General features: G+C 44.9%; 2 protein-coding genes across 2 annotated transcripts; both read right to left on the minus strand.

The window, feature by feature from the left end:
* Positions 1–1,095: 1,095 nt before the first annotated feature.
* SMC3 (structural maintenance of chromosomes 3) lies at positions 1,096–26,281 on the minus strand. The gene is made up of 29 exons (XM_054276996.1): positions 26,144–26,281; positions 23,109–23,184; positions 21,552–21,590; positions 20,668–20,735; positions 20,240–20,311; positions 19,977–20,056; positions 19,335–19,413; positions 17,863–17,980; positions 17,141–17,316; positions 16,446–16,526; positions 16,018–16,182; positions 15,748–15,869; positions 15,184–15,397; positions 13,472–13,575; positions 13,156–13,255; positions 12,561–12,721; positions 11,159–11,300; positions 10,710–10,860; positions 9,526–9,678; positions 8,463–8,614; positions 8,089–8,247; positions 7,290–7,397; positions 6,779–6,887; positions 6,047–6,294; positions 5,716–5,928; positions 4,799–4,990; positions 4,459–4,636; positions 3,815–3,921; positions 1,096–3,501 (listed from the first exon to the last, which is right to left on the minus strand). The coding sequence occupies exons 1-29, from the start codon at positions 26,156–26,158 to the stop codon at positions 3,430–3,432; spliced, it is 3,654 nt and encodes a 1,217-aa protein (XP_054132971.1). The 5' UTR covers positions 26,159–26,281; the 3' UTR covers positions 1,096–3,429.
* A 12,326-nt stretch (positions 26,282–38,607) lies between these two features.
* Positions 38,608–48,517, minus strand: DUSP5 (dual specificity phosphatase 5). Its single transcript, XM_054276912.1, has 4 exons — positions 47,995–48,517; positions 43,736–43,878; positions 42,130–42,349; positions 38,608–40,228 (listed from the first exon to the last, which is right to left on the minus strand). Exons 1-4 carry the CDS (start codon positions 48,386–48,388, stop codon positions 39,828–39,830), a joined length of 1,158 nt encoding a protein of 385 aa, XP_054132887.1. The 5' UTR covers positions 48,389–48,517; the 3' UTR covers positions 38,608–39,827.
* Positions 48,518–71,553: the final 23,036 nt, after the last annotated feature.

Genomic DNA, 71,553 nt, shown 5'->3' on the forward strand with positions numbered 1-71,553 from the left:
CCACTTTAACAATAAAGCAAACTTCCATTTTGCATTTAGTCCAGTTTGGCTCCATCTCCTGCTCAAAGTTACAAACTACATATTGTAACATTTAGATAAGCTTAAAAATATGAACCTCAAAGGTGTTAATCTTACAAAGTACTTGAAGAATGTTTGCTAGAGATGAAAACTATCCTAAGATATTAGATGTGGTCAGTGACTCAGGTGTTAAGTTTCACATATTGATAATTAGGAAAAAGAACAACTGAACACCTATATTGGTGAAACCAGTGGCACTCTGGATAGCTACAATTCCTGAGATGTCCTACATTTAAAAGCTTGTAGCTTCACTCATTCTGCCATTAAAAATTCCAGGTGGAACAAACAGGACACTGAAGAAACTCAGGGATGCAGCAACTCTCAACAAAGCTTATTTTTAAGACTCTAGAAAATTTAAAGCACTGACAGACTGAAAAGGCAACTTGTAAATTCTGATATTGGATGGAGCAGATAAGAACCATGGCAAAGAAAACACCACCTTGGAAACATTACTCCAATCACTGCACTCCATAGCAATCTGAAGCAAACAGCAGAGAAAACTTCTCTGCTACTCCTGATTTTAACAACAGTCTGAGGAAAAAAGCCTCCTTTAGGTTTTGTTCTGTTTTTTTGGTTTTTTTTTTTTTTTTTCACAACAATACTTTCACCTTCATGTAAGAACTTTCCTTAAAAAAATTTAGTAACAAATGAGGTTCTACTTTTCCTCCTTTTACACAGTTCTTTCCCATGCAATTAACTCTTCAACACAGTGGGCTGACATGGATTTTGCTACATAATCTGCCTGACTTCATCCCTGTTAGAGGCTCTCTTTAATTCTAACTGTAGCTTCTAACTTAGCAAGCCAAGCTCAGTGCAGGGCAGTCACAGCACTTTAGAGGCTGTACTTGACATCTTGAGGAGGTGCTGCAATTTCAGCCTTTCCCATTCCAGTCCCCTGTGTACCAACATCACTGCAACACAGTACACCCGATGAAACAATTGGTGACATCATGTTTTTTCACACTGGCTACGCTACAGGGAAGCGGCACAGCACCAAGAAGGAGCCTGTGGGAAGGAGTATGCTCACAGGGCAACAAAGTGTCAACTTAGAAAGTTAGCCTCTCTAAAAATGCCTTTTCAAGAACAGAATGAAGTTTAGCAGCAATTAAATAAAAAGCCACCACCCCCTCCAAACTTACCTTGAAGAGGGATCCTGAAAATCTTGATAAATCTCCCAAATTTTGTGCAAGTAGTTCAAACCTTATTCTTTAGCAGATGAGAAACTGAATGATAGCTAAAGGCCTACTCTTCCTCTGCACTATTAACAACATTGTGTTCACTTGTTTCCACCAGACTGCTGCTTACCCATTTTCCCACCGTGCTTGTTAACCCAACTTAATGCCACACCCAACCCAAAGATCTCCTAACACAGCTGAAGTTGTTCAAGTTACTCAGCTGCACTTAGGCTTCTCTAGGCTGAGCATTGTAGAAAAAAAACCCAACATCCCCAAAACAAAAGTCCTTGCTCTAATCTACTTCCACTTTAATGAGATTATGTGATAAAATTCATGATCAGTCTTAGATGGATTTAGTATGATGCTTCTTAATAAACACAGTAATTAGCTTAATGGCATGTGAACTACTTCTCTCTTCCAAAAATTCAAACAACTGTTGTGCTGCTATCCTAGCACTAGCAAGCCTAATCAGCTGAGAGCAGAGCTTGCTACTACTACAGCAAGTTATGTATCTGGTGGTCATGGATTAGACACCTCAAGTGTGTCCTTGCAAACACTGGACCAAACAGCACCAAATCAGTAACCTGAGGTGTGAACCTGTGGCCACATTCTTTGGGTCCTTCTCTGAACTCTGAACTGGCTTCACCTGTGAGTAATTCAGGAACATTCTGGTCTGCAGCAGGCACCCTAACCTGCATATTGAGGGCTCTGTGTGAAGGACAAATTTCAGATTCTTCAGGGTTCTCAAATACAGTCTCTTTCCATGCTAGAAGTTTTGGGGGCATTTGGGACACTTTGTTTCACATTTTTTACTTCTCTTCACTTAGAGGAGTCTTCTCTGCAGCTACTGAGTCCCTGGAACTATAGAAAACTTTATGTCACAACATCCTCTTCCTCCAGGCTTAAGACTTAACTGCAGATAGTCATTTCCCACATGTCTATCACTACCTGGTTGCTCCATATCAGCTTCAGTACTCTTCTCTCACCCTACCTTGTGATGCAAGGATAAGCACTCCTGAGCCCAGCCATCAGTTCATGCTCTCCTTTCCTGCACTTCCTGAAGTTCTCAGTGGGGAGTAAGAGTGAGTGCAGATCAAAACCTATCAGAGAGCTTTATTCTTCAGCTTTGTTGAATGTGTCCTACACAGAATAAATGCAACATACAAATTCACTGTTTCTCACTGTACTACTGAAAGTTACATAAGCTATTCTTTAAGGTTATTATGTTCTTATAAATGTAGTATTTTAACATCAATGGATTCTCTTTTTACAACTGCTTTGCTACCTACAAAATTCATGGTTTGTGGTAAATCTTCAAGTGTTTCAGGAGAATGCATCAAGCTATTCAACATCCCTTTGCCAAAACTGTAGACAGCAGGAAAAGATTTCACTTTTTGACTGGGGACTGCCACTTGGCTCAAGTTATGCTGGTCTTGTAATGGGATGTAATGGAGGGGTTGTTACACAGGACAAGATGCAGGAAAAAGGGCTGTGATTTGTTTTGACACAGTTCTAGGGTCTTTTCAGGATTCTCTGATACTTACCTTTTTTCAGTTCAATAACCAGAACACAATGGATTTGGACAAGCATAGATTTGGGGCAGTTTTCTTCTGGCACTGGCAATGTGCAGAAGAGGGGGAAAGAGTGGCTTGGGAGAATTGCTTTGTCTCATATTCTGAAATATGCCACTTCAATATGACTGAAGTGTTTACTCCATCTTGGTGGATTCCTCTTCAGAAAGACAACATAACCCAAAAACTTAATATATACAAGTTACAGCCATAAAACCAACCATTTTAATTGAAGCCATTAAAAAAAAAGTGTGAGGCAATATAAATGATAAAACTATACTTAAGAAGAAATAACTAGCACTTTCTGAAAAGCTTTAAAACAGCAACAAACACTTTACAAAAGATTTGAAGGAAGAGAATAAAATTTCCAAACTACAGGTATTGTATAAAGGTAACATTAACAATTATCTTATAAAATACAGCAACAGAGACAAAATGGACACTCAAGCTCATTTGAAACTAGGCCTTCTGGGGTCTTGGTTAAAATGTGTGTTCAAAAACTATTTTAAACAAGGACTAAATACTTCATCTTTTAAATGTACAGGTCCCTGGCATAAACATAGCACTATACACATCTTCCAAATAAGCAGTAATTACAAGTTCCTTTATCCATGTGTGGTGTCATCTTCTACAAAGTCTTTGGCCATTTCTGCTGTGATCACATCAATATGACTGACCTGGTGGAACAAAGAATCACTCAGTTATTACAGTACTTCCTGCAGAATAGGACAGACATTTCTGAAGGCTCCAGGACTCAGCAATGGGTCTATGATTGATTTATAATCCCTTTAAAGAATGTGACACTGGACATTTGCAGGCATTTAAATTCTCTTTCAAGAATGAGAGAACTCTTTATAGAAGACTGTGTCATAAACAGAAATTTATCAGCTGAAGTGAGTCTGATTCACTCTGAATTCTTGCTAAGTCTCAAATGCACAACTTATTTTAATTATGGTGTTTACTGAGAAGCCTATCTATCATACTACTTACCTTATTTCTGAATTTTACACCATAGAACTTGTCAGCTGACTCAAGCAGCTCTGGCCTAAAAGTTGTTGTAATAAACTGAGCATGTTCAGCTAGTTCCATAATCATATCTAAAAAAGAACACAAAAATTCTTTATTAATGTAGCATTTTTAATAAAGTGAGACAGACAAAAATAGCAAACTCTTTGCCTTATTCAAAATGAGGTTTTGGTTAATGAAGCAAAAACCCCATAAATCAAGAAAGTATCCATACCAGTTTTATTTCCCAGATAATACATACAAGTATTATCATTAATTCCAGTATGAACTCTGAAAAGTCCAGCCACTCAGCAAACCTAGTATATTCAACTTCTATGATGAAAAACCACGAATGCACTTTTCTATTCCTTTTTAAAATCAAAACAGACTTCAAAGCAGGACTGTTTTTCAACACACTGAAGTGCAGTAAGGAGACCCTTTAGATACAGTAACAGAACAGAGCTTCAGCTTCTACATTAAACCAAAGTTCATGAGAACTTCTCCATACACACACTGGGCTTCTCAAAAATGTGTTTTTATGATCAAAAGCTTTATTCTTAAACATCAGGGATGAGAAAACAAACTACTACCTTCAACCACAATGAAGATTATAAAAGGCAGACAAGTACCTGACACAGCTTTTCTATGTTGGGCATCCAAGGCTTGGTCGATTTCATCAAACAAGTAGAACGGAGCTGGATCACATTTCTGGATGGCAAATATTAGGGCCAGGGCCACTAAAGATTTCTGTCCACCTGAAAGTTGCTGCATTTCTCTCATTTCACCCTGCTTTCCTGTGAATGATACCTAAGAAAACAATGCACCAGCAAGATGATTTCAAAACATTAAACCACAGCTTCACTTGCTATTAAACAAACATGATCAACTAAATGCTGCCTTTAAAAAATATAGTTAAAAGACAACCTAAGCAAACATTCAAGAGACTAAAAACCAAATATTTTTCCTTACCCTTATGCCAACTCCAGTGAACTGATCTACAGATGGAACACTGCTCTGAGATCCAGATCCCCTCTCGCTCTCAGTACTGCCTTCACCTTCATCCTGGGACTGACTGCCTTCCACATCTCCTTTCTTCATCACCAATGTGGCCTTGCCACCAGGTACTAACTTTTGGAATACTTCACTGAAATTTTTTGACACCTGAAAAAGAAATAGTCATTTTTACCTCCTCATTTTTACAAAGCGAAACCTACTCATCAAAACCTACTCATTTTTACAGAGTGAAATCAAATGCAGACAAGTGCTTTTGCATGAACACAAAAAAAAGGGAATCTGCTTCAAAGATGAGATTCATGCTCTTAAGCAGAAGTGAGAAATGTATGCTGTACAAAGCTTGGCTTAAAACAGGAGTCAAAACAACTGTTTTTGTAGTATGAGAATTTTCAAAAAATTTTTCAATAAAATGGTCCAATTAAAACATAGACCTGTGGCAAAAATAACATTTTCTTAGTAATCTTCAGTTAAGCAAAAAACCTTTAAAGAGAACAATTCACACATTTTGTAGTTAAGATTCTTTGCTAACATTAGAATTCCTTTCACTAAATCTGGAGAAGAGATTTGGTGCAGTTTTTTGCCACAGTTCCCAAAAAGGGCTGTATGTAAGTATATAGGAACTCACTTGAGAGGAAGTATTTAAGAAGTTTAAAGCAAAGCTAGAGTTGTATTGAAGATGGGCACTTACTGAAAATGGTAGCATTATTTACTTTTCAGTTTTTAAAAAACCCACAAGCCTCAAATTACACGACTCAGCCTTCTCTTAGTACAGATTTATTTATTGTCCTGTTCTTCTCATATTGCTGCTACACCATGGGACAACTTGATTGATTTCAGCACCAGTGTCTTTATAATTGTTCCCATTCTGTTACCTGTTTGAAAGTCAGCTGAATAGCCTCGTATTTCCTGAGCTCAAGGACATTCATCAGCTCCATGATGGATTTGTAGCCCCTGTCCAGTTCCTCTTGTCTTTTTATCAATTTTTCCTTCTGCTCTGAGAAATTCACAAACTGATCTAAAGCTTTTTTATTAACGTGACTGTATTTCTTCAGTTCAGTATTGCATTGCTCCAGCTTGCGGAATAACTGCAAACAGAAAACACGAACACAAAGTGACCTGCAATTCTAGTCACACTTGACACTCAAGATGCAGGTGACACCAATGTTTCAGGTCATAAAACATGAAACCAAGCACACTATTTACCTGCTTTAAACTTAAAGTCTGATACTTTTCAAAAGCCTCCTGTGGAAGTGAACCCAACTCTCGTATTTTCTTCATGCATTCCTCTTTCTTCTTGAGGAGCATGCCTTGCCTGTTTGTCATTTTTTCAAGTTCTTTTGTATCATGGTTAATAGCATCCATATGCTCCTTCTCCATGTTCTTCCAGCGTTCCATGCTCTTCTGAAGTTCTTTAATCCCTGCTTCTGTTTTGTCAATAGAGTTATCCAGATCTGCAATATTGAACAAGAGTACAAAACCCAAAGCTGTAAGTTTTACACGCCTCTATAAGATCAGTAATTATCCAATGAAGTATTTATGAAACAAAAAGATAAAGAAGATCTATTAAGAAACATGGTTAAAGTTCAGGCAGAAAGCTGAAAATCCCTCTTTTCTTCCCCATGAAGAAGCCATGAGTATATGGCTTAAAAAAAACCCAAACAAATGTACTACAGTCATATTGTTCAAGTCTAGAAAGGGAAGCAAAGGAAGTTTCAAACCAAACTCAAGCAGCTGAGTTTGAAATGGGTTAGACAAAATTCAGGAACAATTATACAAGATCTTGCTTGTAGGACAGTTGCCTTTTAACTACCACACCCTCAAGCTAGAAGCCCAACACAAGTTAATTACATTGGGATCTATTTCTGAATCAAATATGGCATGTGTGAACTTTCAAAAGCCTGGAGAGTTTTCTTTCCAAAACATGATGTTACCAACCATCTGACCGTGCCAGGGTATCCTTCACTCGTTTGTTGATGGCCTCAAGTTCTGATGTTGTGGCAGTAAGAACTGTGCCACCTTCTGTCTCTCGAAGCTCATTCAGTTCCTATGGGATAAATAAATGCCACCAGGCTTCAGCATGAATGGGAACATAAGCCAGACAAAAAAGATATTTTCTGCTACTCTATATATAACTATTACATACATATACTACTCAATATTTTCATGATGTTCTAAGGTCTAATAAGTTAGATTTTCAAACAAATCTGGCATCATAATAGTCCTATTAATACACAGACCACATATTCACAGTAGCTTTTGGCAAAAACTTGCTGAAATTCAAATCAATACTTAACTCAGTTTATACATAGGGAGCAAACCCCACCACAAATAATGCAGTGTAACAAAGAAGTATCTATGATTTACATGTGTTAGTATTTGTGATTTACATGTGATTAGAAAAAAACCAAACCCAGACTGCAAAAGCACATTTAAAGAAAACTCTTACTTGCTCCACTTGGTCCAAGCGTTTTCTCAGATTCTCATTGAGGTATGTTTCAACTCTTGTGATAATGCCTTCTAATTTAATCCTCTCATTCAAAAGCTGCCTGTTTTCCTGAAGAAAGTAGAGAAGTATATTAGCTGCCTTACCTGACTAGGACTATTTTTACCTTGTTATAAGAAAAAAATTAATACAGCAACAACAAAAAAACCCTCTTCACACAATTCTGTATATTAAAATCTCACAGATCTCTGGACTGTTCCTCTAATTTTAAGTAACAGAAAAAAAACAAATTAAAAAGTGTCTAGTGTAAAAGTCAACTGTACAGATCATTGAGTTTATTAATCATTATTTGTATCTGAATCCAATTCTTAAACCCAGAAGTGCTTTAGAGAGTATATTAAGAAGCAGTATTTTTCCAGCAACATATGTGTCAATCTAAAGCTTAGTTTTGTCTCACCTACCACTCACATATAGAAATTTTCCTTTCTCATACTGTGCATCGTGCCTTCACATGATATCTATTTGTATTTATTGTTGGGAAGTCAAGAGCAAGAAAATTGTGATGATTTCAACACAAATAGCCTTAATTCTCACACAATCAACTGGCAAATTTCACCTGGTGTTTGAGAAAAACTTGCAAATACCCTTTGCAAATGACAGAACTTTAAACACACCTACCTACTCCTGACTAAGCACTGATTTACTGACACTGTATTCACAAGTGACTTTTCATACAGAAGGACAAAAGTTTACTGCTAAGAAAGGTACCACATTTAATAGCAAGATATTTTCATTTCCTTACTTGCTGCAGCTGTCGAATTTCATCATTAAGAGCATCCACACGTTTCTGATCTTCAAGGCTGAGCTGAGACAACAAATCCGTGCCCAGTTCTGCTTTTAACGATTCTCTAGTTGACTCCATGGCATGCAAACTTGCCTCCAGGCTCTGCAGGCTGCGTTGCTGTGGGACAGACAGACAGAATCACTCCTCAAAGCAATCTCTAGATTTATATGAATTTCACCTCTTCATATCAACATATTTTTGTGACATATCTCTAGTTATCTCTTAATATTTCATATTATGATGGTAACCAGAAGGGAATGCATGTTTATCAGTAACATTAATGAAACAATTAAAATAAACCAAGTAACAGCTTTCAATATTCCCATACCAACCTTAGGCATAAATGTCTTTTCAGACTGCTGCCTTTTCTCCTTCAGCATTTTCATCTCTGACAAAATACTGTCTCGAGAGGCTTTGAATTTTCTCTGCTGTGTTTCAATTTGCTGCATTTGGTTCATTAGCTGGTCAATCTCATTATTAATCCATACTGTGGGCTAAGGAAAATTCTGTCCTTGTTTTAAAAATCATTTTTTTTCTACTAGTACCTTCAATTTTTTTCTATCTGACATGTTCATATTTCATCAAAATAGCAAACAAATCAAAACTCCACCAAACCATAATGATCACTTGTAGAGGAAAAATCAAGAATCATCAACAAAAACAACTTGAGCAGCTTATCAACTTATCAAGTAACTTATCAATACCAGGAACTAAGCTAAATGAAGATTTCCTTGCTTATTTTATTACACAACATTTGGAAGAACACAGGGATACATTTAAACATGCAGGGAAAGCTCAGACCTTATAAAATACAAAACAGATGTCTCTAATGCACTGATGCAAGTCAAAAAACAAAGGAGTTCAGTTTGAAGGACAGAATGACCTGAGTGATGGATAAGAAAAATGTATAAACCTCCCTTACCCCTGAAATGTAGGTATTGGATCTCAAAAGGACACAGTGCAAAGAGACTGAAAAGACCAAACTGTCAGGCAACTCAGAGCTTATTACAGCACAATGCTCTCCCACCTCCCCTCCACAGCAGAAGTGGACTGTGCAACACATCAATTCAGGACACAAGTGCTAAAAATATAGCCTGAGTCAGAAGAAGCAGTGAAGATTAACACAGATAACAAGAATATCTGGTTATGGCAGTTACTACAACAGGCTCTAAAAGGAACAGAAAGCCTCATAATCTAGGGTTTAACCTCACCTCTAAGCTTTAAAGATCAATATCAAATACAGTAACACAGAGAACCAGGCTGCACACAAAACAGTCAAAACAAATGCCACAGATAATATGTAACAAGTCAGTCTCCAGTTTTCCATCTATTACTGTAACCACAAAAGAAAAGCTTTGTGTCACACAACCTTCCCCATTAACAACAAAAGGATATTTTCAATGTTTCTACGTAAGTTTTCATTGAGCTTTGCTTCGAGTTCCCCAAGTTCCTCTTCTGCTTTTCTAACATCTTTTTGCAATTCAAGTCGAGACTTCCTGGTGTCATAATAACCTCCAGTCAAAGCACCTCGATGGCTGACCTGGTCACCTGAGAGCAGAACCCCATGAGATGTAAAATGCACACCACACACTTGCCTGAAGTCCAGCACAGTTCCCACAGCACAACTTAGCAGGTTAACCAGAACATTTCAACTAAGCTACAAAAGCACTGAATGTTTCAGCAATCATGTATGTTTACAGTAAATAGGGAAATGTTTATTTCTCTATTCAATTTAAGTGCTATTTCCTGTCTCAAAATCTTCACAGACTGCTGGGATCTCCTTTAAGCAATAGCTTTTTTTTTTTAATTTTAATTAGCTTCTGAAACCATGCAGCTTGAAAGAAAATAAATACTTATATTAAGGGAAAAATGCAAATGCCTAGCACTACCAGTTTGAAAAAAAATCTCAAGTCTTCTATGAGGAAATAAAGAGATGAAGTAATTAGCAGCATCTGTGGCTTACAGAGTATGCTGATACTGAAAAATTAGTAATTTCTTCCTCAGACACCCTTAGGAATTTTTTCAGATTGACTTTAGGACACAAAGAGACAACAATAAGCCTGCAAGGAATCTGCCCTCTTTAATGCAGACAATTTAAAAAATTATAGATTATTTCAGAGCACATAAGATGTAAATATATCTGTTGCACAGAAGAATTCACATTGCCTTTATAAGGAATTAAGGAATGGCCTTAAGGAATTATGGCCATTCATTCACACCCTAAACACTGGTTTGAGCTTGGGGAAAACACAATAAACACTGCAGGAAAACAAATACCTGTTAAATTGGATAAAAAACTGCATGAATGCAAACCTAATCTGCTTTGCAATTCTCAGGATGGAGACCCATTGCTACTAAAATTTAGAACATAAGAAAATTCCATACCTTGCCAAGAAATCCTGTATTTTTAAGCACTGTACTTAACCAAGTGCAACGTTGTACATAGATCTCAGCCAAGTATGACATTATTTTTAATAATTTTATTTCAACAGCACTGAACAGACTATGTTTAATGAGTCCCATGTTCCCAGGAATCCTACTTTTGCAATAAATAACCTATAAAAAATTGCAGTATTTACCTTCCAGAGTGATACAATCCATTGTGAAAGCTCTGGCCAGCTGAGTGGACACTTCCATGCTACGACAAATTAAAGTCTTCCCAAAAACATGTTTGAAAGCTTTATCAAATCTTGGATTGTATCTCAGTTTACTGATCATAGGAATAGCATCCTAAGGTGAGAGAATTACAATTCAGCAATTAAGTAATTCTTGAGTATCAGGTTACAATAAAACTCTACCTATAAGTATTGCTTTTTCACTTGTAAAGTGCAGTTAATAAAGAGCAGATACCCTGTAGAAAAATGTTTTTCTATAATATACTTTATGTTCAGAAGTATACATTTGAAGTAGCATTTAACTGCAGACAAACAGAAAAGCAAGTGGTGGGCAATAAGCAATGTACATAGTTCAAAGCATGAGGTTTTGTGGCTATGAAGCAAAGATAGGTTCAAAAGTAATTCTCACTCACATTAGTCTCAGGATAAGCAGTATCTCTAACATCCAGCTTGTTCAGAGGGAGGAAAGTAACTTCTCCAGGAAGGTTCATTTTGTTAAATTCCATTAGGATCTTTGTACTGACCTCATCAGAATCCACAATGTGATAAAACAACCTGTTTAACAAGCCAAACAAGTAGGCAAAACTTTACTATGCTAAAAGGACAAACATATTTGTATACAGACAGTATTCTTGCAGATTCCATTACATAACACATCACTATAAAGGTGCATTGCATTTCCAACTCCATGCCTTAGAAAAAGCCAGTGGGTACTCTTTTCACTTCAGTTAAAATAGGATTTGCTGACAACTTTACATTCCACTGTCCAGCCAGGAGCAGCTCAGTATGTGTACAGTGCCACTGTGTCCACACCTCTGTCTGCATTTCCATCACACAACATTCAGCCCCCCCTCTCTGCATGGATCTCCAAAGTTTGCCCCTGCTGCCTCTATACACCACACACAGGGACAGAGACCCCATCTCCCTGTGCACTATAAGGGAATGAATTAAGTGATTTTTCCTTTCAAGTTGAACTGAGGCCACTTGTTACATTTTCCAAACTATGGGGCACAGGATTCAGAGAACTGTGAAGTGCTTGGAAGAGACACCCTTGTTCACACTGATACAAGTTTCAGAAGAGACTGCTTTTCCAATTCCAGTAGCATCAACATTTCAATGTGACACTTTGCAAGATCATGTCACCTCTGTCCTCTTTCCTGCTCTTATGCCATTAGCTGCACTTCATTAGAACAAGAGCTTTCATGACTACTCATAAGTTGGAACAGGGACCGATCACACAAAAAGATGATCTTAATTAACCTGAAGTGTTAGATGTTGCAGCAAGTGGTGGATCACCCAACAGGCATTTACTTCTAGAAAACATTTTACACAGATTGATTAACACTCAGCATCTTTTCAGATAACTTTTAGACAGCAGTTTTTGACAGTTTAGGAGACCATTCTCAACCATGAGATTTTCTAGCACAAGTGAAATAATTCTTATTATTTACTGAAATATCAGCCTTGCTTACTGCAGAATTCTCCACACTGCAAGATGCTATCCATTTTATTCAATATAATTCAGTCTCACCACCAATGACCCTGGCAAGTGTCAGGAGTGTGGGTCTGGGACCTTTTTTAGTTAATTTTTTTTCTCTCTGCTTTTGTTTAAGGTTTTTTTAGACAAAGTCAGGAGCAGCTAGAATTATCATTTAAATAGTCAGAATTCTTAGTTCCTTCACAAATAAACAACAGTTTGATCATGCCATATAGAAAGCACTTTGACAAAAAAAAAATGGAAGATGTCAAGATCAAAAGAATAAAATTTCAGTAGAAAAGTTGTGACACTGCACTAAATAGCACATAATTAATTACCTGTTCCCTGCAGTGACTTCAACACAGGTGTAGAATGCTGGCTCACATTCAAAGTTGTTCATCACAATTCCATGATAGCCATTCAGAACGTGCTGGTTTATGCCTTTCCGACGGAAGTGCTCCAAAACTTTGTTTATGCTGTCTATTCCATTCAAAATGGCCTGTTAAAATACAGCTAATTACTGCATTGCAGTTAAAATGCATGGGCATAATATTCATTTTAACTTTGTGACTGGTTTTATGCCAAATTCCTGTTAAATAACCTATAGCCCTAACACAACATACCTAAATGAGAGATTATCGCTTTTTAGTTTTGTTTGGGGTTTTTTTAATCAAAAAGATATCAGAAGAAATTTTAAAAATATTCCATTTTTGCCTAGTCTCCTCATATCAACTACCTTGAGCTCACAAAACTCATTTTCAAGTAGTGCTAGAGCTCTCAATATTTGAAAACTTGAGCACAGAATATAATTTGTCCTTCTTAATTGTGACAGAAAGACCATAATTATAAAAGTAACTATCATATCTTTTAGATAAAACTAACTTGTCAAGAATGATATTCTACAAGGAATTATCAAGAGTGAGGTTATCTTACCTTTCCTGTTGCTGCTCTGAGAAGCTGCTGTTTCTTTTCTAGATCCTCCCTCTTTGCAGCAAGAGCTTGTTGTTCTGCATTCTCTTCTCTCCATAGGTAACTACAGAACAAAACCAATGAAATTTTTTAAGTGTGAATGCAATCTGAATGTTTTATTATTATTTTCTTAAAGGCTGCTAATCTAATGGGAAGGCAAAGTGCAGAAGTTCATACATGGCCATATTTAAAAAACATACCTACATGCCATGTTAACAACTACACAGTTGGGGTCCTTCACATTAAGTGAGATTGAGACATATTTCAATTAATTACTAACTTTCTTTCACTCTGTAGTTCATCCTTTTTATTTTTCACTTCATAGTATTTTCTGTCCAATTCTTCAACACGAGCCTTCACTTCATTGAGATCCTGGTCCAGTTTCTAACACAAAGAAAACAACAGTATGAAACTACAGCTCTCTATATTTAAAAAAAAAAATCTGTTTTATTCAATACTGAACTACTAAAAATTCAAAAAATTGCTACAAACATTTTAACCAGCTTACAGCAAACTGCAAAAGCAGTAAGAATAAAGACAGCTTTGTAAAGAAGCAGTAACAAGGTGTAGGTGCCACACAGATGGCAAGGCAGGCACTGAGTTCAACTGTTCCTCTGGGCATTGAAGTGAAATGGATGCCCGTAAGTCACAGCAAGAACAGGAACCAAAACAGTAACTAACACACATATAACTTCTCATGCTCTGAAATGACATTTGTGATAAGTACAACTAATCTTGTGTACCATGTCAACCTGCTATTAGTCAAAAGCCTTAGCCTGCTCTCCAGCAGTACCAGACTTTCAAGACAGCTGCTGTCAACAGTGTGCTGTTAAAGCCAATGCACAGACATCCCCCTCTGCTCACTTAACACCTGCCACTTTCAGAGCAGTTCAGGGCTAGCACTCCATAGTGTTTATGTATTTGTATGTGTACAAGGAGGACTAACTGTGTTGTGAAAACACAAACAGTTCGTTCTAAATCAACCTTGCAGGCTCTCAATCACATTCACCCAAGATGCTTTCTCTTTGAACAACAAAAAGCTGTACAACTTTTCACCTAAGCATAAATCAAATCCTTGTGGAGGAAAAGGAAACCAAGGCATGTTTATAGAAAGGAATCAAAATCCACAACAAATTTAACCCTTTCAATTCTACAGAATTACCATTGAGCAGTACAGTATAATTGCTGTCAGCCAGTGGTAAATGCCATTTTCTTCATTCACCAACTCAGAGAATCACAATTTTGCTAATGTGGATCCCAATCAAGCAGTATTTTAGCAGAACACCATCATCTTTGTACAACTACACTCCTGCACGGTGTCAGACTGACCCTCAATTTCAGTAGGTATACTACACAAAGACCAAGACCATCAGCATTGGCACTGTATGTTCTCTCAATATAAAAGCAGGGTTTTCACAGCTACAGCTCCTAGCAGAAATGCTACCTTTGGATTATTTTGCTGTACTTGCACTGTAAGACCATTTCTGAATGGAAATTAAATCTAAGTTATGCAGGTAACAGATTAATCTTCTAACACTCCTAGGGATGTAACTTCTAACCAGCTGCAGCCATGGTACAAGGGTGCAGTGCCTGCTTCATAGACAAAAAGACCCTGTTGCTTTCCCTGTTGGGAAAATGAGAGAAGTGAAAACAGCCAACACAGACTTCCATAAGAATGTAACAAATTGTTTTCTATTAAATGGCCATGTTCAACATAGACAAGAGCAAGGCAGATAGAAGCCTATTCCTGATAAGTCAGGCCAAACACATTGGGGAAACTATGAGAAGACAAAGCCAACATAAAGAGCAAAGACAGTACAATGCTAAAGGAGTTGAAAGTTTATCTGTAGATGTTTTCAATAAGCATTTTTCAAAGCCAACACTCAACCAGAAAGTCACATCTTCCTTATAAATAGGCACTGAAGTCTGACTGTCCACAACTGAGTATTTAACCTTTCTCTAAAAAAGACTGAGAATAAGCTGCAAACTTACACTGTACTGCTCCAAGTTTTTCTCCTTGTTTGCCTCTGTATCCTCCAAGTCCTTGTGTATAGCTGCAATCTGCCTCTTCTTGTCATTGATGGCTTGATCTAAGGACTTCAGCTCTTTCTTTATCCACTTATCCCTCTCCTCTTTAGAAGTAAACTGGCTCCCTCGACCTTGCTTTGCATAGAGATCTGTTCTTTCTTGTGTAGCCTGTGCAAGTCTGTTTTGAGAAGGGAGAGACATGCTGTATCATAAAGAAATCTTGAATTTATTAAGAGCAAGCATTAAGAATCAATATGGGAAATTTCAAATGTCATACCAGGCCCTCAAATTCGAGCACCAAATCAGTAACAAAAAGAAAAGGATCATGTATAAACAAAATAATCCATAAGAAGTGGTTAAGCTTCGAAAATAATTTTGCCAAATACTGTTCCCACCCCAACAATAAAGCAGGCTTTTTACAGACCATCTCCAAGGGCATGTAGCTACCCTGCTGTCAAGCAGCAAGTACAAATTTTTGTTAACTGCAGATGGATAGCATTGTTAAAATTTGCATAGAATGCCACAGACCTAGCAATTCCCCTCTCTTCTTTTTCTTTTACGCTGTTAAATTTTGGCTCTGTTTCTGCCAATTCTTTCTGCTTCTCCTCGATTTTCTCAAGAAGTTTTTGCCTCTCCTTTAGCAGTCTTTTCTGAAAGTCAAACAAAGCAGTATTTAAAGTTAGTATTTAACAAACTATTACAAAATAGTGACAGGCTTCAGTCTAAAACCAAAACCTCAGTGTACATGAACACTTCCTTGTGTCATTGACATTTTAAGACTTCACTAGTGTTACGTACCCTTTGCTCACTGTTGCCAGCTAATTCATCCTGTAGATCTTTTGCCTTCAACTCTAATTTAGTCCTCTGTTTAATCTGCTCCTGTCTTTCAGCACTAAGTTGCTCCTTCTCTTCTTTCATTGCAGAAATCTTGGTCTTCAGCTCTCGAACTTGCCGCTCTATTTCCTATGCAAATTTAAGTATGCAGTATCTTAAACACTGAATGAACATTTCACTGTTTATCAAAACTCACAAGATCATTATTCTGTAGATCACAATACACTAGATGTGTGAAAACCCCCAAGTTTCCAAACAGCATGAAAGCATGCAACTGAATTTAGCACAGATGCCACCAGCCCTCATCCTCTCCCTCCCCACCTCCTCCAAAAAATCCCCAAAACCACAAAGCAAAACAAACCTCTGGAGAGCCCTTTTAAAAGTATTTTTACCTCCATTTTATCTCTAGCATCTTGCTGTGCATCTCTCAGCTGCCTTGATTTTTCTCCACTCGTCTCTCGTTTAGCAGAAAGCTGTATGGAAATATCACCAATTGCTTAAGCCAGATTCTGCTTCAGTAGTGGTTTCAGAATGAAAATAATTTATTTAGTGAAGAACAGTGATGCTGACAAGTACATACAGTGCAGGTAGTTCAGTGTGCAGCTGCAGAATGCTGCAGATTAAATTCTGGGTGGTGGAAGCCACAGGCAAGAGAACTAATGTCCCTTTGCAAAACAAAGGGCACAGGAACCTGTGGCACTCAGAGACACAGCAGCAACAGAAGCCCCACACTTCCACTGTGAGGGGATAAAAACCCAGTTTCCTCTGCTGGGGTCCCACCTTCCTTTGTTATTTAGTCATTGCACCAAGACTAAACTACCTTAAGGATCAAGACATCTGAGACTCTGCTATGGGAAGCCTGGTCTGACTGTGAGTGTGGTGCAGGGAGTCAAGTGAGGCACCTGCACTGGGAAGGGGTTTCAGTCCTAGCTCAGGTGGTGCAGTTCTGACTGCCAGAATGGCTCCTGGAATGGCTGCACAGGAAAGGTTCCTTAACACTGCCAGGATTCTATCAAAGATCACAAGGAGATGGTAGCAAAAACAAACCAACAGCTCATTACATTTTGTACCAGCCAAGATATTTTACCTCATCAAGCTTAGCTCGAGTTTCATTAAGTTCCTGATTATAAATGGTGTATTCCAATGCTCTCCTCATTTTATCCCATTTCTGGTACTGTGCCAGCTCCTCTTTCTCCTCTTCTAGAGTATGCAGTCGCTCCTCAATGTATTTCAACAACTCGTTGATTTTCTCTCGCTTGCCCTCTTTAGAAAACATGACAAGACAGAAATTCAGTTAAACACTGTAACACAACCCCCCATCTTCACAGCCACTGAATCTACTCCAGTGATTCCCAATTGACCAACATACATGAAATGTACAAACACCCCATGTCCAAAAGTTCTCCACAAAACCATCCCAACAGTAGAACTGTTGATACTTGTTATATAAGACAACACAAACATGTACTCTCTTGGTTCACACACCTAATAAAGACTGCACAACATGAACTTTAGTGTTTGCACAGCAGCATATCCTGATTTCTGGATCACTGCCAGCTGACATCACTCATATGTTTTGAACAGTAAATTTATCTGTATTAGCTTAGCTAAAGGTTTTATTACTAAAAGCACACAGAAAGTAACTTATTAAACCTTCTGAGATATTGGAAATTCAAGGAAGAAATATGACAAGCTCTGCATTGTTTAACATCCCACAAATAACATCTATCTAGCTTTACTGAAAAAGCCTGAAGTTTTAGAATTAAATTAATTACTGTGGCATAAAGTAGTAATTTCTTAAAGTTTTACCTGTTTCTTTCATTAGTGAAATACTCTCCTCTTTACGTTCATCGTACACTCTGGTACCAGCTACTTCTCTTAGCAACTTCAACCTCTGAGAGTCAGGAGCTGTGGCCATCTGGTTGATCTGAAAATTCAAGATCTGATTTCAATAACCTGCTCTGAATGTATGGCTAACCACAACAGAGCAAAGACTGCACTCTTGCTCTGCCTGCTTGCCTGAGGTTTTGGCAAGAAGATTCAGATACACAACATACACCACACTCTGCTTTCCCTTTGAGACAATTACTTCAGGACCGCAAGTACTCTGCTTGTAACGAAATTTGTTGCTTTTCAAATGTTTCCATTTGTTTCTAAAACTCAGGATACAAGTACTATCTACACTGGAAAAATCATAAATCACTCAAAATTATATTTAGAGAAACTCAAGCTTGTGCTTTTAAGTCCTGTGCTAAATCAAACAGTTTAAATGCCTCCATAAAACCACAATAAAATTCAGGGGTTATAAATCTTAGAATAATTCACATCATGAAACACTCATTAATATGACATCAAATCAGTCATACAATTACACTCAACATAAAACTCACTTCCTTTCAATAGAATTTCAGTGGCTGCATGCTTTTCTAAGAAGGTAACTGTTTCTAATTTGTCTTATATTAAAACCAGTTTGTGTATTTTGGCTGTTAAGTAGTGTGCACCAATCCCCACTACCACTGACTTTCCAGCTCAAGCACTTTCTTTCAAATGCACACATTCAACTGTATAGGACAATTTATCCTGGTAAACATCTGGCAGGCTGTACTATGGGTTAGCATTCCTGACATCAAGTGCTCCTCAAGTCTTCTCCTCTTGCATTCCTCTCCAAGTATGCCTTCCTTTGGAGGTGACAGTTCCCAGTCTCCTTGATGATCCACCCTGTGAGCCACTCCAAGTAGTCTGTGCTTTGTCTCCAGATGTGGCTGTCCTTTGAAAGTTCTAGAAAGCTGCTTGGGTCTTGAAGACCAGTTGAGACAGCCCATGCCATGAGCCCTTTTCCTAATGTGCACTCACTTTTGGTACTTCTGCACTTTCCATTCATTCCCTATTGACAATATTTTCAACCTCTTAAAATTCTCTACCATTACTTTGCTGCCTCATCTATAGGCCCAAAAATCTTTGAATTTATACTGAACTATTTCACAGGAATCAAGTTTGCTTTGTATTTAAGTATATGGAAAAAAAAGCCTGATTGCAAAGATCACCATGATAAAACACCCTCTGCTAAGTATCAACATTTACAGACATGATTTCTTTTTTAAATCGACATAAACTACTAAAACAATAATACCTGCCAAAGAAGCATTGACATATAAGAGCTATTTCAAGTTGAGGTAGATTTAGGTTTTGGTTTACTTCTGAAATAATTGAACTAAGTTTGGCATCCAGGAAACATTATACCCTCAACAGTGATTCTTCTACTTTGTGAAAAAGAATCTTACCTTTCCTTGTTTGACAATATAGTAGGGATTACTGCGAGAAAATCCAGCACTTTCAAGAAGATTCATGACATCATTTTTCCTGAAATGTTATTATGAATCCATTAAAAACTTACAGTAAAAGTGAGAGCTATAAAATGCAGTAAATTATCACAACTATACATCACATAATATCACCGTGTGCAATGCATGCTCTGTTTGAACAACCTTCTTTATTTAAAAATGGCTAATTCTAAAATGAAATGAGAGAATAAAAATGGTAAATATCTGAAATACTATAGAATTGGAAAAAGATTAAGAAATAAGCACTCAAAGCACAGAGGAGGGAAATACAGGCAAACATATCATAAGGAAGGATATAAAACCACTGAGAGTGCAGTAACTCTTCTATTTCAAAAAAACCCTGAAAGAAATACTATGCAAGCAGTTAAATACCACACCAATGGATGGATTAAAATGCCAATTCAAAGTGTGCTGTCTATTCTACAAGTGCTGATAGCTAGTTCTAGCTATCAAACTACTGGCACTCAGTATTACACAACAGAAATAAATTATTTCATGCTAGGGATGCAAGTGTTGGGTTTGCCTATAGAATCTTACAGAACTACTACTGCTCTCATTCAGATAAGGAAAAGAAGTACCTACGTCACCATTTTCTTGTCTAAGAAATATTGGTCCTTCTTGGCTCCAATGACTCTGCGAAGCGAGACTTCCTCTTTATCAATCTTAAGAAAACAAAGCCCAGTAAATACACATACTGCAAGCAGCAGTAACTAACACCAGAATGTCTATGACACTTTTTAGCAGAAATGACCCAAAAGCAGGAACTGTGCTGAAGCCTTCCATAAGGCTGAGATCACTTGAGTCTGCAATGATAATCTATGTCCAAAGCAGGACTCTGAACTTACCGGTAACCTGTTGTCAGAATTGTCAAATATAATCTCCACAAATGCCGAAATAACTCGAGGACCTGTTCCTTCCTAAGAGAAGAGATGTTCTGGTTAGACAGCTGCCAGATTTTGAACTCTTTCTTCTCCTCTTTTCCTTGACAACCCCACTTCCCCTTTCTTTTCAAGGACTTCAGATGCAAGAACATCTACATAATTTCCAGCACACATTTTTATTTCTGATAATCTTGGCTATGCATTCACTGGTGTGCATTATCAACATAATGTAGTACTGTGTAATAAATTCCCTTTTGCCAAGTGAAACAAAGAAAATTACTTTCAAAATAATTGGCTTGAAATATCCACAGCCCAGCAACTGAACATTTTTGCTGTCCCATTCAAATGCATTAGCTTATTCTTTAGTTTTGCTGCTATACACGTTCACTTACATGCAACAAAGCCAGTCTCTGCTCTGGGCGAAGATGACTAAACTCATCACTGAGGACAAACTGAATTGCTGTAATAAAATAGGAAAGAAACAGAAAATTTATTCTTTCCTTCAGGGAGACATGCAACAGTTCCATTAACTCAAAACACACTGGTTTACTGTTGTATAATACAATCAAGCTGTTGCCAAAATCTTACAATATTTCTTCATTAAAAACCTTGATCTGCTGGATCTTTATCACTCAACCTGCTGTACAGCAGGATTTATCTGAAGAAACCATTGTTGCCACATTACTGGTTCACTGCATAATCATTAACAATGCTGAACAATTAGGGATTCATGAGCATCCTTCTACATATACACAGCACACAGGCTAGGCTAAAAATATTGCTAAAGTACTTAGCATTAGACAATTTATAAACACAACCATCACAAAGCATGCTAACATCTTTAATTAGCATCTTTACTCCTCCATTAATGCTCCCACCTCACAAAATCCCCCTCATAACCTTATATTAAAAGAACGTCTAAGCTGAGCCAAACTGCTATTGAGTAGAATTTAGCCACTAAGGATGTCTAAAAAAACTGTGAATATCATAATCATCTTTCATGGAGGGCAACTTTTAAAATCCATTTCCTCCTGTAAATACATTTGCCAGCTGAAAGTCTTAGAAGGGCCTTAATAAGAGAAGCTGAATTCTAGGGAAAAATCTGGACTAAGTATTAAACAAGTGCATTGATATCTGCCTTTCATCACTGTCAAGTAATCTCCATTCTGCCACTCCTTATTGAGGAGGGTCATTTATTAAACCAAGTTCTAGCAAAAACAAGCAAAGAAACCTGCTATCTTCAGCATCCCTTGGCTAACAAGAAATCCATGCTTACCATAAAAGAAGTTGCTTTTTCCAGATCCATTTCTTCCCACTGAAAATTAAAACACAAAGTATGACATAAGTTAAGCTGACATAGGTTAACACTGCAATATACTTTAAAAGTGACACGAAAATATTCAAGAGCAGAACCCAAACATAACACAGCCAAATGAAATCTCCAGGGACTGAGATGAACTCGGTAGATGGACCACTCGAGTACAAGACACTAGACCTTTGCCCACTCAAACATTACTGGGACTTACAAACTCCAGAACTACTCCACAATGAGAATAACAGCTAAACCAATCATATTTATTGCCATCTTTTGGTTCTTATACTGACAATCTGATGGATAAGAACAGTAAACACAAGTCAAATTCTCCTGGCTCCAGACCATTTACCCAGAGGAAACCCTTGCCCATACATTCAGGTTGACTGCATGAACTTCATGTAGCACATTAACTTTGTTATACTCCACTTGTTAATCATAAAATACTGGAATAAATACTACTTCTGCACAGAAAATGAAAGGTGTAAGAGCACAGCACTACACCAATATAATCTCAATGTTTATACTGCAGTGTTTCAGCAAGGCCCAGAGCCTTCTCTTTAAGATCAGCACCTGCTGCATCAGTTTCAAATCCACTCATCTTCAGGTAGCAATGAACATCCCAGGCTTTCCATCTCTGCCTGCCTACACAGCATCCAGACTCACCTCATTCCAAAAACTGTTATCAAGTCTTTAAAAAGAAGCCAAAAACTCTCAGTGAAAAGAGATTTTTTTAGTGTATTTTAAGAACATAAATACCTGGATAAAGTTTTAGCTCCTGTAGAAATAATATTATTAAACAAGACATGTATTCATGTCATATGCGTGCTTTTTTCCTAGTGCCAGAGTTAAATCCTGGCTACTAAGATTTTATGTCCAAAATTGACTGCTTGCTGTTGGGTCAGCAGTCTCAAAAGTTGCTGCACAATCACTAAAACCAAAGCAAACAAAAAAGGCAGGGCCAGGCATCCATAGACAGAAATAGAAGAGGTGTGAGAATGGTGGGAAAAAAATACGCTATTAAAGTAGGAATTACTCAAGAACCTGCACTTCAAAACTTGTACTTTTTGGCAGTCTACAGTCCAGAAATTCATCCTTTAAAACTGCAAGAAAGATGATCTTCTTTCTCTGCAGGAGTTTATAATTGCTGGTGTGCTTAAAAATGATGAGACTCGCAGACCAAAAAAATAAGAATCCCATACAAATTCTCTGGTGCTGTTCCTGCAAGGACAACTTTAAAGGAGGTCTGGCTGATACAGAGACGTGCACCAAGAGGGAGTTTATGAACCTCACTCAGCTTCTGGAGGCTCAGCTTTGTCCCAGCAAAATTGAACATTAATAGTTGTTTGGGGTAAGTGGAACACATGCTGTGGAACATTACAGACAGAAGTTCCCAAACCAGGAAATATAATCATCAAATGTAACCAGAATATTAAAAACTATAAAGGAGACTAACATGAATATCATCTGAAATAAAAGTGCAATTTTAACTAGTGATAAAAGACAAGTATCAGAACTTACCAATGACATTGTGTTTGGAGCTGAATGGGTCCACAATGGTTTGGTCCCTGTAGCTTCGAAAGCCCTGAATGATTACCTGGTGAGAAGAAGGAATTATTTTAACAAAGTTCTCTCTGGTTTTCTACTATAAGGTTTGACAGAATATTTATATCAATTACAATTTAATTTGCCTACCTTTCCTGCACACACTCAACTTTCCAGCTCAAGAACAGAAACTCACATCAAACTTGCCCCCCACCTAAGCATTGATTTAGGGACAGATTTCTCCCCTAGCAAGAGATGCTGGTACTTGTGCAGGCCAAAGCACAGCAAGCAAGAGAGTTCCAAGAGGTTTTTGGAAAAAAAAGTATTTGCTTAAAGTATCATATATAGGAAAGGAAACTGAGTATAACAAGCACTTAATTTTTATAATGCAATCTACTTAGAGCACGAGAATTTTATTGGTGAATTCTCCAAGCAGGGCCATTGCAGGCTGCACAAACTACCAGACTGCCTATTTCACATGCAATAGTCTCATTTTACTGGGCAATCTAAAGGGAAACATCAAAAAGCAAGCTTGTCTTGGCTCCAATTCACAGCCTAAAGAGACAAAAATGTACACAAATAACTTCAGGAGCTGTGCAGCAAACAGTCATCTGAAAGCAGCACATCAAACTTCAACTCTTTTAACTTCAGCAGCATTTTGAGGTTTGCCAGGCCCAGCAACGCAGCAGGTACAGAGTTACAATATCCTCAAACCTCAGCTCTGCATAGCAACAAAAGGAATCCACCTTGCAGCACCAAGCAAGCTGCTCCACAATCAAAGCTGGCTGAGAGCACAGCAGCTCTGCTCTGCTCGGTAGGACAGAGGCAGCAGCACCCGGAGGTCTGACACCTGCACATCTCTCAGCAGGAACGCTTGAAACAGGATTGCAGTTCCCATTGAATAACTGTGTTCTCTGCCCAGCTCCTCCCCAACAGAACAGGATACAGTTAAAGCAGTCACAGTGTTTCACTAGGACAGCTACAATGCACTAAAAATTACTTCTTAACAAGACACAAAAGCATCTTGCACTACACTTTTAGTGCTGAAGATTAAGATATGAAATGACTTCGATTTTTTGTTTGTAAGGTCTAGGGTGCAATCACTATTTCCTATTTGTCTGAACACGTCGTTCCTTCTCTCACACCTTCAAGTGTTAAAGGAGCCCATAGTCCAGAAAATGAGCATAATACTCTTTATTCAAGAAGCACATACAAAACTCCAGCAAAAAGCCTAGAAGTAGTACTGCCAACATTTGAGCAAGCCTTTCCTCACTGCTACAAAGGCCTTCACCGTTCTTACACCTCTTCTATTTCTGCCTATGGATGCCTGGCCCTGCCTTTTTTGTTTGCAATAATTTTAGTGATTGTGCAGCAACTTTTGAGAGTGCTGACCCAACAAAGGTGTTGTTACACCCAAACACCTCAAGAAACATCTACCTTCAGAACTGCATCCACATTCTGGTAGTGTTAAACAAACAGTGGGGGAAAAATCCTGCCCAAAAAAAGTACTGGACAAAAGACTGGGAGAGAAAAATGCCCATATTTATTCATGTCAAGTTTGATCTTCAGTCTTTCTCCCATTGTGTGACAGGCCACTAAAAGTATTGTTGTGGAAAACTCCTCTTATCACCTGTTTATAGTAAAGGATTAAAACCATCTCACTAATACTGAATAAAAATGCCATGTCAGACAGGAAATCAAACACTGGAATTTATAAAAATCAAAATGAAATAAAACTTAAAAGCATTAGCTAACTTTTAGTCAGAACTCAAGAGCCCTTCTCCTCCCAGGCACTATGGCTTTCTGGTCAAATTCTCTTTGCAAAATTATTTCATATCTGGAATCTGAAGCTAAGAATAAAGGTAGGCAGCAAATGAAATGAAAAGAATGAGAATTGTTACACACTCTCCTATAGCTCCTGTAACAGTATTGGCTACTGGACACCCAATTTTCCTTCTTTTTGTTTTCCCCAAAATGAAACGTTTCCCCTGCTCTGAGTTAATTTGGACTTACTCTATAGATCTCCACTACTGTCCGCTTTCAAGTAATTCAAATCTGGAGAACAACAACTCTTATTCAAAGTCTTTAAAGCAATGTGCCCATCTATGATGATTAATCAAGAATGACTTACAAAAGTGCGATCAAAAGGTGTTTGAAATACTGCCCAGTCAGATAAACAGTAGATGAGAACCTGGTATCTGTGTAAAACATTCACCTTCAACGCTAATAAAGTATTCTTCTTAAGAAAAACACCCGCAGGGTGTGAGAAACAGGTCAATTTTGAGTCCACCAGGAAATGAGAAACCTGGTAAGCTTTGAATGAACACACATATGCAGCAACACGAAGGCAGTAATAAAAATCTGCTACTCAAGCAGCTGCAGGGAAACTGCAGAAGTAATATAACGCTATCCTCAAAAACTGTTTGAAAAAGGTGCACACCAGGATCTTTTCAAGTGAGCACCAGCCACAGATCGTTTGGCAAGGGTAAGGCATAACAGGTGAAATGGTTCATGCCTGGGGGCCTGAGGTAGCACCCCAAGGCAGAGATCCCACAATGTAAACAGCTGAAAGATGCTTCTGACAGCGGAGCAGAGCCCTTTGTTTGGGTACGAGCCTTCCGCGGCCGGGACACCGGGGCTGGCGTACAAAGGGGCCCCGCGAACAAGTCTCGGGTCCATGAGGAGACCCCAGCGGCACTTCACACCTGCAATGAATGAACGGGGAGCAGAGAAGGAGAGAAAGCGCCGCCAGCCCAGCCGGCGGTAGGACCTGACCCGTGTCCGGGCCGGGGGCACCTCCCTCAGCCTGGACCTCGATCCGCCCCCCGAGACAGGAAAGATCGAAGCCAAGGCCTCCGAGCCCGCCGCGAGCCCGCGGGTCCCCTGCTGCGGGCCGGGCAGATGTGAAGGAGCAGAGCCCCCAGCTCCGGGGCGGAGCGGGCTGGGCCAACCCCCAGGCCGGGCACAGGCCGCACCGCACACTGCGGGCGGCGCGAATCCCGCCGCCTCACCTGCTTGATGTACATGTTTGCCGAGGATGCGGCAGGCCCGCCAGGCTGCCGTTCAGCCCGCCCTCGCCGTTTCTTTCCGGTCCGAGCGCTCGGCTTGACCGCGGGTCTCCTCCGCCGCTTCCCGCCCCCTCAGCCGCCCCCCGCTTCCCGCACAGGGCCCGCTCACCCCTCACGCAAACAAAATGGCGGCGGACCCTCCCCGTCCCGTCCTGGCGCGAACCATTCAGCGCCACTTGAAGGGAGAACTGTGGAGCAGAGAACGCGCTCGTGTACCGCTGAAAAAGCGACACCACGTGAAGCAGCGGGAATTTCTTTTTTCCGATCTTCTAAAGTGCCTCGGCCGTCTTTTGGAGGGCGCTGCGTAGCGAGGAAGCAGGTCACTCTGCCTCCCGGGCGCCGGGGTCCCCCCTGGGAGTTAGGAGAAGTGGTTTCTCCCGCCGAGGGGCGGATTGGGCGCCAAAGGCAAGTTGAGGCGAGCGGAGCGAGTGGCGACGCGCGCCTCTGGGGGGCGCTGTCGAGGCCGCCCTGAGGGGCCGCTTGAGCGGGAGGTCAAATAATAAAGGCTCGGTCTGAGGACCCGGCTTCCGTTCGAGGGTGTAAAAATTATTTTTAAAAATAAAAATGATAATGGAAAATAGGCATCGGCAGTCTTAGGGCTGCGTAGACGCGCCCCTTGCCCCAGGGCACCCGTTCCCTCAGCCAGCTCCTCCCGGCTGTGCAGGGCTGGGCGCCGAGCTCCGCATCCGCAGGGGAAAAGTCCGGGCGAAGCCGGGCAGGCGCCCGGGGTGAGCTGGGCAAACAGCGCTGGCGCGGAACATTCCCAGGAAAACAGCTTGGCTGGGTCCCTGCCCGCTCCTGTACCCACCGAGCCGCTACCCAGCTCCCCCGAGGAGCTGTCAAACACACAAAAATAAGCAAAATGGTGGGAGAGAAGCTTTAATTTTCACCTAATCTCTTCCACTTATGGTGATTTCAGGTTTTGTCGTGACACCAGTCGGGGTGCGACATCTCAGAGCAAATGCAATTTTCGATTTAACAGTGTTCCTTCAAAACTGTGGCTGTAGCCAGCACTTCCAGACATGCAATAGAATTCCTCCTCTGAGCCTCTTAACGCTAATAAACACTACATTTAAACAGAAAGGTCTAGTTTCTACCTCTCCTAGAATAATAGATTGATGAATTACCTCTCTTCTCCAATGGGAAAATCTCACCAGTCTCAGACATTCTTAAGTGCCATGTAATTAAATGGTTTTACTAACAGCTATTGTAACAGATTTTACCAACACCTATAAAGAAATGGTCCATTGTTTCTTCAAAAAACATAGAGCTTAAAAAACTAAAGCATTTAATGTTTGCTTCACAAACAAATTCAAAACGAAAATTTCCTGCCTGTGTTATTTGGCTTTTAAATAGCTTAGTTCAATCTGACTGAGGGAAAAAATATTTTTGCTATTTGCATTTTCAAAATCCCTTTCATCTTAGGATTTCAGGGAATTTTAAATCCTCAAATAAGTCTCACAGCATCTTTCTGGGATTAGTTTGTGATACTAAATTTACTCTTCTTCGCTTTTTCTGGGTACAGATGCTGGCAGTTCAGGTCTCAGATGTCTGGCCCATCCAAGGAGACTCCTGGCAGGGGGGAGAAGAGAGTTTAAGAAAAAAACAAACGAAAGTCAGATTCCCCACTTTTCCTTACTACACAACTAAACAATCTTGTACCTGGTTAAAAGAATTATTTACATATATTTTTGTGTTAACATTTTTATGTTAACCAAGTCTTCTTGAAAACCCTGTGCCAGGATATCTCCTCACTACCAATCTTCTTCAGCTAAAAACATAGGTGAATGTGGACAGACCATTCCTGTTTTTGAAGGCAGTACTAGGCATGGAAATGTTCTTAAATTGGCAGGTTCTAAAGTTCTTTCCTCTTTGTCTTCTGCTTTTAGAGGTACAGGACGCCTTGAGTCACGTTTTAAGATTTCCTTTGTAGTTCAGAAGCTTATTTTCACTTAATCACAGACTCCCAGAGCAAGGAATTAATCTTCCTGCCCTAAAGAAGGGGTTCAGAGAAACCAGCTGAGGAAAATTTGCCTTTTCTCTTGACTGCTGCAATGACATTGTTATGCCTGAATACACCAAGTCTTCTTGAAAACCCTGTGTCAAGCAAAACAACCCACATCTGGTGCTCCAGACAGTTTCCTGTTGTTGAGGTGCACCAAGAAGTGCCTCACTCTATTATGAACAAGCACAAGTAAAGACCTGGGATTTCTTTCATCCCCAGGTGTTCATTCTCTCTAAAGGACTTTGGATATACAGCACACTCCAGCAGTTTGGAGAGGGCTCGTGTGCATACAAATGTGCACAGACACCACATTATATTTATTCATAAGAATAAAATCACATCCCACTGATATTCCATCAGCAAACATTTTCACCAATGTGACGTGCTTGCAAAAATAGCAACGGCATTCATTAAGGATTAAGTGGCAAATGATTGTCTGGTTCAATGAGTGTTTCAAGCACTCAAAACAGGCCCTGCACACAGGTTTTGCCACATAGCTTTTAGAGATTGCACTTGAGGGAGTGGAGTGGTGGGGTAGGTATTATATTTTCTGTTACTCTTTTGGTTTTGTAGTACTTGCTGAAAATATGCTTCCAACCCAAGTGTGATGCATGCCATTTTTATTCTGTCAAGCTGCTGTGGCTGTAGGAGTGCAGAGAGCTGGCAGCTCGTGAAACAGTGCTCTGTATTCAGAACCTGCAAACATAAAATCAGTGCTTGCTACGCCAGGAGTTCACCTTGCTTCAGTAGGTGCTGCAGAGATTTTTTTACATGGCCCTGCTTTATAAGCAGAGTTTTTTGTATAAATATGCTTGAATTGGGCATTAGCATCAGAAAGGAGGAAGTGGGAGCACTGCTTTAATTCATCTAGTCTTCATCAGCATAAAAATATGTCAAGCGTTTCTTTCATGAAATTTAATGGGAACATATAGGTGGGATTTCAGCTCTGTAGAATTTTTTTCTCTCTTCTCAAATAGTAGAATTTCTCTCAGAAAAAAATGTTAAACCTATTGTGGGGAGGGACAAAGCACTTTAAGTGTTATTAACCTCTTCTATTACCACTTTCAGTTGTGAGCCAACACGTGTATAGGCTGCTTTCATTCATGAATGGCTGCAATCACTGAGGTATTTACTGCCTTTTTCAAATGCCTGTAGAAATCAGTAGGTTCACTGCAACATCGCTCTCTTGTGCTCCATCACGTGAAATCATTATGGGAGGCAGAACTTCTGGAGACAGTTCTTCTTAGTGCTGGTGTTGCAGCAGAATCTCAGGAGGGAACTTGGATTTTGGTTGACATTTTGATTATTCCCTGCAGAAACCAGTGTCCAATGGCACTTTGAACTCACAAACAAATATTCTGATGTTCTGCTTCCAGGCTGGGGAACAAAGGCAGTGAGAAAGTGTCTTGCCTAAAGTCAAGCAGGGTAACAGTGGGACAGCCAAGAATACTTATCCTCCTAGAACACCCAAGCCTGAATCCTAAGGCAGCAGGGCCACAATGCATCTTTCACCACTGAACTCACGAGAGATTCCAGCAGGTGAAGTGAGAGAAACCAGTGTGTTCTTGACAGACCCTGGCACATGCATCTATCTCAATCCATGTTAAAAGCCACCAGGCTTTTGAAGGACAAGGAGCATTTATGGTGAAAAAAATGCAAGCAAAGCACACATGGGTTCCATTTCCTACAATTTCTTTTTGTCTTGAACAAATTACTGAGCTCTGTTGCTCTCAGACCCTGCAGTGACCCATGCCTTGCAATGCACAGTCTGACTCCTCAGCAGTACCTGCAGAAATATCTGCAATTTCTACACTGAGCGACTGCCTGCCACAAAGCTTACAAGTGGGAGCCCTAAGCCTGCAAGAGCCTTAAAAGAATCTTAGTTTGATAAGGAGTGGATGTAATTACAGGTTCAGATGCTGGCTGCACAGCATTAGCCAGTGACATCTCTGTTCCATGGTGGGTACCTGTTTCCACCACCCACAGACCTTTTTCTTGCTCTTTTTTGTCTCCTGCTCCCTGCCCCTTCCACAGTGTACCCTGAGGGGTGCCAGGGTGATGAGGAGAATTGCCTGGGAGGCATCTATGTGAAAAAATATGCATTAAAAGCACCAGAGGTTTTTTTTTTGCTTCTCCTTTTCTGACTCAGTTTCTACTCTCTTTAAACAACTCAAAACAATCGGACAGCTTCTTTTTAAAAAATTTTAAAAAAAAGTTTCTCTTGATCACTATGATCCTTTGAATGTGTAAAGTTAAAAAATTTTTGTTGACTGTTAAGTATTCATCCATAAACCCTTTATTCCAACAACATTTTAGGAAAGCTAACATGTTTGTCAAGAAGAGAGTGGCGGGGTAAAACATCGGCATAGAATGAACAGAGAAAGGCTTTTTTTAAAAAGAGCATAGGCTATTACAAATCAATCTGCTGCAGGTTTACTAAGGAAAACAGTTGTTGTGCTCATCACCTTTCAGCCGAGGCTCTCTGTGAACAAACGTGGCTGTGGCTGATGAATTTCCCCGCCCTCAGCGGTTCCATAAGCGCGGGCATTGCTGAGCCCTGGGAGCGCCGGGAACGACAGGGCCTGGGCACATCCTGCCCCAGGGGAACCAGCCGTGCTTTCCTGTGCTGCCAGGCAAAAAAGGCTTTGTTGCATTTAGAAATGTTGTGAAAGAAAGCATTGCTCTCTGTTTTTTCTATTTTTAACCCTGGAGAAGGGAAGGGATCTGCATTGAGCTGTTTATGGGGTCAGCTGTGCTGGAGGGCGCCCATAGATGCAATCCCAGACCTGGTTTTGGATGGATAAACACGAAGGAGAAGCAAATCAGGGACGCTGGATCCCACAGATCTGTTGCACCCAGTAGCTGCCCTAGCAGTGAGGGGGGAGCCCACAGCACCCCTTGGCTTCAGCAGGGGCTGCCCTGAAGAGAGCCTGGGTTGGCACCAGCTCACAGGCATCAGGGCAAGGAGTGCCTTCTTTCAGGAGGCTGTGTGACATTCCTGAGGCCAGCACCTGCCCATCCATCAGTAGGGCTGAGGGACAGCCCACAGAGGACAAGATCAACTGGTTCTCATCAAAATAAATCATAAACAAAGGTAGAAATCTAAACACCTGTTTAGTCCCAAGCTCCAGGTGAAAGATTGCCAGCTCAGACAACAATGCAAGACCAGCAAATAGGGAGATGAATTAAAAGCAGTCAATTTTACTTTCAAAAAGTCTCCTAATGTTCAAGCAAGCAGTAAATGCAATCCCAACAGCAGGAGAGCCTCACAGACATGAATACATGTCCCCCATCTGCAGGACTGGTTCCTGCAGGAGGACTGACTCTTGCCCTCACACAAGAGGGGTGAGGAGCTAAGGGGAAGCAGCAGTGCCTGTCTTGGCCCTGGTGGTGTTGCTGGTTTGATGACATAATTGACCAAGGGATATTTTGCAACCTGTTCCCAGCAGTGGTAGGACAGCGTCTGACTGAGGGCCATGGAAAACCCTTGAAGAAATCGGGGGATGAATGCAGAGAAATCTCTGAGTGCCTGCACTCAGCACATGTGCTGAGCCAGACAGTGGGGCAGAGGCAGAAAGAGCCTGTGTGGGTCTGTGACCCAGACTGCCTCATTTTGGGTCAGCTTTTTCAGTCTTTGTGGCCAGTGCAAACAAAATTGTGTCTGACAGGGATGCCAGACTGGATATCTGATTTCCACAGAGTATCCTGAAATTCTGAAAAAACCCTTTCCCTTTGCCTCCACTCCTAATTAGCACCCTGGAAGCAGGTGGCTGCAGTAAATTTGTAATTAGGTTAGAACAAAAATAGTTATTTAGGCTGACCACATCCATTCAACAAAGTAATACATATCTAAAGTGATCAGAATCACACTGCCTGGGCTTTACCCCTCTTTAACCCATCCATCTACATCCTCGGGACTCACAAACAATCGTGATTTTTTAACCAGAGAACCAAAACGAGCCCCACGAAAAGGCAGCGTCCTTTCTGCAAGGCATTTTCACACTGAGGCAGGTAAGTTCTGACCTTATGGCATCTGACTGACTTTAACAAGCTGCAGCAACTTCACCTGGCACCGGGTGGCCTCCCCTAAGTGTGAAATGTCCCCCTGTGCTTTGAAGATCAAAGCAAAACAAAGATAACTTCCAATTTTGTCATGGCAACTGAAACCACTGCCCCAGGGACTATCTCGGGCCTCAGTCCCCATTAGCGCTCAGCATTTCTCAGGCTCTTCCCAGGCAGAGCCCAGGGACACAGCAGGACATTGTCCTCTCACATCCAAGCTGGCAGCCTTCACCGGTGCAATTTTCACTGTTCGGGAGGGATAACAGGATCTTTATTATCTTTTCCAGCCTCCAAGGAAGTGTCTTGCTGTTTATTCCACACGATCTCTCCTAGCCCTGGCCTGCTGTGCCAGCTGCCCCTTCTTGCACCCCCAGCTGCCTCACAGAGGGAGGATGAAGAAGGAAATGAGAAGAGAAACCAAGATGGGAACGCTGTCTGAAGCCTCTGGCAGCCTCCCGTGCTGTCTGCAGACATTCCCCACGTGTCCCGATAACCTTCCCCAGGATCCCACCAGCCACAGCACCGAGTGTGGCAGCAGCTGGCTCTGCACAAGTCTTGTGCTTCCCCCTTCCTCATGGCTGAAGTGAATCCCCACCAGATCTCACAGACAAGCCCAGAAAAACTCCTCTCAGCTGGGTTTAGTGATCAGAACTGCCAGGAGCCACTTTAACACTGAGCAGCACAGGGAACATCTTACCCTCCCCTTCTCTCCCCTGGTGGTCCCTGATCAATTCTCTCGAGCATATCTGCCTGCCTCTGTCGTGCTGACTGCCAGAAAACCAGCTGCTCTTCACAGCTGGATTTAGTAAACTGAGCCATGTCAATGCTTTAGCACTCAGCAGCACACGGATTTCTTGCCACCCACCCAGGGCTCCCATCGCCTGGCAAAGTGGCTGCAGAGGCTGTCTGAAAGTGCTCCACAATTGGTTTGGTTTTTAACTAAATAATACATTATATCCTGGGGGGAAAGAACAAAAAACACACACACACACAAAAAAAAAAAAAAAAAAAAAAAAGCACACACACACACACAAAAAAAAAAAAAAAAAAAAAAAAAAAAAAAAAAAGCAAAACCCCACAACAAACTGTTCTAATAAGGAACATATGGACTACAAGCACAGTACAATAAATACATCATGGTAACAAGATTTTGTGCTTAGGACAGTCTTTGTCATGGCTCTAATAAGCATTGTAAACATGAAAAAAGCTTTATGCCTTTCTCAGAATGGGATTGATATCATTATCCCTGATGCAAGGCAGGATCCAGAGACAGATAAGCCTGTGAGAAACATTTAGAGAGAATGTCAGGATCACTCTAGCACCAAAATGCTTCTCGCATGAGCAAAGCCACATCAGCACAGCTCTGTTTTACCAACAGAGCAGAAATATCCTCTGCAGAAGTGAGCTGTCCTGTGGAAAACACAGTTTTGCTGCTATAGTCCTTTTCTGTATACTCAAGGGACCCATCTGGTCAGCTTGGTCAGTCCAGGTCTCACTCACTTCCTTTGTGCTTTTGACAAATGTGGCTGTGCCAGCAGGACCGGCTGCATCACTTGCCCTGGAAATCCTCAGGGAGAGCCCACAAGTGACCCCAGACTGCCTGAGCCCTGGGCTCTCTGTTAGCCACAGCAATTACTCAGGGCAATGTGGGCATTGCTGGGGAGACCTCGGGCTGCAAGCATATCTAGGAGATGAGCACAGCTCTGCTCCATCTCTGTCAGGAATCTCTTACCCTGGGCCCAGCCAGATGGATGGGAGTTAATGGTCATGCTGGAATTCGTGTCAATTGATTTTCCAGTTAACTTGACTTAATGTGATGGGAGGCATTAGAGCAGAGAGGATATACTCGTTATTCCAGTTGAGTCCTGGAGACCTCAAATGCCATTTCAATGCAGAAGCAAGTCCTAGCTCCAATTAGAACAAACGGCTCCTTAAAATAAAGATTTAATGGAAAGATTCATCCAGGGCCTGATCCAAATCCCCTTGTGTTTGGGGGCTCTTCTCCCCACCAAGGCAATAGGCTTTGGTTCAGGGCCTGGAGGCAGCTCACAATGTATGGGCAATTTAATAACCAGAGATGACTCACCCACTGTCTGCTTAACAAAGGGATCTCAGAAATGGAGTATCACTGTGACAGAAATAAACCACTATTCACACACAGACAACCCCCAACCTTCCTCCCCAAAAAAAGAGAGAGCCCATAAAAACTACATTGTCATGTCACTTGGGAGACATAAACCTGGTCCAACTAACACTTACTCAAATGTTTAGCTTCACTAACATGATTGGTTTAGAAAACCAAATGTGGAAAAAGGGTTATGCCAAGGGGGTTTGAAGGTCAAATTGAGGCCTTTATCAGTTTGCCTTTCATTTCTGAGCCTCTAACAGTCCCAGCAGACCACAAACCTTTGTGTGGTGCCTATTGTGAAGTCCTAGTCTGACTGCAGCTGGCCTGGGCCGAGGCTGGGCAGGATTTATATTAAAGGCATTTCCCACTTCTCATGCAGAGTGTGTCCTATGGATCCCATGGCTCCCAGGAGAGCTTGTGTCCTAGAGATGCTTTCCACCCATGATCTGCCCACACAGGTCACATTCTGGGATCTGAGAACAATCCCTGACGGAAATATAGGAGTCCACAGGCAATGCTGTCCCTGAGGATCTTTCCCCCTTTCTATCTACCATGGTCACACCTGATGTGGAGTTGCTGCCTTTATGGGGTTGTTTGGTGTCCTGCTGGGATTCCCAGAAGCTACAATAACAGCCAGTGACTTCCACAGGCTAGTACATGAAAGGGATGTCTAGGGGCCAGACTTCTCCATGGCTGGACAAGGCTGGAAGAAGTGCTGAGCATTTCAGCTATTCCTGCAGAATCCGTTTGTCTCGATAACTTTCACATTCCCTGCAAGTGTTCGTAGGCAGGACACAGGGATGTATCACCACTGCTGATGGAAAACATGAATGGATTTAGAAAGCTTTACTTGGATGTCAGAGTACCTTAAATTTTGAAGTTGAAACAAAAAGATTGAAATGACCCCAAAGTTTCTAATGCAATGGTAAAATAAAGTAGGACTTTACAACTGAGGCCCTGGTGTTAGAACTCCATTTGATTCTCTCTGATGACTCAACCTATTTCACAAGCTATTTTCATATTTCCTATTTAGCAAACTTACTCATGTCTCAGTAAAAGCCTATGATGTGATAAAGCCAAGAAACCGTAATGTGTGGTACTGGTAACACCTCCCACGTCAAAAAAAAAAAATCCTACTTCCATATTTATGTGGCTCTGCAAATTGGTTCCTGCCTTTTTCTCCCCAGAGAGTGAGCTGGCAGTGTGTCTACTCTCCAATTAACATGAAACTGTGAAAAGTGGAGACAGAGGGTCAAATTCACCATACCTGGGGCCTCACACATCTTTTTTCGCATGTTACAGGCACATTTGGACCTTTGACTTCCCTGCAAGGCAAGTGTTGTTTTTAGCATACAAATGACAACGCCTGCAGAATACCTTCTTCATTCATGCTTTGTCTCCTGAAAAAAGAAGCTCCCACCATAAGGCAAGAAGCTGAGAAGAGCTGCCCTAACTTGTGGTGCTCAGGGACTCGGGATGGGCACCTCAGGAGCAGCTCCCCACAGAGCAGATCAGTTTTACCTGGGTTTTACTGGTAAGGATGAAATTTCTACCTATTGGAAAGATCTTTAGGCAGGAAGAAGCTGCAGAAAGCCTGTGCTTTGTAACGAGAATAGACTGCAATTCACACCAGCAAATGTATGGACTAAAAAGACATTTAGGGACACTTAAGGACAGCACCCACTCATTCAACTCCACCCTAGATTTCTTCACAATCTGATTTGCAATGATGTAAAGATATGTATTTTTTGTGGCAGTTTCTTGAATGCTTGCCTGTGTTGAAGACAGAAAGGGAAGGCAGCATGTGCAGAGCAGAGCCAGAGGCTGAGCAACTGCTCTCCTGCTTGCAACACAACTGCTCCTTGCAAGCCTGAAAGCAAGGGACCAAAAGCTCCATGGCACAAACCCTGTTCAGACCCCAGGATCTGAAACAGGTCCTGGGAGGCACCCAGCTATCCAGGACACAAGGGTGCACCATCAGGAGTGTGAAAGGAGAGATGGCACATCCCAGCACAGTGCTGAACTAGCACTTCCGTAGGCAACTTCCATAGAACTTGCAAAATCTCCTTTTCTCTGACATTTCCTCTCATCTTCTGTGGATTCTGGTATCATAATGGATAAACTCTAACTAAAGCTTTGTCTCAGAGTATAGCACTGTCATCTTTCCCTCATTTGCCTCTTCTGAAGTCTGAAAGCATCCTGATGGCAGCCTTCCCTTTGCTGTTATGGCTAAAAGGTCTCTCTCTACTTTCCATCAGAATTTTGGTTTTGAGGCCCCTATTCCTCTGTGAAGCCTTGCAGGCAGATGGACACAGACACATTGAACCAACCAATTCAACCTTCCAGCCTTCAGCTCTGACATTCCCCACACACCTGTCTGCTCTGAGCTTCCATCGTCAGCAATGAGCCACTCAAACCCAAGCTCATCTGGGCTATAAAAGCCTCCTAAATCTTCCATCCTACCAAATCTGGTGAATTTCCTTAGTGCACAAACCAAAAACGTGGGTGGAACTGTTCCTTTCCCCAAGGACAAAGGTACCTATTGGGTGCTGCTGTCTGGAAGCAGAGAACCAGGAGCCCTGCCCTGCATCTGTGACTTCAGACACATTGCCTTTCCCCAGGTAGGTGCTACCCAGTTTGACACGCTCACCTTCAGATATCAGTGCTCAGACCAGAGCTCTCACACTAGCACTGAAGTACAGAGCATGAGCATGGGAGCACAACCCTCTGGGAGGCAGCACTTGCATCCCACTCCGACTTGGATGCTGGGACTTCCTTTTGCAAGAAGGAGAGGTGAATTAAACCTCTCCAGCCAAGAAGAGGAGACTCCTGCCCTGAGCAGGAGCATAAACGTCAGTCTCCTGTGTCCAGGCATGGCAACAGCTCCTCTTCAGGCTCCCACAGGGCTGTGGCCTTCCATCCCTGCCGAATCCCAGCCCAGCATCTCCCCCTGCTAACACAATCCACCAACACACCGTGCTTACAGCCCAGGATAAGAGCTCCCTTCCCTCCCTGCCGACACCTGGCTCCTCCCCCTGGCCTGTGATCTTTTCCAGCTGCCTTGGTCAAACGTCAAGGTCAGCAGTTCCTCTGTTAACGCCTTCAGCCACTGCCTTGAGCCCTGCAAATATTCCATCACTGACTCTGCTGAGGGTTTCAGCTTTCCAATCCTTAAGAAACAAAGCTGGTTGTCCACCCAGAAGGGTTCAGTGCAGTTTTAATGAGAAATGTTGGCTGGTTGTAGGTCTCAGCACTCTGGACTCTCACTAAGCTCAACAGCCTTTCTGCTTGGGTGCTTGCGTGGGCTGAGAGGCAGAAAGCCTTTTCCAGAGTTTCCCAAGGGGACCAATTAGATCTTTCAGAAAATTAATTGATCTGCTCTTACTAGATCATCTGCCTTACCTCCCTGGCTGCTGGTTCCCATGTTCAGGTTTCCCAGAGCTGCTGACACATCCTTCTGACACTGGGTGAGAAATCCAAGGCACATCTCCAGTAAGACCTGGAGTAAATCTGTCAGATTTACTGCCCTGGAGATAAGAAGTTACTAACAGATGTATATGTGCACACATGCTCTGTAACCCAGATATTTGCCGTAGATTTTTCAACTCGATAATTTGGAATTGCAGATCATAAATGTGCTGCAGTGATGAGCCAGAAAAAGCCTAGTAAATTCAAGAAGAAAAGGGGTATGAAATGCATCAGACATGCTGGTTCTTCTAACTTAATTTTTTTTTCATTTACAAAAGTGAAAAGAGGAGTATTACCCACATGCCTTGGCTCCTGGCACCCAGAGGTGCTGCACGTCACATACAGGCTTTGCTCTAAGGACCAGGGCAAGTAGGATCCCTTGTTGTGGGTTGGAAGGAAGTGGGGGCCGTGCCTAGTTCAGATTTTCATCTTCAGCAAGATGGTAAATCTTAAATAAAACACGCGTGAATCAAACCAGAAGTGCCTGCCCGGCTGCTGGGAAGTGACGCCACCATGACTCATGTCATTCTGTTTGAAACAATCCTCCCCCTCACCTTTTCCCCTCTCTAGTGATGCACCTTGGTGGCTTTGCAGCACGCAGCACAGTGAGACTTTCCCATCTCTCCTACCTTCTTACACCATGGTGTTTTTCTCAGGTGACCTCTCCTGCCACCAAGCTCTCCCAAAGCACTCTCACAGATCAATCCAAGTACAACAAACAGCTTTATTTTCCTGGCATTTTTTCCTTTATTATTTTTTACATACCATAAAAACCATTGCAGGTTTGTTTTTTTTTTCACATTCACGAGATCTCCTGGAAATTATTGCCATTTCCCATACATATTACATATTAAAAAATACTAAAAAGGTCAACAGACAGAGACACTCATTCTGAACTCCCTGTGGACACAGAAGCCAATGTGAGCAAGACAGAAATAATTTTTTTCTGGACAAAGGCTGACTAGAGGTGACCACACACTCTAAGCAAGTCACATAACACTGAAAAAGACCACTTGACCATACACGATACACAGTGGGAACACTTGGGAAGGGATGGAGAAATAGTTGTTGTTTGGAGCTGAAAGCTTGTCAGGTTTTTTTGGTGTGAAGTCCAGCAGTTACAGTGTTTTACAATTGGGATGTGGATGTGATGAGGATTGTTGAGACATTCAAGTATTCTAGGGCTGTTCTTAAAAAACAGATGGGAGGATAATAGCTCAGCAGGGTAGCTGATAGTCCTTAAGTCCCTGCTTTACTTAAAAGCACATCCAGTACAAAGGCAAATACAGAAGTACAGGAAATGCCACACCTGAATGCACCCACTGGCCGGGGTTGGTATCCAGTTACACTGCGGACAATTCCTGACACTTCGGAGGCTGGAGCACAGGAGGGGATGTTCACCTGGTTGTGCAGCAGTGTCCTGGAAAAGGTGCTCTCCCTCCCCACTCCAGCCCTTGGCTACCTGAAACACGACGCAGGAGAGGGGAGGAGGAAAGCCAGAGAAAGATTCGAACAAATATTCACTCCCTCCACCTCTTGTGGTTGCAAAGGTAGTGCTTTTCATTTTGCTTGCTTCCCTGCTGCTGCTGTTTATTGCTTGAAACTTTAAGTAAGGGTCTTTTCAGAAACAAGATTGGAAGGAGATGGGAACTGAGAACATACTAAATGGATTTCTCATTGTTCCCCAGGGATCTGGAAATACAGTAGTGGGTGCACTTTATGTGGTTAAAACCCTAAAAAAGCACTTTGTATTTTTTTAAAAAAAGGACAATAAAAGTTCCGAAAACCTGCCATGCTTAGACCTCTTGCATCTTACAGTCACAGCATATGGGAAGTATGACCCATGACAACCACTCCATCTCAGAGTAAGCGGATGAAGTTTCTCTATTGCACATTCATGAAATGTTCTTGTTGGGGATCACAGTTTGGATCAGGACCACACCAGCTCCAGGCCCCCACGGTGTTCAGCAGGACGAAGACGCTGTCATCGGGCTGAGCTTCAGCTGGTGGACAGGAGAGTGGATGGGCACAGAACTCAACACTGAGGTAGGAAAGGCAAAGCACGAGCCCTCAAAGTTCTTGCCTAAAGTCAGTTCCTCTGCAAAGAACGATGCAGCTTCTCTCTTGCACGAGGTGACAGGGGGGCTGGGGGTGGAAGACAAGATCTCTGACTCGTATTGCAGCAGCTGGCCCATGAAACCGAAGTTTGGTGAGATCAGGCTCCGGCGCTGCTTGATGTAATCAAAGGCTTCTTCCAGGCGCAGCTTCCTCGTCTTCATGAGATAGGCCATGCAGATGGTGGGGGAGCGCGAGATCCCAGCCTCGCAGTGCACCAGGATCCTGCCGCCCGCCCGCCGCACCTGGTCTGCGGAGAGATGGCACAGTCAGTGGGCATGGGGAGGGCACTGCCACACTGCCAGGGCTGGAAAAGCCACAGCACACATCAGCTGCTGTGGGCATGGGGAGGGCACTGCCACACTGCCAGGGCTGGAAAAGCCATGGCACACATCAGCTGCTGTGGGCATGGAGGGGGCACTGCCACACAGCCAGGGCTGGGGGGACACAGCCAGGCTGCAGCAAAGAGAGGCCTGCTCTTCTCTTGAGTACTAGGGTGACATGGAGTTTAAAAGACAAGGAGGACAAAACCCAGCTTGTGACAGAGCTGAGCATGGTTTCAGAATCTGTGCATCTTGATTTGGTTCTTTTTGCATTTTTTAGGAAAGTCCATCCCTGTCTCCTTCCTTGTGCCTACTTCTCTTTTGGAACAACTGACATTCAAGGACTTTGTGATGCAGGAAATGCTGTAGCTGCATTTCTCTGCCTGCAGCTCAAAATGTTGTGTAAATCCAAGCCTGGCCAGCCCTCCCACTACCTGGTCACTCAAAAACTGCAGGGGCTGTCATAATCTTTGCCAGAAAAACAGGATTTTTCTTCTAAATCCGAACTCCCTGCTTGGCCAGTTGGCAGCCAGCAGCAGTACCAGGAGGTACCCTTGGGTGGAGAGGTTGAGCTCAGTCCCTGGGGCCTCGCCACAAAGCACACAGCGCTGGTAGGCAGCTGCTAATTATAGCCTGGTTAAAGGATGCTTGGACTTAAGACAGGATATAAAAGGCTTATGCAAAGCACCCATTTGACACAACAGGAGCCACTGTGGTTACTCACACAACACAATGATTGTTATTAAAGAGAATGTGCTTAAAATAAGCCCTTTCCACACAAAAACACTGTTCAAAAGATAGACTTGCCTTTGCTCTATTGCCTTGAGCAACATGTTCAATCTCCAATTTTATGGATAACTGTGAGTGTAGTGCTCAGGGAAACACACAGAGCTGAGGAAGTTATCATTTGCCTGCCTTCAATTGTCTGCCAGGGGACTACCACCACGACCAGTTATATTTAGCTACTGCACAAAATAAGGAAGACATGGATTTGAGTCATCCCCAGCATCTACACCACATGCCCAATTTTAAAAGAAAGTGAAAATTAAAGTTGTCCTCAAAATCTGGGAAATTTCTAAGTGACATCTATCAGAAGGGGTTGAGGATAGCACAGAAAGGTGCAATAAATTATTATTTCCCTGAAAGGTGAGAGATGTCCAGGAAGAGGAAGGACTTAAAGAGCACCCTCAGGTCAGGTTTTTGTAATGCTGCCTGCACTGTTGAAGGACTCAAATTCAGCTGAGCAATGAGTCTGTAACAGTGTTTTATTCTCTTTCTCTCTTGAATATTCCTGGAGAGCAACAGTACCAATTTCAACATGATCTCCACCCAGGCTAAGGCTTCTCCACCCCACAAAACCGTGTTGTGCTTCTCGGGGAGAATCCTCTCTCCTGTGCTCCCTGGCACAGCTCACCTTCACTCACCCACTCAGCCAAACACAGGAAGATTTGAAATGGAATTGCATGAACTTTTCTAAAGGTCTCCTCATTCTTTTTTGCATTGGGGTATTTGATTCAAGGGTGAGACACCAGCATGATCAAAAGGAGGAATGTAAAGATCTCTGTGATAAGGGGGGACAATGGATTTCTAAGACCCCACACCTTTGGGATATCTCAGCACAGTAAGGCAATGAGCTGACTCTGCTTCACCTGGTTGTTACTGACTCTGGCATGCAAATCCAAGGAACTGGGGCTTTTTCCTTCACAAAATTTAGTAGACTTCAATGTGTATTTTATTTTAAAATTAATTAAAGGTATTTTAATTGATTTGACATTTTAAATGAGTTTAAAATACATGAATATCTGAAAATTTGTTCATTTGTACCTACCGATGAAGTCTATGGCTTCCTGGAAGTGAGAGCTGATGTCTGCTGTGTGACTGTCCTCCACTGGGATCCACTTGTAGCAATACTGGTCTTTGAAGGACTCTGAGCTTTTCCTGGAGACGTTTAGCAGGGCTGTGATGTGCAGGTTGGCGAGAAACTCGCACTTGGAAGCATGATAGGCACTACCAAGGTACAGAAAAGGCAGGATTTCAACTGGACCACCCTGGAAGAGAAGGAGTAGAAACATGTAATTCTTTTTTCCAAAGTCCTGAGACCCAAGAGTGACCAAGGGAGCCCATGTTAGTGCCTGCTCCCTCCCTCTCGCCTCATCTTGCTCCCTGCTGGATGTAGCTCCCAGAGCAAGGGCCAATGAATCAGTCCCATGGCCAAGCCCATGCAGGAAAAAGTTTTCATTTTCTTGTCCACATCTGCAAGGTACAAAGTCAGACCCAACCTACTCATGTGTAGGATATTTGTGGCTTTAATCTTTAAAGTGCTGCCCCTTGCAGTGCACCCAAAGTGCTTTCATAGGTGGTGCCCATTCCCACTGAGGCTTTACTGAAATGGGGCATGGCAGGGAGCCACATCCAGCAGGGAGGAAGACCAGGACAGAGGAAGAGGCTGCTTTGGCTCAGCCAGGGCTTTGCCCCTCTGGTCACATCTCCAAAGGTGAAACAAAAAAAGAGCAAAAAACTGGACAGGGGCTCCCCATCTCCCTTCACCCCACACCTCTCTGGAGCACAGCACCCGCTCTGAGACGTCATCTCAGTTCCTCCTTCCTCAGCACAAGCAAGGGCTGGATGACGAGATGGCAAAGAACAGCCACCATGTGACACAGCTTTCTGAGCTGGCAGGTAACTTTCCATGATGCACAGGAGCTGCTGCCACCCCCCAGCTGCAAGAAACTGCCTTTCCACTGCCCCTGACCCGCCCACACGGTGGTTCCCATGCATCAGGGACAGCTGGCAGGCAGCCCCGGTGGCAGGAGGGCACCTGGTGTGGGAGGCACCCCGGGGAGCAGGGAGGCGTCACAGGGGGACTCCCCTGAGCCCCGGCGGAAGCGCCCCGACCGCAGGGTGACAGCTCGGAGCACACATCACCCCCAGGCTGGGGGCACACCAGGACTTCCCCTCTGGAAACCCCACTTCCCCAGCCCAGGGGTGGGTCTCACTTCTCAGAGGCTCTGGCTCCTTGCCAGCCTCAAATTCCTCCTGAGATCTCAGAGGAGTCATGGGCAGAATGTGCTCCTTTGTCAGCTGGAAAAGTGACACTCCTGGCAGCCTCTCCCCTGGCCATTCTCAGTCTCCTCTGGAGGTGTGAGCTGCTGTCAGCTCACTCTGTCTGGGTGTGTGATAAGAGAGTTCATAAATAGTCTTGGGGGCTAGATGAATGTTTTGCCTCCTTCTGCCTAATTCTGAACCCAGGTGGAGGTGATGACGACCAGCAACACACAAGGGCAACTTACTCAGCTCAGCCTGGACTGTGACAACTTATTCACAGCCCACAGCAGCACCAGGCCCACTGACACCCTGCCAGCCTCCAGGAGAGCCTGGTGGCAGCAGGGAGAAGTCCCAAGGGGAAGGTCACCCACCACAGCCATGACACACACCTGGTCATAAGCAGGTTTGTGGTTGGCACTCTGCTTCTCACAGTGGCTGGCAAGGTTCCTCTCTGCTTCCGTCCTCTCTGGGGAAATGAGTTTTCCATTCACGCAGCACTCAGGATATTGAGAGTTAAAGGTTTCATATCCCCCTAGGGAAACAACAAAAAGAAGAAAATATGAACATTTGCCCTCCCAAGGACTGGTTTAATTCAAGTGAAGGACAAACAAAGCTCCAGCAATGCAGTGGGACAGCAGTGCCCAGCAGTGAGCTCCAGGAGAATGTCAATGAAGGATAGTGCTCCTCTGCGAAAATGGGTTTGCTTAAAAGAGTTCGGGCACCCAAGGAAAAACCTCTGATACCACTGACAATTATTAACTTGCCAAAACCCAGTGAATCCAGACTAAAGCTGTTAGCAAATGTAATTCTGTTGAGTCTAGCAACCATTAACTCCAGTACAGTGGGGACTAAATTCCCTTCCCCCAGGTTTTATCCATGAGCACTAATTCCAGCATTTGAGGCAGAGATTTCTGTACTCAGAATCATCTTTTCTAAACCTGTCATTAATATATTCACTACAACAACACACAGGATATTTTATTTGCATTTTTAAATGGACATAAACACAAGAGGGGGATGCTTGCATGTGTCTCATTAATCACCACAATGCATGAAGACAGTGAAGTAATGAAGATGGTCCCACTGAAACCAATCTGTTAAATAACAGCTATAAAACTTAATGAAATCCTGTGACAGCATTTGACAACTGAATAGCCCCACATGAGCTATTCTGCACGGTTAAGTACTGCGTTCATTTCATTCAGTGTGCTGCTAATGAGAAGGAATTAATCCTATTATTACATTGTTACTCAAAGTTTGTCGGCAGCTAAATTGTTTCCAGGCTGGGAATATTCTGCGTGGAAGAACATCATCTCCAAAAAGTACCTGAATAAGTCAGGTGGCAGAAGCAGCAAGAAACGTCAGCAGTGTGCCACATGTCTGCCACCTGTGCTTTCTCAGAGCAGAGATGAATGGCTCCTGAGCAGCCACATCCAATAATCCTGCAGTGCGGCCCTCAAGTAAACACGGTTGGAAGGCAAAGCCTCCCGTTGTGATTCATTCACCTGCGACTGTTTCACCCTGATAAGCTGTGTGCGGGTGCCCGGGTGCAAGGGAGGGTTTTGAAACGAGGGAAGTGCAGAGGATCAGAGCAGCCCCAGAGCCGGGGCTGCCCGGCACAGCCACCTCTGACGATTCTGCCCCTGTCACAGAGCCGGTGTCTCATCTCTTTGCAATGTTTGCGCAGTTGTGTGCTCAAATTCATGACGTGCTGCTGTCGCCCACTCATTCCTGCCGTGGGGTCCTCGTGATGCAAGTGGCCAGCACGATCCAAAGCTCCCCGAATGTGATGAAAGTCTGTTTTCCATGGCAGAGGGCAGGAGAGTGACTTTACAGAAAAGGGGCACTCAGCACCTTCCCTCCTACCCCCAGCCACATTCTGCCAGCTCATCCCAGAGCTCACAGCATGAGGCAGTGGTCCAAGCAGTCAAGTGACCGTGGAGACCAGGGTGGTGGTGGGAGGTGTTTGATAAAATGATATCCTCAATAACTGGGTTGAAAAAATGATATCCTTAGCAACTCACAGTGTGAAAAAACAAACACAAGAAGCTCTACAGAATTCCCTGATCTCCAACTGCCCTTCATGGGGTGAACTTCTAAATCCTCTTGCTTTGCATAGCTGACCTTATCTTTCCCCCAAGCCCCCAGTCACAGCCATCACATAGGAAAAATATGTCCAGTTTATATAAATAGCCATGATCCCCATTTACACCCTATGTCGCTGTTTTTACACTTTAACGAACACAGAAATCTGCCCAAGCCCAACTTGCATGTGTGTTCCAGCAGACATGCATGTCTCTGTCTCTTGGGGCAGCTAACATGCAGCTGGTGAATGGTTAATTACAAGCCTTGGGGATCAGGATATTTGCAGGCCATTCTTACAGTGAGTCATCTGCTCATCCCATCCTCCAGCAATCTCCTCTCTTCCCCCTCCCCACTCAACCTACCTTCCCTGAGGTCATTTCTGCAAATACTCAGGTTGCTCATCACGGAGAGCTGAGCTGCACTTCCCTTTTAATCGATAAGTAATAGAATCGTTATCAGCACCAAGGGAGGATCCGTTATTTTATCTTTTTTTTTTCCCCTGACACACAGCCACTCTCACTGTGCTGGGGCTGAGCTCACCCACAGTGAAACTGCACCTACACAGATGAAAGATGTGACCCTGCAAGCCAGAAAGCAACGAGGAAACAGGGCCTGGCATGCAATGACTCAGTTCCAGCTGCTCTCCCTGGGACCAGATCTTCAGCATCCTGATGACCTGGTGGTCTTGATGACCTCCTCATATTTTATTGCCATGAGACCTCCTTAGCGCTTAAGTAGCCAACACCTCCTCCCAGCTCTCCATGCCTAGGGAGAGCAGGAATATAAGGGGAAACCTCAAGGAGGATTTTTTCCTGGTGGTTTTACAGCCTATTATTTGCAAAGTTGGTAGCAGAGGCCTCCAAAGGACCCTTTCTCCTGATCAGAACACAGTGTTCCAGGGTGATTTATATCCCCCCTGTGCCAAGGATCTTCCCCCAGGCCAACAGCTTCCTGGGGGTCAGTGGCCCCAGTGAACCACCAGTGCTGCCCACTGAGTCATGGGCCTGAACCTGCAGCCCCAAGCACTTCCAGAAAAGCAAAAGGAAACTGCAGCAGGAAACTTTCTCATACACTGAGAGGAAATGTCTTTACCCTCAAATCAACAGGCTTTCAAGATAAGACACTTCACAACTCACAAGATGTACAAAGCAGAGCCTACACTAACCCCTCACTCCGGATAAACTGCCCACAGCCACAGTCACCACTTCAAAGTGTGGGGCTGGTACATGAAGAGGAAAGGATGATCGTGTGGCCAAACAAGCAGTTTGAGAGTCAGCAGAGCTTAATTTGGCCCCTAGTTTACCACAGACTTCCCACTGTGACCCTGAAGATATTTCTTCATCTCTAGTTTAGTGTAGTCCCTAAGGAATTGAATGACACAGCGCCAGTATCTCTACCCTCCAGCAGCAGAATTTGTGCTTTTGGGGTGACTGTCAGATCCAGCAAAGGCTGATAGAGGCAGGACAGAACCAGGGTGGTGGCAAACAGCTGAGGAGCATTCCCCTATCTCGGTACCAGGCAATACCCAGGCTGAAGATAGCTCTGCCCCAGGGGGAGATCATTACAGAAGGCTAAAACTGGGTACGTCAGGCCAAAAACAAGCGATAAAAGGCTGATCAAAAGTGAATTAACCCTGGCCCATTAGAACATGGGGGCAGGCTTCATTCAAGAAACACCGCCTGGTTTTCCCCTCCCTTTTATGGCCTCACGGTATGGCAAGGGGGTCTCTGGGAGCTCCTTCCCCGGCGCGGTGCCGCTGCGGAGCTTCGGGCGGGAGCGGCCCCGCCGGGCACGGCCCCGCTCCCGGGGCAGGTGGGGGCCGCGCTGGGAAACCGAGAGGGCACAAGGACAAAGGCGCTGCCAGAAGCGGGGGGAAGGACAGAGAAAGGGCGGGCCGCTATGCTCGCTATGCTATTTATCGTTTTATTAGCCCGGGTTACACGGAAGGAAAACAAAGAACCGCAATCGAAGGGCTGTAATACACGTGAGGGGAGGAGGTATTTCTGTCTCTCGGCGAGCACCGGAGTTTCGCCTCTAGGTTTCCCCTGCCAGAGACCCGATGTGCCCGACAGAGAGAAACCTCTCCTCCCTCGGTGGAGGGGCGGGCATCGGTCCCCGAGTTTCGGGCCCCCAGCGCGGGTGTCCGTGTGTCACCGGGCGGAGAGCGAGTAGCGGTGGCCTCGTCTCTCATATCCTCAGGGCTGATTTTGTTCCCCTCACAGCGCCGATGTCTCTCCCCCTTTGATAATCTGCAACTTTTGTTGTTCCTTACTGATATTCTCTGCTTTCCCCCTCGGCCTCTTAAACGCGTGGCGGGGGTGAGCGGAAAGGCATTTCGGCTCAGCCCGCAGAGTCTATCCGGGATTTATTTCCAGTAGGTGGAAAAGAAACAAAATCCCCGTGTTACCTCCCTGCCCTCCACCAATAATCAGGTTCACTGCAGGGCGAAGGAGGGGGAACGGGAGCACCTCGGGGCGGCCGCCGCCAACCAGGGGAGTTTTGAGGGTGGATCGCGCCGCTCTCCCCCAGCCCCGGTCCCTCGGGTCCCCGCCACCCCTCTCACCTTTCAGGAAGCAGACCCTGGCCCCGGCCTCCGGCAGGCTGGAGAGCAGGGCGTTGAGGACGATCTGGGCTGTGCTGTCCTTCTTCAGCTTCTGCCAGTGGCCCGTGTCCTGGTCCAGCACCACCACGGCCGCCAGGCGGGCGGGCCCCGCCGCCCCCTCGGTGCTCGGCAGCAGCCGCGCCCGGGCCGCCGCGTCGGGCACCACGAAGTGCAGCGGCACGGCCCCGCCGCGGGCCCGCCGCATCACCACCGAGTTGAGGTTGACGTTGAGCGAGCCGCGGAGGCAGGAGGCCGAGTAGGACAGGTAGGGCCGGCAGTCCAGCACCAGGCAGCGGGAGGGCTCCTTGCGCAGCAGCTTCCGCAGCTGGCGGCAGTCGAGGGACGTGACTTTCATGCCGGCCGAGGGTCGCGCCCCGCCGCAGCCGGGGCGGGAGCGGAGAGAGCGGCGGGAGAGTGCCCGGTGCTAGCGCGGAGCCGGCGGCGATGGGACGGGACGGGAGGGACGGAGGCACCGCGGGGCCGCACCGAGCGCGGGCAGGGAATCCCGGCCGGCGCCGCCGGGCATTTATATGAATGGGAGGCCGGGCCGTGACGACACTGCCCATATACGGGGAGTGACGCGCCCGCCTCCCAAAGATGGAGATCCCCCGCCCCGCGCCCGCCCCCTGGCGGGGATCCCCTCCCTCCCTCCCTAGCGGCGGTAGGTCAGCATCGGAGCAGAGGAAGCTGAAAAACGCTGCAAAAATTCTCCACTCATCGGATGGGGCTCATCCCGACATCACCCCCGCCCCCTCCCCAGCGCGTCAGGAGAGTCGGGAAGCGTGCGGGGGGATGGAGGGGAAGGAAGGAAAGAAGGGAGGGAGGAAGGAAGGGCAGCGCTGGGGCAGGCTTCTCGCACCAGGTTGCGAATGGAGTTTCATTTCCCTTTATTCCCCCTTCACTGTGTGTTCTCACCCCCAGAAAAGCCTGAGCCTAGACAGACCTGCCTGCGAGAGCTCTGCTGCTCGCGGGGTGGGAGCTGCCCGCTCCTGGATCCCCTTGGAAAGAGTTGGGTCCCTGCTTAGGCCATGGTTTGCGTTAAGGCAGCTTTGGCAACTGAGTGATCAGCGAGAACACCGATCCCCAGGTTGTTGCCTGGGGAACAACCCCGAGGATGCTGGTACTTAGCCCAAGGTTTACAGCCTAAGGAGCAAACGAAGAGTAGTGGACTGGGACAAAGCATGATGCACCATTTCTGCAAAATTAGTGAAAGCTCTGAAGCAATGGGGACAAGAATGAGAGGGCCGTCTTCAAAAAATGTGAAAATTGCTGGAATGGCTGTTTGAGTGGAGGGTCCCTTTCCATGTGGCTGCAAGATTGTGTCTCAATGACGTGCAAGACTTACACCACAGACCGTTGACTGTGCCTGTGTCCAGAAGTCATGACATTAAGACACACAGGAATTAGGAAATTTGGCACTTGCCCTTTCATTGCACATAGTTTTGTAAAGGCACCAAAACGATGAGTGGAAATTCCTAGAAGAAGTTAAGCCAAAGGGTGAACTCCAGTCAAGCTCATTAAAGCCCAGGCAGATGACAGTGGAGCTATCTAAGAGCAGGGTGTCATTTATTCTGATGGTGCCCTGAAAGAATGCTCACCTCAAGAGCAGGCAGGAAGTGCCATCCCTGCCTCAAATTGCCTGCAGCTGAAACAGAGAAGCACTAAAGAGTGAGCAAAGAAAAGCTGATTGAAAGAATGGCAACTACTGGTTTTGAAGCAACTCCTCTTCCTCTTTCAATTCCCCTGCAGTCCTCCCATCTGGCTTCTTCTAACCTGACCCCCCCTCACTCCCCTCCTCTGAGTCAGCCAGGGTATGAGATGGAACAAAAATAGAAGTAGCTTGTGGGTAGGGGCAGATGTTCACAGCACACAGCGTGGGCGTTGTCTTCACCTGGCCACTGCCATCCTGGCAGCCTGGCTCCTTCCCTTGCCCTGCACCCACCCTGGGAGGCAGCTGGGCATTGGCAGAGCCACGTGGCTGGGTGAGACCCACGTGCCAGCACGGTTCCTGTCAGAACCGGATCACCACAGCTGTGCCAAAAGCCTTCACATGGACTAGATGGGAGATCTGGCGTAGGCAGGGGTGCCGTGACCCAGTCCTGCTCACACAGGAAACCTCCACACCACCTGAACACAACCTGCCTTTGCTGCCTCTCAGCCCCCAGCTTCAGGGGCCACTGTTTCCTCCCTGACAAGCAGCCTGCTTCCCCCTTGGGACTCAGAGCCCAGGAACAGCCCAGCTGGCAAACTGGTCCCAGTGGGGCATAGGGAGGGAAGAGGTTCTGGGAGCAGATGCCGGCGTGCTCCTCCCTCCTGAGAGGAAGGAGGCGGCCAGCACAGCCACAGTATCATTTCCTCTCAGGAAACCCAACTGAAATGTGGAAGGGTGAGAAAAAGAGCTTTTTCTCCTTCCACACTCCTGCCTGAAGTGATACCTCTGAAGCCGAGGCAAATTACCCCAGCCCAGAAAATCGGTTCTCCAGGGAGTACCTGAAGCTTGGCCCGTGCTGCTGGCACGGTGTATTTCACCAGACCTGACCTGCAGCTGACCTTCCTCCTTTTACACACCTAATGCTAAACATCCAAACAACTGCCTTTCAGTAGATTACAACTCTGCTTTTGTTTCTTAATGGAGTGAGTCACGACCACCTTTTTATTAGGAGAAAATAACAAGGCTAACAACAGCAATACTAATGCTTCCTCTGCTGCAGGGTGCTGGATGCAGTGTCCCTCTGACTTCTCTGCCCACCAGCAAAATGTCTCAGCTGTACTTGGAGACAGATGAGCAATCTGGGCTGAGCTGTCAGGGCTATGGGATGGACATGGATGCTCTTTCCTGCTGGAGCAGCTCCTTCGTTTGTCGGGCGCTCCCAGCCAGAAGAAAGAAAGGGCCTGGATTCCTGTAAATTGAAGTGGTTGAGTAAATTAAACCACTCTCCGCTTTAGGTAGGAAACTCCCCTCCTCCCTGCAGCATTTTACATCATTCCCACTTAGGTTCTGCTGCATCTCTCTGCTCCTCCTCCCGCTTCCCCTGATAATCTCCCAGGCTCTTTCTGCCTTTGTCTTGGGCTTTTATCGAGACTTATCAGATCAGCTGGTCCTTTCCTTTTCTTCCAGGCTGTTTCCCCTAACCTAGCTCATTCTTCCCTTCTGCCCTCCCCACCTCCTCTCGGCTCTTTGTTTCTGCCTGTTCTCTGCAAAGGGGAGCGGCCAACCCCATCTCCCGAGGAGTGCGGCTGGACCTCCACCCAAGGGAACAGCGTCCAGAAGGTATTGCCCAAGAGTGAAAAATGTCTTTTGGACAGAATAAAACTCAAAACGAGTTTTAAAAGGAGGTTTACATGAATAAATGGACACCATTTCGTGGGGAGCAAAAGAGACAGGCTCAGCCACGTTTCTAGGGCTTGACTTGTCTCAGCTGAGACGTGGGATGCCCTGTTCTGGATGCTAAAAATGAGCTTGTAACTCCAAAGAGTTAAGGCCAAACCTCAGCAAGACCAAAGGTGAGAGAAAGCCAGTGAGATCCTGAAAAGGAGAATGAGGAGAAGACCAAAGATCATACAGGAGATAGGTCAGGGAGGTGCTCTAGAGAGTAACCTGAATGCCATGGGGTCCTAGTCTGGGACTTGAGCTGCCTCATACCCCTGCTGGGGAACAATCCTGACCCCATATCCTCCTGTTGGTTGTGAAATGCAAGAAATTCCTCAGATGAACAAAGCATAGCACAAGGCAGCAGAGAAGATGTGTTGGCATTTCTTTAATGTTATTAAGCTTTCCATCTCATCAGTTTCTAATTTTGGAGTGGCTGATGTCAAAACATTTACAGGACAAGCAGTGAGACAGGTCTGTGCCAGTAAATGGAGAGTCTCAAGACACTGAAGTTTACACCCAGGGCTTAGGTCAGCTGAGCAGTGGCAACAGGAGATTGTCAGACTCAGACCACATTGGTGTCATGACTTGGCCACTCATGAAATACAGTCTAGGATGTAAGATCAGATGATGATCATTCATCTCATTATGAATTTCTCTCAGCCCCAACAGAACACCTGTTGCCAAAAGCTGATTCTACAGGGTGAAAAGCACTATCAGACACAGACATGAGTTGCCTGCACTCAGCATTTCTGAAAATCAGGCTGAAAGGGAATCTCAGTCTTAGTCTGATTTTTACCTGACTCATGCCTGTGTGACTGCGACTGCACTGACTGCTGGAAGCTGCTGTCAACAACTACAGTCAGCAGTGAAAGAGGAATGAACCAAACCTCCTGACACCTTTTAGAAGCCTCTGTTCTTTATGTTCCACTAGCTGGTGGCTTAACCCTGCATACAGATGGAAGATAATTTTTAAAACAGGGAATCCATCTATCTGCACAATCAAGTTTCAATTTCTCTGCTTGCCTGATATGGCCCCCAGCATCATGAGCCATATTGGTGGAACAGTTGCCAGACCTAGTTATGAATGTAAAGAACCTGTCTTCCCATTTCCAACCACATACTATCCCTGGGGTAGCTGCAGTAATTGCTTACATGGGAAAATGATTTCTGCAGTTAGCTGCCTTTAATGAGAGACAAAGCCCTTTTGTTCTTTTATCAACTTGCCAGTTCTCATTTGTTCTTTTCTCTTCCTGCCACTGCTTCCCCACATGTGCATTTCTTGCCTTCTCATCCTGTCTCTTCCCTTTTCCTGGATGTATTTCTCAGGAACCTGCATAGGCATTCTGCATAGGCAGATCTCCTTGTACTAACACAGCTTTCACCAGCCTGGCTGGGGTTTCCCTCACTTCTCTCAGCTATTCCTGCCTTTCTGTACCCAACTAACCTGTCATACTGCAAGACCTTGTGTGTGCTTATTGCTTCTTTACACTGTTGTGAGACACCAAGTAAGGTAAAATATTCCTACATATGCTGTTTAATTGGCTATTAGGACAAGCATACCTTGAAAGAATGCTGTATACTTCAGATCTTTTGGAAGCAAATCTCATCGTTGCTGAATCTGATTCCCTCTGCCTTGGTCTTTCTGACTGACTCATTTCTTGAGCACCAGGTTGTTGCCTAGAGGCTATAATCACATAAGTATAATCCACTGCACAGTGTGTGCTACTATGCCCACTCCACCGAGAATGAGTACAGCTCCTGGGTACAGAAATGACTTTTTAAGCTCAAAATGGAACAGCTCACGCTTTTAGCTGAGAATGTTTTGGAGCCATTTCAGTAGGCTACACAGAAATAAGCAAACAAACATATTCAGTAATACCCCATACAGCTCTGTTATCTATAGCACTGCCTGTAACAAGAAAAATTCCCACCCCACAGCCCCTGCTTGTTTTGAGAGGTCCCCAGGCATGACACAGCAAGGACAGGGCAACCAGAGGGTCATGGTGCAGACTACAAATCACCTCACTCACTCCAGCACAAGCATGGCATTGCACATCCCATGCCCACAAAGCTCTTTATCCCACCTTTGCAAACAGACAACACACAAAAAGTAGATCTTGGCTTTGGACATCACCCTAGAGGGTGTTTCTGAGTGCAGTTTGGGTCTGCTCAGGGTGTCTAGAGGGCAGCTGTGGGGAAAAGGGGAGAGCTGGAGCCAGTGGGCTGGGGGAGGCTGGGGCAGATAGAGCAGAGCTTGTCTCTCCCAGCAGTACCATGGGTGAAGCTCACAGGGAAGGCAGGACAGGTGCTGCAGGAGCAGGGAAGCTGAGAGCCCGCCCTGGGGTCACTCCCTGCAGCTGCAGCTCACCATGGCTGAGGGCTCCAGGAACAGGCTCAACAAAACTCTGCCCAGAAAGACTTAACAGAATCAATCCTGCCTCGGGGTACAGGTGGGCTGGATGACCTTTGAAGGAGCCTTCCTACAAATCCCTGTTTTACAGGATTATGTGGGTCACGTTCAGGCACACATGCCTGCGACTCGGTAACTGTCCTAAAATTAAATGGCAAAGTTACCTGAATTAATAACTTGATAAATTTATTTCTTTTTACCTAGTGTCCTCTCTGCTCAAGTTGCTCTGTGGTTGCTTCAAATATTGTCTCCCTCCCCTGATACTGAATCATCCAGAGAACAAAAAAATAATTTGAACAAAATATGTTTTTCCCAAAATAAACTCAGTGAAATAAACTTGTAAAAGAGAGGAAATACTTTAGATCTTTTATGTTCCTTTCTCCTAGGTATCTACTTACTTAACCCCATTTAAACTTTGTATCAGCTTATTACATCCGGTGAAAGTACACTACAGCTTATTAAAATTTAAAGCTGTTACTCCAAGGGAAAACACTGAAAGCTCTTTTATGGATTAGCCAAGCCGGCAGGATGTGGCTTCGACTTTGTATCCTTTTGATGGCACAGCTCACTTGAGCATCTTTATAAAATAAAACTTCCCCATCACTCTGGGCCCATGATAGTTTTCTTTGCACCAAAGTGTTTTGTGCAAATAGGACTGCATTCCACCCCTGTATTTCACAGGCAGGGTAAGAGGAAATCATATTTAAGGTAAGGTAAAATGGAAGTAAATACCAGCAACAACACCATTCCTTTAAAAATAGAAAAGTTAAAAATAATGGCTGATACCTGCCGTGCTTTTGCTCACCTCTGTCCTGTAGGTAGAACAAGATCTGAGACCAGCAGGACATGAGCAATGATTTGTATTGGTATCATCAAACACACAGTTATACCACTGCAACATCGTCATTTCTTCTAAGTCAACTTTGTGTTGGAAACCCTTGCCAATACAATGCTGCTGCTTCTAATATGAGCCTTCACCACAGTTTCCTACTGACAGAAAAGCCTGTGGGGTGGCACAGCTGATTTCCTCTGCAGCTATGGCAAACAGCTTCTTGCACAGGAGCTCTTGCACCAGAAACTGCCTTGCCCATTGGTGTGCAAGCTGCACCCCAGCAAGCAGGGCTTGGGTTCTCAGTCCTGTGATCCTTCAGCTTCCAGCACATTTATTCACACTTCCTATTACTTCCAACTTGAAGCTTGGGAGTCTGGAAGAGGCCAGTGTATCAAATTTAAAAGGGGAATTTCCAGGTTTATTAAGAGTCTCTTGTTTATTAAAGGGAAAAAAACATTCAAAGTCAAACCCTTCCCATTGCCCTGCTGAAGTTTGTCCTGGGAAATGACCATTCTGACAGAGACTGCTCACAGTGAAGGATCTCTAGGGCTACCTTATAGCCTACAGGTAGCAGAGGGTCTCATCCTACAGTCAGTCCTTCAGAGCATGAGGAAAATGCTCCCCCTATAAACTGCTGCTTGCTCCACCCCTTTTGCACCCTGCAGATTCAGCTTTGCTTTCCTTTGCCAAGATATCAGCAGAAAGGTCCCAGCAGAGCCTGTGGTTGCCGTGCTGGAGGGCCTGGACCATCCATCACCATCACTACTCCAGCTCTGGGGTGAGGAGTGTAACCTCTGGCTGAAGATCAGCACAAAGACACCACATTTCATATCACTACAGCCCTTTGCTGCCTGACTGTGTGCTGGAGGTCCCATGGAATGTGGCTTTGGGGCTGCAAGCTTTGGCAGTCTTTATTATTCCTGAACTGTGAACAGGGACTTCAGTCACTCAGCATCATTCAGCTCTCTGCCCACATGCAGGAAAATTTGGAAATCCAGGGGTAGAAACAGTGCCTCAGTGCAAACTCACCATCCCATCAGCACAAAACGAAGAGGGCATTCGGGCTGCTCTGGAAGCATCTGTGTAGGCAGAAGTTGACTCACAGGGAAAAAAAGGTGGGAAGAGAATGGAGCTGAGCTGGGAAACAATTTGTCACTTGCCAGAACATTTGTCCAGCATTACTTACAGTGATACTGGAAGTCCAGTTTGGGAGTGGGTGGCAAAGTGAGCCTCCATGGCAGTTGCTCATCTCTCTTCCCACCAACCTCCTCCTCCAGGAACGTGGCACAGATGTGAATGTTTCCTTTCCTGCACCCCTGGGATCCCTCAGGAGCCCCTTAACAGACAGTGCTCTGGGAAGCAGTGCTGTATCAGGAGTGTGGATTAAGGGGCAGTGTCCCTTTTGGGAAGGCTGGGTACTGGGACATATACCAAGACCTCAGCAGTAGTGATTTGGGAATAGGGACATCTGACACATCTTCCACCAGCTGAATCACTGACAGTTCCAGTTGTTTACAACACATCCTTCATCTACCAGGAAAGGGAAAGATGTATATTTGGACTGATTTGGAAAGACCTTGGGCACCTGAACCCAAGGGGCTTAAAGATACACAAACCCAGATTTTCCTTTAGAAATCATTCCACCAAGGGAGGTCAGTCCTAGAGAAACTGCTCACTGTGCAGACATGGCATTCCTGTCCTACTACTGAGCCTACAGAAAACAGGCTGCTCAAGCTGCTGCTCCTTTTTTTATCCTAACAACCCCAGAAGTGCCTACCCGTAAGGAACAACTAGAGCTTTTCCAGGAATAAAACACATTTGTGATATTGCAAGTCTGCTCCTGGGGCTGTGCCTGGCACCATGTTGAGCTATGAATGTATGGTGACAGGCACTCTTTTCCACACAGATCAGAACAGCACTCTGTGCATTCTAGCTAGCCAGAAACACCAGCAGCCCCTATAGGTGTCCCACACATGGTATAACACCTGAGCACAAACCTCCAGAAGCAGAGAGGGAAAGCAGAGAGAGATGTGCAAACAATGGAGATTCTTAGGGCTTACCTCTGCCTGGTCCCTTCTGGGGGTGTTGCAGCAAAGGGTCCACAGAAAGGCAGCAACAGGCTGAGACAGGCCTGGGGAATTCAGCTCAGCATGGCTTTCCTGTATGGTGACTCTACTTTGTCACAAGTTTAGCATGACAAGACTGTCTGTGCATCTTCTCCTGATGTCTTTAAAGAGGGACAAATCATCCTCACTGCAGCAGGGAGAGCACAGAAGATCAATTTGCATATTTTGGCATACCTCAATATCATTCCTAAAGGCAGGTTTAAGTATCTGCCCCCCTCTCCCACCGTGGGTCCAAGGCCTCTCCTCAGGGTGTCCCGGAGCAGCACAGGGCTCCTGCAGGGACCACGAATAGAGGTGTGATGAGTCCTCCCTGCCAAGTGCAGACCTGCAGTAGATTTGGGACAAGCCTATGGAATTTCTCTCTGATTGACACAGATTCTGCTGACATTTCCAGAGGCCTCAGCTTGACCAGCTCACACTTTGGCCCTTCTTTGCCCTTTCCGTGCTGCAGCTTTAAGCCCAGAGTGATGAATTTGCGTGTGCTGGCCATTCACCTCAGTGTGGTGTAGGTGGCTCTATTTTAAGATAATTCCCAGGTTTAAAAAAAAAAAAAACCACACAGGAGAGATGTAGATGTGTCTGCTTCTGCTGCTCTTGCTGTGGGGACAGACACCTGCAGGAGGGAGATGGTGCAGGTGGGTGCTGGGGGCAATCACTCCCCAGAAGGAGCAGCAGGTGGGCATCCCTCCCTGCATTAACACTCACCTTGGCACCAGCCACAGCAGAGGCTGGTGCTGGAAGGTGCTGCACAGCTCAGCCCCCTCCCTACAGGCTTATTCCTTCACAAGAGGGCATTGTCCCTGCTGGCAGGAGCCTGGCCTCATGATGCTGAGCAGGACAAAGGCTCAATTTACCCTGTGAAAGAGCTGGAAACCAGGAAGGGGCCAGAGGCAGCCAAAGCCCACTCTCCCTATCTGAGACCCTTTGGATTTTGGTGCCATGGGTTGGTCAGCTGCAGGCACAAGTGCTCAGGGCTTAGAGCTGCCTGCCTTCAGCAGGAAGTGCTCTGGGACAGTGTGGAAGTGGGAGGTGTTGGGGCTTTATTCAATAAGAGGAGCACTTCAGATGCTTCAGACATGAATATACTCATTTTGTGTTTCACTTGGCATTTAAGTAAGTCTCCTGCGTTGCATATCTACCCTGGTGCACAAGAGGAAAAGTGGGGCCTGATGTTTGGAAAAGTCATGTATGATTCTGCAGCTTTTTGCTGCTGGCAATGCTCTGCCTACTTCAGAGGACAACTACAGTTGTTCTTTACAAATGGTTTCTGCACTCCAAAAACACAGAAACTCCTGCCTCCTGTCGTGCACCAAGACAACCAAGACAGGAATTATGGGGATGATTCAAACATCCCTCTGAATGCAGACCTGCAGAGAGGAGGAAGAGGAAACCCATGTCCAAAGCCAAACACGGAACCATTTCTTCTAGGACAAGTCACACATGTCAGTCAGTGATAGAAGAAAGACTCTTTGACTGTCTCCCTGGAGGGTGGAAAGGACTCTTTTTTCCACCACCTCTGGTTAAAAAAAGACAAAAAGGATTGAAATTAGGAAGATAAGGGGAGAATTGTGGCATTGTCTACAGTTAGGCAAGAACGTACAACCACAAATGATTTAATTCATCCTAGAGAGGGAGGAGCTCAGAGGGCTACACAGGCATCTGGCATGGACAGAGTCTTGAACCCATTGTGAGAAAAGCCTTCCTCCAGCCAGAAATGAAGCAGCTTTGTATCACACCAGATGATGGCTTGGGCAGGTTGATCCTGACATCCCCCAGAGGGCTGTACCTGGACACAGGCACACAGAAAAGCCTTCCACCATCAAAAAGAAAAAAAAAATCCCACCCTAAACCAACTCCAAAGCATTTAATTGGGTCCAGGCCTTAGGACCATTTGGTACCTACCATTTTTACAGCAGGCAATTCTATCCATTTACTCAGCTTCAATTCTTTGCCTGCAATTTTAACACTTAGGCAGAGGACATTTCTCCAGTCCAGTCTCAACTGACAGGATCATCATAATACATATTTATTCTAGTGTGTTTATTCTAAGCTGTCAGCCTAGACTGGATCATTTTGGACACCCCAGGAGAAGGCACAGTGAAGCCTGTCACATTGGCTGCCATGCAGATGTTGTCTGGGGAGGCAGGAGGTGTTGTGACATGCTGAGCTCAGGGCAGAAGGAGGTGGTGGCCACACAGCCACAAATAAACCCTGTCTGGTGATGGACACTCATTAAATACTTGGCTGCAAATGAGTCCCAGTCCTCCCAGGCACCCATGTCAGCTGGATATGTTAGAGAAAAACCAGAGGAGTTATTGACAGGAGTTTTCACTCTGACATTTGGGATTAGGAGACACTATGAGAGTGGTGCTGTCACATCAAGTATCATCAATTCTCCAGTGAGCACAGATCAGTGGGAGATACAGCCCATCAACAGGCAACAATTGTGGTGATATTTCCTTGTTGTTGAATGCTAATAGCTCAGGCTTGTAGGACTGCACTGTAAAAACATCCAGATACAGAAATTCTCTCTTTCAGCTCCTTAAAGTCTTTTTCTTCTCTTTTTAGATTAGAATTCAAGAAGGGACATGGAAGTAGAGATAGATTTTACATCAGATTTTTGTTTTACATCAGGCTTTCATCTACAAGATTAATTGCAAGGTTGTTTTAGCTGAAATGTGCACTGCAAAGGATTTATGAAAACAACTGTAATTAAACTTATATTGAAGCATTTTTCTTTTGCTTCCAAACACAAGAACTGGATTGCATCTCTATATAAAGCTGCCAGCCAGCTTATTCTGCAGATCTTAAAAAGATTCTCTTGCTGTGCATTGCTGTGGGCCTGATTTTTGAAAAGTTCCTCCTAACAATGCAATCCCAGCTTGATTACCCATAGAGTGCTCATTCCTGGAAAGGGATTTTTCTATTTCAGTTTCTTCTTCCAGCAGGGGATTCCCTCTTAATCAGCTGTAGAAAAAGATTGGAGAACAGTGTTGGAGGTAGAGAGAGAGGAGAGTGTAGGGGTCAATTCTTTAAAGTCAGAAGGGTTATTTCTCACCAGTTGCTGCAGAATATTTTGACCATCACTTCCCTGGAGAAAATAAATTGCAGTCCTCCAGAAAATTTAGCTGGATTACTAGAATTTGAACTTGAGATGCTCTTAGTCATCTGGCCAACTTCCACTGCTCACACTGGATGAGACCAGCATAAAAGACAAAATGGGAAGCAGAAGTCAACCAAGTTCATGTGAGAAATGAGGCTCACATTTTTAGCAGCAAGAATTATTAACCACCGGAAAAAACTACCGAAGTGGAGGAGTTTCCCTACCCTGATGTCTTCAAAACAAAAAATGCAGTTGTCAAGTAGGAGTTACAGGGTTTGGACCAGGAATTGCTGGATCAGTTCATCACACCTCAAAAACCATGAAGTGCTTGTGCTGTGCAGACCCAGGGATCACATGGCTGTCCCGTGATCAGACACACTGCCTGGAGCCCATCAGCAGCTGGCTGTAGTGAATTACACATGAGGTGTTTGTACCAGCTCAGCCTGGCCCCTGTGTCACTGTGCAGTGAGCAGGCAGGAGAGCACATCCTGGGCTGGGTGTTGCTCTCCCAGGAAAGCTGCTGGTTTACAGCTCTAAGTGTTCAAAAGCAGACCAGGGCGTCTTCCTGCCCGCTTGCAACACCAGTCCTCAACTAAATCGATATTTTTAAGGCAAGCTTGCAACATGTCATCAAAGTAACTGATAACTTGCAAATGAAAAAAAAAGTACCTGGGAACACCTGGCTTTGGCACTGAATCCACCCAGAGATCAAAGCACTTACAGAAAGGAAATAGATAAGCAAAAGGACACCATCCTGCAGAGAGGGGAGGGATCAGAGCCACCAAGTGTGATCAGGTGTGGGGCTGGAGTCAGGGATCCTACAGCTCCTGATGCTGGTCTCTGCACCAAGCAGTGCCACTAGCAATCTTCTAAGAAGGAGCTGACCTCCCCAGCCCTCACAGTGGGAATGGGGCCCCTAAAGACACCACAAAGTCAGAATTCCACCTCACTATGGCCACTGTCACCTAAAAGGATGAGGTTCACATACAGCTGACACAATATACTTGAAAAACTTCCAGCCTCAGCATGTCTGAATGACAGAGGATTGGTCCTTGGCAGGTCCCCATCAGCACAATTCCCCATGGTCCCCTACCTGCTCTTCTGTAGCCCTGGGGCCCAAACATGCAGAGTGTAGTTCAGATCCTCAGACAACCCAGAAAAATGGGGAAAAAGTTGCAAATTTATATCTCTTGTGATTACAGCCCACTTGAGACCAACAGCTGTGAAAACAGTCTCTGAAGTACAGCTCTGCTTCCACCAAACCAAGGACTACCTTGTCCTTACAGGGAGGTCATTTCAACTTCAACTTCATTTCTCTTGGTCCTGGTGTGAAGAGCACTCAAATGTGAGAGCACAGAAATCTCTTGCCTGTCCATGGGCAGAAAGCTCACCAGTGCACAAACTATTAACTGAATCTGTATTCATTTCCCATGTCTAAGAATTTGAGTGGGTGCAATGTAAAATCCTTCAGCAAATTCTCCTCCATCAAGTAGGAGAAATCTCTTACTGCTGTATTAGAAACAAGCACAAGACCCAGCTGGGGTTGTGGTTACACTTCCAACCAAGCCTTGGCCAGCAGACAGGATAAAGGGGAACTTTGCTTTGACTAACACCCACCCAAAGGTCTGGCTGCCACATTTGTGCTCCTGCACTTGCACCAAGACACCTCTGCAGCTCTGCCCTCCTCTGTCCCTTGTCCATGGCCAACCTCCACACAGGAGAAGAGATGCCCAGGCAGAGCAGCCTGTGGATCCTCCAGTGCCAGCAGCTGTGAGGGTACGTATTCCAGTTTAGGTAGGCCATGACTGATACCTCAGTTACCTTTGATTTCACTCCAGCAAATTTAGAAGGTCTTCATTGTTCATCTAGAGCTCAGTGTTACTTACAGAGCTGTGACACCTCCCAGACCATGTGTTTTGGTAGGGTTTTTGGCAAACACCAACCCTTCTCACTTTAATTCAGGGTGCCTGTCCCCAGGGCTGACATGCTCTCCTGGGCAGGGGGAACGTTTCATTTTCCCCAGGGCTTCAACTTGCAGGAATGCTGGAGTTTGAACAGTGTGTATAACTCATAGTTCCTATGGTTCCTTCAGATTCTCAAATGACACAAATTCACTTTGCCTTCCTACTCTGGAAAAGAGCCAGAAAAGCTCAGCCTGCAGAGATCCAGGGCACCACGGAAAGTCCTACCAGGGCAGGGGAGCAGACATAGCAGCAACCATGCAAACATTTGAATCTGTTTATCATGCCTGATCTCTTCAGCCATGTAAACTGTCCAGAGTGGGATCTCAAAGGTGTAGATGAAGGGTCTGCAAACAAAGGGAATCTCCAGGACATCTTACTGTACCTCTCCCCACGTGCTGCTGCCCAGCCACCTCCTCAGCTGCTCCTCACTACAGAGCACCCAGCAATTGCTTGCCCAGGGCAACAGCAACAAGACATTACGTGGCTTTGTGAATCTTCTGATGCAACTGAATTGCTGGAAACAAAGCAGAAGAGTGTTTTCCCTAAAAGTTCTTGGAGTTTCCAGGGATCATATGCATACTGGAGCTCTCCAGTGGGCTCTCCTTGTAATTTGTGAGCACAGAATGAAAACATTTCTAGTGGAAAGAGACATGGAGAGAGAGAGGCAGTGCCAGAGATAAAGCGATAAGAAAAACAGGGTGTCATCATCCACCTGATCCTGCAATCATTATCTTGGACAGCAATTCCCACTGCTTTTATCAGGTACTCAGGCAAAAGGAGGAATGTGGGATCTGGCCCAGCATGTGTGATGGTATCAGTGGCTCACTGTCACGGAGCTGGGAATTACTGCCAGCACGCTAACAGCCCCTGCCACCCACTCTTTTATTCTGTAACATCACACTCTCTAGAGATTCTCTTGCTGCTGCTACACCCTGCTCAAAACACCATGGGCAAAAAGGTTTAGTGGAGAGTCCCCAGCCTGGGGACTCCTCCTGCCAGACAAGCCCCGTTGAGCTCCTAGCAAGCCAAGCCATAGGGCTCCTGTGTGCCCAAACCCCACGGCAGGGCTCAGCAGCCAGAGGCGTGGGGAGGGGAGATTAGTCAGCAGGCGAGTGGCTGGACTCCCCAGCCCCTTGATTTGTGTGTCTGATTGCAAATATGTTGCAACCTGACAGCAGCACAAGGGTGCAGGGGTTTCATTATACACCCACATACCACCTACATTTTCTGCCCCTGACCCACTGAGGTCCAGCACACCTGCAGCACAGACAAACATCAGCAGGTTGGGAGCATTCAGCCCACAGCTGCATCTCTTGGCACTACACAGATCATAGTCAGACAGCCTGATTGCCTTCTTTAAAAAAACCCTGGAGTATATAATAAAGAGGAGGAAAGCTTTCCTCACCTTTCACCATTCATACCTGGGCTTTCCATCTCTCAAGGCAAAGGCAAAATGGTTCTTGCTCCTCCTTGCCTAGGGGACCACAGGTCTTGCTGAGAATCAACTTTAGGGGCTGGGCTCTGGTCATGAGCATATGTGGGACACTCACACAGAGAACAAACTCATGCATCACCAGTTCTGCTGTTGTTATTGCAGTTCTGGGCCTAGAGACATTCCTCATACCTGTTTATTAATAGGGACTGACAACCCCTCAGCTCCCAGAGCTTCAGTCCTCGTTCCAGTGAGGAGAGATGCAGCATTCCCAATGCCACCAGCAGGGCAGGAGCCATGCGTGCTGCTTCTCTCAACAATGATCCCCATGGCTCCACAGTGAGCAAATGCCTCTCAACATGAAAGCAAAGAGGAAAGGACACAGCCTGATTGAATTTGCTTGTGATCAACAGCAATCTTTACCTCTCACTAGCACTCTTTATATGTTAATCAACTCTCCTTTTTCTCCCCCACTCTTTCCAGGTGGACTCACTCATGGGTCTGATAAGAGCCTCACCCTCATTAGGGCAATTAATTAGATGGAGAAACATACCACTAAAGAACCCAAAACCCAAATAAGCTTTATATTCTCTTTTAGTATTTCCTGTCTGAGGCTTTGCTGAGATTTGTGTTTTTCTGTTGTGAGTACAACCCTCTCCTGCTGGTTGCACCCCCTTCCTGCTGATCCTTGGTGGATGTACCTGAACACAAGGGCAGCAGTGACACTGCCTTGGGCCATGGTGTATGTCAGGGCTCTCTGAGTGCTCTTCCAGTCAAGACCCTGTGAAGCCCCACTGGCAAGAGGCTGCTCCTCAGGCACTGGGGCCTTGGCTGAGGCAGAGCCCTGGTGTCTGGCATGATGTATCTACCACAGGACCTACCTTCTGCTGGCCCATGACCAGACTGCCCAGAGTGTTTGAGCTCAGACAAATGCCTTTTCCTAACTCACCAAAACTATGCTACCACCTGACCAGCACCCAGGCACTGCAAAGATCAGTGCACATCTGATGTCTCCTTGGTACCTCAGTACCTTCCCAGATCTGTAGGATTTTCCCTGGCTCCCCCTCCTCTGTGAAGCACAGTGGAGAGAGCAGAGTGATAAAAGCCACATCCCTCCCCTCCAAGGAGCTCTCCTTCACAAAACTGCCCAGAGAAATGAGATGTTTTGGGCCCCTTTGCATTGCACTGACAGCTCTCCAGGGCAGCACTTGGAGCAGTAAGGGCAGCATGTCCATCTCCTGGGTGGTCTAGCCTTCTCCAGTTGTGTAAAGAGTTAAATCAGGGGAGTGAAACCACAGATGAGACAACACTTACTAACCAAAAAGGATGTGGGGAAGGTGAATTGGAGACTGGACTCTGAAAGCAGATGAGACAGGGCAAATGAGTGGCTGCAGAGAAAGGGCAGAGAGAAGAGCACTCTGGAAGGGGACAAGTGTGTCACCTGGAGACTTGCAGATCAAGGTGAATGCAACATAGGCTCTCAGAGCTGAAAGAATGTGGTAGGTAAACAGGAGCTGAAAATAAGCACAAAGCCACGGGTTGCCTTTTAAACCTGGTATTTAAAATGAACAACACAGCAAAGTCAACAAGCTCCTGAGAGTACCTGGTTTCCAGGCAGTTGTGTCTACAAACTCATAATGCACTCAGGCTCCGTGGGAGAGCTCAACCCAGACTGAGGTCAGCACTGTGCAAACACTGCAGGGCTCAGGTAATGAAAAGCTCCAGAAATCAACCCCCACCATTTGCTTTGCACTGGAACAATGTGAACCCACAGCTGCTGCCCTGGTCTGCCTTATAGGGGCACCCCATGCTGTCCCCTCCGTGCACATGTGATAGAGTGCCTGGGCAGGGTGTGTGGGGGACAGGGAGCAGTGGTTCAAACCCTGCCCACCACCTGAAGATAGCCAGCTTTCCACAGAGCTCTGGCTCTAAGAGGTGCTCTGCAGTCCCTGTCCAGGTGTGCAGCAAGCAGCCACCTGGCTCCCCCCTCACTCTCAGCAAGGGGACAGCCAGCAGCACACGGAGCAATGACCCAGAGCAGGGCCACAACCCCTTCAGAGGAGAGGAGGTTTTCCCTGGAGCCTCACAGCAGGCTGGATTGTTCCACACCTCCTGTTTGGTGAGTCCTTGTCTCTCCTTCACACAGAGAGGTTATGGCTGCCCTCTCACTGCAGCACTGCCAGCAGCCCACAGCCCAGACAGGAGCTGCTCACATTTAAGCCCAAACCATCTCAAGGGTCTTGTCCTTTGGAGTGCTGATGGAGAGAGCCCACGGGGACAGACCCCCCTAGACAGGGCACCACAGAAAGGACATAATCTACTTTCTCCCTCTGCCCAGCTGAATTCCTGTTTCCTAGTTTAATGTTGTTTTAATACCTCTAAGAGAAATATCTAAAAAGTGGGATGATGTTTCAGCCCTCACCCATGCATACAAGAGAACCCCTCATTCATGCCATTGCTTACTGATGCCTGTCCAGATCACTCCATGGCTGTTGGTGGTCTTTGGCAGCTTCTCCTCGTGGCAGGGGTCCCCTTGTCCCTGTGCCCCTGTGTCACCCCCACACAGCCCTGAAGGTGGGCAGCAAGGTTAGGAGCTTCAAACACTCACCCCAGGCCTCCACACAGCCCCATGGCTCTAACTGGCAACAGATGAATCCAGACTGTTTCCTGAGACACAAGAGTTTCAACAATCCCTAAAGCCTCTTAGGCAACAGCAATATCCTAAATGGGAGCTTTATTCTCCTGCACTGCTCAACAGAGCCTGTATTCAGACATGAAATGCTGGAACACTCACTCAGGAGCCCCCTCGGGACAGGAAACCTTCCCTGTAGGCGTGGGGTGTCCTGGATCATACCTGGGAGCTGCAGAAAACTCTCCCACTGATGAGCTGTAAGGGCCAGGGGGACTGGCATGTCCCAAACCAGAAAGCTCCTTCTTGGCTTCAGAGGCCCCCTTGAGCTCTGGATTTTCAAACCTTGCTGGTTCTCCCTGTTGATGGGGGCACCTTTTGTGTCCTGTCCCCGCACAGGGGGCAGTGGCAGATGGACATGTCCAGAGCTGGGGGTGAAACCCAAGAGTGTGACCCTTGGTGCATTCCAGGAAGCCAGAGGCTTCTCTACACCTGCAGCCAGGGAAGAGGGAGGGCAAAGCACCCCACTGTCCCCTGTCTCACACAGAAGGCTTATTGCTGATGGAGGGGCAGGAATGAATCTGCACTCACTGCAGCCACCTCCTCGAGTTTCACACACCTCATGAGCCTGTTCTTGGCCTCCTCCTGGCCAGGGATGCACAGTCCCTGCTGCCAAGGGTGAAGGGTGAGGGAGCCAGCAGCTGCCAAGGGTTCACGTGAGCTTGCAGCATTCCTGCAGAAGCTCCTCTAATCTCGGTGACCTCAGTGGGTGGATGGCAGCCAATTGCCATCACTGCATCCTTAGCAGACCTTGGCTGCAAGGGAGGAACCACTGGGGGAGTTAAAAGGGGAAAAAAAAAGAAAAGGGAAAGAGAAGAAAAAAACAACTTCCCTGGCCAGTCTAACTGCATTTGGCTGATCTGATTTCAGGCGTCTGCTAAGACACAGCATGCCTATTTATCATAATCAGCTTAGGGCACAAGGACAGTGTTAACTAGGCTTTACTGGATTAAAACCTGTCAACTAATTCATAGCACCCACCCAACCAGTACAAGTGGGCTTGTACACAGTCTCTGTGCTTTGTCTTAAACATTTTAACTGGCATTAAATAAAAGCACCTGCATAAGGTGGAAGGCTACAATGGCCCTATTGATCCATCAGCATTATGAGCAAGAAAAGGGCTCAGGAAATAGAGTCTCATGGCCCAAGTGAGGCAGGCAGGTTAACATAGAGCAGAGCTGTAAAAGCACTGAGCACAAAGGCTGTGTCTTGATGTGGTCCTGAGCATTCAAACTGGTCAAGGCTCACTCTGAAATCACCAGCAATATGCCTTAGAATCAGCTTCAGGATTTAAACTAGACTGAAATTTGCAGATAAAACTTGGTTCAATCAGCCTGGAAGTGCTAACGTAAGTGGATACTTTGAGGGTCTAGGTATAAAGTAATGCAACATCTATTTAAAGTCCCAAAGAGCAAATGTTAACTACAGCAGAGCCACATCAGATGAGTGAGTGAGAAAAAAGTGTGAGCAAAAGGGGAATTTCACTGTTCCTACAAAAGGAAATGTAAAAATACAAAGAATGCTTACAAAAATTCCTAAGAGAAATCCCCATAGTGGAGTATAGCTGGAAACCCTCAGTGTCCATGACAACACCCCTGAGCAAACACAAGTCTCCCTGCCTTTGGGGCTGTGGATCCTTGCACATATTATAACCTGCCACCTAAGACTGTTTGGAGTGCCTGTAAAGCAGGAGACAGTCAATTTAAATATTTAAGGTGCTTCCTAAGAAGGTGATTACACTACAGAGAATTGCTTCATAGTACAGTAAACTTCTGCTGGCCATTTACAAAGGACTCTTTGGATCAATTGAGATAAGTTTCTGACAAGAACCAGCCATTCCTAAGTGCTAGGAATCCTGGCTAAGAAAAACCCCAACACCCCCAAACCCAGATGCTTTCCTGCCATGGATATGATCTCATCCATGGTGCTCAGGGAAGCAGTGTCCAGACCATGAAGTGGAAAGGGCTGCTGCTTCACCAGTGAGTCACTCAGCTGTGCTGGACCCCCTACCCAACCCTCTCATCACACCCCCACTGGTACACAGGACTTTTACCTCCACTTTTCTTATTGCTGCAGGGTTCTGTGTATTCCACCACAACATCCCAGTGCCCACGTGGCAGGACCTGACAAGTTTTTGACTGGCTTGTGAGATGCTCTGCAAGCCCAGCTCCTGTGGCCCTACAGGTTACCTTGAGGCAGCTGCTTTGACTAAAGACAAATGCAAACCATGTCCCCTGAAGGCTTCAACATAAAAAGGAAGCAAGAACCCCAGTGTACTCTCTTTGCATGGAAAAACCACACTGGGGGACAAAGGGAAGTGGGTTGACTTGGGATTTTTACATGTGTGAGGTCAGCAGAGCTGGTATTTGTGCATTGACACATTAGATAATTAAATGCAGGCAGAGTCAGGTGTTGGCTGTAAGCTTCTCCTTCCTCCATTTAAGCCTCCACCTCCTAAAACAGGAGATGACCTTTCATCTCCCAGCAACACCCATATCCTTATGCAAAGGTAGGAGCTGCTCCTCGCTGGGGTGGTCAGGGGGTCACTGCTGCCCCTACCCACATCCTGTTACACAATCACTGGTGACTTCCCTCCAGCGGACCCTGCTCCTTGAGCTACAGAAATCCCTGGATCCTGGAACAAAAAAATGAATGTAGATGAATCAAAGGAAAATGGTGCAAAGTGGAAAACAAACAAACAAACAAACAAACAAAAAAGGGCCCAAGAATGTATTAAGCCACTCTAAGGATCTGCAGGATGACCAAAGACTGCATGGATCAACATCCCTCTTTAGCCAGCTGAGCCCTTCAGAGTTGTCAGTGCTGTTTGTCTTCATCCAGGCACATCCCAGCAGGAAGTGTAGGAAGTGGTAAAGGGGAGGATCATAACCAGGCACTAAGCCTGGTATTACTGACTCTATGAATCCAATCTGCACGTTCCAGACTGAGTCCCTTGGCAAGAGTTGTCAGAAGCCAACTCAAGGACTGAGCCCTATCACTTGGCTCCCTTTCTTTTCAGTGGGACTCTGCTGTGGCAGATAAATCATATTTACTGCCAATTCCCTGTTTATGCTGCTGCTTAATTTGCACAGATGCAGTGTACTGAGGTGAAGTGCCCAGCTGCTGCCCCTCAGCAGCAGCCAAGTAGCCTCTGCTGCAGCTGGGGAGAGATGATGGGGCCAGGCCAGAGCAGGAGGTGGATGGCACCACCCCAAACCCTTTTTCTTCCCACACACTCATGCTGCTACTGGCACATTTATTCCTGCAAGCACTGATCCCTTGTGACTCAAGCAACACAAAGCAGACCTCTGGATCCTCTGCAACACCCACATCCAACAAGAAAGTTGGTCCCTGTGTTAGGCACCTTTCCAACAAGAAGGGAATGAATGGGCACCTTTCCCCCATTCCTCCCATTCCCCATTGACACCTCTGCTGCCAGTGTGGCCAGAGGGGCACCATCATCTTGGGCAGTGCAGCTGCAGGGTCAGGGATCTGATGCAGGATGTCCAGCAGGACACATCCTGCTCTCCAGCCTGCTCACAGCACAGGCCAGAGCCATGTTACACACAGCTCAGGCAGCTTGCTCAACCTCGCCTGGGAGGCTCCCAGGACTGAGATCGCTGCGATGGGGAGCTGCAGAGCAGTCAGCATGATCTGAATGAACATAAAGGTCTGAACAGTGGATTTTTTTCCTCTCTTGCTTTCTGGTTACAAATTTCTCCCCACCCTGCATCTCAGGGTGTGCCAAGAGTGGTGCTCAGAGCACAAGCCACTCTGAGGTGGCAAAGTGCTTCTTGTGGAAAGCTTGAGCACAGCACAGCACAGGAGATGTGCTGCACCTCAAAAGCAGCACATGATACCTGATGTTTAACATGCATCAAAAATGAACTGGGGCCCTGCAAAGTCACACCCTGCCAATGGATCTCCTGTATGCACTGGTACTGCAGGTGTGGGAAGACTCACCACCCAGTCATGCAAGAGGCTGAGGATTGTTATGATTAATCTTTCTCTGTGATGTGGAGGTACTAAGGGACTCCAGCCTCTGACCAGACTGGCAGGAAGCCAGATCCTGGATAAACACAGACCCAAAAGACCATTTTTGTCTCAAGGCATTTATAACCTACAATGCTCAACAAGAATCATATAATGCAGCAGTGGAGAATCCAAAGGGAAGGTGTAGTAATTACATATTGAATGTGGAAAAGACTCTGGGCTACTGCCAAGTCAACTTTGCATACCATGGTGAAGAATTTTGGGGTGATAAAGCTAATGGTAATTTGTAATGTCTATGTAAAATGGATCCAACCTCCTTCCCAGGCTGGGGCTATGCACTCCAGCATTCCCAGGAGTTCAGAGTACAAAGCACTAGTTAGCCCTTCTGCAAACCCTGGCTGGCATCTACCTCTGGCAGAACATGCTCAGCCAGGCATCTGCCCTCTCACCACCTCCTCCAGCCTTGAGCTGAGCACAAAGCCATCCTTCCCACCCAGAGACTGCTGATAGAAGACATGGGCACCTCAGGGGGACATTTTGCAGCTGCACTGATTGAGCAGCCAGTGGCTTTCCCCCAGCCCCAGCACAGCATGAGCTCAGAGAAAACCTCTGTGCAGCAGAGCAGAGTGAACCAAGCTCCTCTCAGCTCACAGACTGAAGCAGATGGAAAAAGATGTGTCCCACATGCCCTCAACAGCTCCTGTTCACACCAGCAGCCACACTGGCAAACCAGGCAGCTAACTACCAGAAATAAATATGTACAGCAGTGAAACTGTACAGATGGAAAGGTCCTATTTTATCTGTGGCACTGTCTGGGGTTGTTCCAACACTAGACAGAGATCACTTGTTGTTGGGTTCTTTTTGATGTACTCTCTTAAAAAAAAAAGCTCCTTTAATAACATCCTAAATTAGACTGCAGAGAGGAAGGCTTCAAAATAGGAAAATCCAAACCACTTCTGCTTCTTAGTTGCAGAGGAACTCATGAAAATAATCTTAGACTTGAAAAAAACCCCAACTCAAAACCAGTGTACTGTCCAATTTTCATTCTCTGCTTGCATGGCCTTTCAGGTGCTCAGGTACCAATTTCCTCTCCTGAACGTGGCTTTCCCAGGAAAGCTCAAAATCCAGTCAATCACTCCATCACTGCTCTGAGCTTTCTAAAATTTCTCATAAGGCAGTGATTAATGAGAAGAATTCTATCACCTGATGAATAATATTTGCAGAGAGGGTGGACAGGCTGTCAGATGACCAGTGCATTGTTCCTGAATGTGTTTGTGACTTTGTATAACTTTTATCTACCTGAAAGTAACCCACTTTTTACCTCTCCATTTCTGTCACCTTTCCCTAGATGGGTTAAATAGTCTCATGCCATCTTCTCCATAATGGGGCTGAACTGTGGTTCCTGGAAGCTGCTGTACTGCTTTCCCTTTCCAAATGAAAGGTGGAACACAGTTTAATGTCCCTCCCTTTAAAATGTCATAAAGCCTCTTAATTCTCCTCCTTTGAGAGCTGAGTGCTATTTTCATGTCATAAAATAGGTACAGTGAGAGGATAAGTCTTTAAAAGTCATTACTAAAATCAGAGGGATGTGGGTTTGT

Source organism: Melozone crissalis, unplaced genomic scaffold, assembly GCF_028551555.1.
Source record: "Melozone crissalis strain CALT ecotype California unplaced genomic scaffold, PUWL_Pcris_2 ptg000019l_1, whole genome shotgun sequence".
In the NCBI taxonomy this organism is placed as follows: Eukaryota; Metazoa; Chordata; class Aves; order Passeriformes; family Passerellidae; genus Melozone; species Melozone crissalis.

Excerpts from the sequence above, each read along its gene's own strand:
- DUSP5 (XM_054276912.1), bottom strand. The coding sequence starts at position 48,388 with ATGAAAGTCACGTCCCTCGACTGCCGCCAGCTGCGGAAGCTGCTGCGC. Across the intron at positions 43,879-47,994 it reads CAGGGTCTGCTTCCTGAAAG|GGGGATATGAAACCTTTAAC; the intron begins GTGAGAGGGGTG and ends TTGTTTCCCTAG. Across the intron at positions 40,229-42,129 it reads GGAAGCCATAGACTTCATCG|ACCAGGTGCGGCGGGCGGGC; the intron begins GTAGGTACAAAT and ends ATCTCTCCGCAG.
- SMC3 (XM_054276996.1), bottom strand. Across the intron at positions 19,414-19,976 it reads TTAGACAAGAAAATGGTGAC|GAAAAATGATGTCATGAATC; the intron begins GTAGGTACTTCT and ends ATAACATTTCAG. Across the intron at positions 16,183-16,445 it reads ATGCTAGAGATAAAATGGAG|GAAATAGAGCGGCAAGTTCG; the intron begins GTAAAAATACTT and ends AAATTTGCATAG.